General features: G+C 35.0%; 2 protein-coding genes across 2 annotated transcripts; both read left to right on the plus strand.

Moving 5' to 3' along the window:
- The first annotated feature begins 35995 nt into the window (after positions 1-35995).
- LOC143577256 (ent-kaurene oxidase-like) lies at positions 35996-44149 on the plus strand. Its single transcript, XM_077061134.1, has 8 exons — positions 35996-36198; positions 36298-36458; positions 41847-42008; positions 42098-42241; positions 42319-42573; positions 42662-42823; positions 43360-43554; positions 43641-44149. The coding sequence occupies exons 1-8, from the start codon at positions 36063-36065 to the stop codon at positions 43947-43949; spliced, it is 1524 nt and encodes a 507-aa protein (XP_076917249.1). The 5' UTR covers positions 35996-36062; the 3' UTR covers positions 43950-44149.
- A 2501-nt stretch (positions 44150-46650) lies between these two features.
- On the plus strand, positions 46651-50131 carry LOC143577257 (serpin-ZX-like). The gene is made up of 2 exons (XM_077061135.1): positions 46651-47156; positions 49221-50131. The coding sequence occupies exons 1-2, from the start codon at positions 46776-46778 to the stop codon at positions 50001-50003; spliced, it is 1164 nt and encodes a 387-aa protein (XP_076917250.1). The 5' UTR covers positions 46651-46775; the 3' UTR covers positions 50004-50131.
- The last annotated feature ends 21958 nt before the right edge of the window (positions 50132-72089 follow it).

Here is a 72089-nt window from a genome sequence, read left to right on the forward strand (position 1 = left end):
GTGAAGTGTAACCATCACCACTCTACTCAATCCTCTTGCCGATTATGCACCAAATGCAATCGCTTTGGCCACCTTGCTAACACTTGTTGTGTACCACCAATTACACAAGCCGCCCCACATTCTCAGCCCAGTGACCCTTATACCCGTGCTTGCTACCAGTGTGGAGACCCAAACCACCTCCGTAACACGTGCCCTCAACTTATCCATGCCCATCAAGCCCAAACTATGACTGCACCCCACTACTTTACCCATACTCACCAAGTTCAAACCCATCCATCTCATGTCCTCCCAGCTCCCTCTACCAATCCAAGTCAACCTTACTTAACCCAACACTATCAAAACCCACACCCGCAAGTTCAAGTGTGCCAAGCCTACTCTACTCAAGCCCCTATGATGCAAGTCCAACCCATTCAAGCTATCCCAAGTCAATCAACTTCAACTGCTCCTACTCCTATGAATTTAACTTCTAATGGAACTTCAAGTCACGTCAATTAAGCTACTCAAATACCGTGAAGACTTTTGTCGTTCCTTTTACCTATCTTAAGTTATTTTTTCTTTTCTTAATTACGTATTGTAACGCCTCTTTGTGGCCTTGGATTATTTTTCATTTGAACTATTTATCTTTTATCATTTATCTCATGAATAAAGTTCCTTATGTTTAAATAGATTCTTTATTAAAGCCCACCTCTATCTTATTTCCATGCCCTCATTCATTACAACCCATTCACCTTAACTATTAATAATTTATCTCTTTTTCCAACTTTAAATATTTATATTTCTACGTTTGAAAGACGTCTTAGAAATTTCCTTACTTTATTAAAACACACTACAAATTTTAAAATTGTTTTTCACATATGATGATTTTCTATTGTTATAATTAAAACTCCTTAAATCCTTGTTTCTTGAAATCATGTATTGTAACCCACACAATGGGACGAGTTATGTGGACTATTCGACGATCTAAGTAATTACGGGTCGACACGTAATTACCAAAGCCCTCGCATGGAAAATCATAATTCGGATAATTGTGTGTAATAACATAGAACAGTAAGTAGTTGAGATAACGGAACACATGTAAAGATGATAAGGACATGGTGGATACGCCGCTGGTACATCCTATATATAAGTGCCGTTATCGGATTTTCATTTGAAGCGTTGCTTCAACTATTCAAAGTTCCGTATTATGATTTAAGTCATATTTAAAATTTTATTTTATTTTTCTTAAAATTTAAATGACGTTGTTATGGTATTCTTTAATTTCGGGATGAAATTCCTTAAAGTAGGGGAGACTGTAACAACTCGAACCTTTTAAAATTAATATTTTAATTAAATACCCGACTAATATCGATGTCCGAGAAATTCTATCACGTTTATCAAATAAATTAACTAATATTATAACTTTCGATATATTACAATTTTGAACCAAACTTAAACTTTTACCTTGTTATACTCCCACCTCTAAACCTTAAGGACTAAAATTGCAAATATTATCATTCCTATCATCCTAACCTGTTTAACCCAAAACCCATACCCGTATTCGCAAACCCATATACTTTTGGCATGTCTTGGACCACAATTATCGTCGTGTTTATGGAAATTGAATCAAATGTCGTGTGCTACACACCATTCGCGACCTAACCTTTCTTATTATTGTGTTAACTAAATCAAATCAAGATCTGCAACTCGTTTATGTTAGCCGACCCTAACCCTAATTAGTTATACATTCAAACGTTTATATAAACGCAATTACTCTTGCAGCTTTAATACTTATAAGCTCGCTGCCAATACCCCTCTAGTTAATTTAGTTATCATCAGCTTTTGATAGTCCGTTCATCACCGTTCCTCGCAGTCCTCTGTTCGTCAGTTTTAACCGTACATACGATAGTACTCGAGGTATTAGATAATCCATTGTGATCGCCACTGATCAATATATAATGGCCCTAACATTATTTAATCATTCGATGAACAGGTTCATCGATTGATGATTTCTAGGGTTTGTTTATGTATTGGGATCTCATAAATTCTGGTTACGTATTACTGTTTACGCGTTTTAAACAAGTTATATGTTGGAGCAGCTGGTCATGCGTATGTGTTTATGGGTTCTGGGCTGGAAGGCACGGGTTCGAGTCCCTTCGGACCTGTTTTGATTTTTGTTTTTGTTTTAAATCATTTAAATGGTTTTTATTATTTGGTAAATCATGTAAATATATTGTAAATTTAAAGATACTTTGTTAAAACCAACATATTAACGACAAACTTTTTCCGAACCTTGTTAAAACTTATGTGTACGTATATTTGTATATATATATATATAATAGGGTTTAAAAAAACATTTAAAAAGGTTTTTGCTTATTTAAAATTCATGATTAAAATAGAAAATATAGCTTATTATTATTAAAAATAATTAATTGGTTAAGTATTTTATAAACGAAAGGTAATTTTTATAAATATTTATATATATATATATATATATTTAATTGTATAAGTTCAAATATTTATAAACAATTATTTTAAGTTATAAGAATTTTTTTTTAATAATAAATATCAAATAAATTAGTTTATACCCCTAAAACCTGTCCATAACTCGTTTCTTTATTAGTCTATTTATTGATACATCGTATTCCTCGTTATTACACTTGTTAGGATTATCTTTGCTACGTCTCGACAAGCGTGACGTCTTTTATATCTTCATTCTTATCGCGTACTTTATCTCTTGCCTAATCGCTAAGGTGAGTATTTCACTCCCCTCTTTCACTTATTTTAACCGTTTTGGGGACATATGCGTTCGTAGATATTTTTATATTATATATTACTCAACCGCAACTGTTTATCCTTGTGTGTTTATCAGTTTGCCTAACTTGCTATTTGCTTACTTGCTTTGTTTGAATGCTACTTGCTTATTTCGGCAACCGATGTCCATTTTTATGAAAACGGTTTAGTCCTTTCTTGGTAACCAATGTCCATTTATATGGATTGGTTGAGAACTTTCTTTATGGTTTCTTTCTTTATGGTTTGCTTTCTGTATGGTTTGTTGATTGTTATGTGCTATGGTTTAACTGAATATCTCACAGGAACAGTTTGCACTTTTACTTATTATTATATAGTGTCTCAAATCTGGTGATTTACTCACTCAACCTTGTGTTGACAAAACCTATTTGTATTTTTAACGCATATGCAGGTTATCGTGTGACGTGGTTATCAAGATTGTTTAAAGCAACTTAGGATGCATGTTAGAGAAGAAAACAAAAGAATTTAATGTTGGATGTTTGTTGTACTTGTTTATTTATACGTTTGATGTACTTGATTATTTAATTAAATTTAATAGATATTGTCACATTTAATATTGCATAATAGTACCTTGAGAGCTGTGACAATCAGTTCGCGCCCCAGCATTTACGCTGTAGGTTGGGGTGTGACAGTTATGGTGGTTGCTCAATTGCTATATATATGAACACATTATAACTCGATTGGTTAATATCTCGATGAATAAGTTTTGTGTTATTCTGTTTGATTATTTATCATAGAAACAATTGTATTATAAACATAACGAATCTTGAATTGATATATCAATCTATAAGTTGCAATTAGCCTTGAATAGATGCTATTAAAATTATGAGTTGTAACAACGTTAAAAGATGGGTTTTTAAACCAGTTATGTATTAATTTATGATTCATAACTTAGTTTATTTTATGATGTTTGAAGACCAATTATTACCATGTTTAGTCACCGAATTTATCTCTTGTTATTAAAATGTTTATTTCATAATGTTTCAAGACTTTTTATGACTATTTTTTTAGTTATGGTTTGATATTACCAACATGAATTTATGGACCATCATTTGTTCAAGTGTTATTTTAGGAAGTGTTATTTATATTTTTAGTCAATTGTCATATAGACCATATAATTCACGCTAATAATGGATAAAAGTTGTTTCTTGAATTGTATGGCTCCCATGTAATAACATGATACATAAGAAATTTAAAGGAATATTGTATGCTTTTGTTTATCAAAATTTATTTGATCTTGAATACACTTATTGTTAGTCTTTTGCATTTAAAGCATTATACTGATTATTCGATGGTTAGAAACCTTTAATTTGCAAGACACTATATATGAGTTATTAGTTTATATTAACGATTTTCATGAAATTAAAGAGATTTAAATTTAGAGAATGATGCTTCATTATTTTACAAATGATATTTAATGCTTTAATATTTCATTACTTTATATCATTTATCTTAATTAAAACAACTAAAAGACTAAAGTTGTGCATTATTGTCATTCTCATTAAAAGATTATAAACACATTTTAGTTGTGGTAAAGTCCAATTATAATATGACACTTATTGTGTCAAACTCTCTGAATCTTATGAACAGTTGTTAAATGAGCATTACTTAATCACAATTACTTATCAACTGATATTCATGTGATGAGAAGATAATTCATAAGAAAATGTTGAATAAACTAATTAGCATTTGTCATGCTTCATATATGCTCATGAAGTAGTAAGATTGTTAAATTATATACAAGATTTAAAACGACCACGATGAAAACGTTGTCACAGCCCCCGACCCCTATACCCCGGGAGGGGAGCCGTGAACATTGATTGGTGGTATCGGTGTTTATTAAATTATTTTGCAGCGGAATGTTTCATCAGAACCGTAGTTAGGAAAAATGATCAGAGTTATAAAAACACCATGATTATTATTATTATAAACCGGGAAGTAAATCCCTTTTTGATACAAACATAAGTTTTATAGGGTTAAACCCTTATTTACAAAACACGTTTCTTTATTCTGGTGACAAGCCACTTATTTAAGATGAAAGACCGCAGGCATCATTCCTTTGTCACTAACAAGTCACCTGAAACATGTTTAAAATATTTGATCAACAAGAAATACTTGTGAGTACATTCATTTGTAAATGACACATTTTACAGTTACAGCATTAAGATGTTTTTACATCTGCCTGCTTACAAATTACCGAAAGGTACTTGTCACTCGACCGTATCTATGACTGTGGTCATATTACTTATTGGCTAACACTTGTCCAATAAGTAACGTGTAATAGCCCAGTAGGCAAGCCTTGTATACAAAACCCCACAATACCGGTAGTAACCATCCCGTAAGTCTATAGAGACTTAATCACTGTAATGTATTTAAAATACTTTAAAAACATATTTGAAAACATTTAGAACATTTGCCATGAGTTTTATAGGTTTTGAAATCATCATGACAATGTCGGAAAAATAGTTGTCTCACGCAATGTGAGTGATACAAAAATTTGAATGTCTCACCTTGCAAGTTTATAATTAAAGAAAACGCCTCTTAGTATTAAGCACCTAGGATAAACACAATGTAGTATACCTAGATTAGTATAAAACCAATAATCATAACGATAATCACGAGAGTAGAAACTTTACACGATGACACAATGCCATACCTTAACAGGCAGAGCTTTCGGATTCATGTATATCTCTTTCAATCGGATATCGTTACGATACTCGGGTATTATACCGTTATCTTAATATATAAAAGTATATGTGTGTGAATTTAGAGAGAAAGAAGAGAATTTGGTGCGAAAAATGAACGTCCCATTCTCAACCTATTTATAGCAGATTTTGGACCCCATCGCGGTACGCGATGGCCATGGGCAAAGGTCGTCGCGTATCGCGAAGAATCTTATATCTATGTCGAGTCAGCCCTAGGCCTGCTACGTGGCACGCCACGTGGCAGGCTACGTGTCATCTGCGTAACCTCCACGTCGCGGTACGCGATGGGTAATCTAAACCCGTCGCGTATCGCAGTGGAAAGATTTTTTTTATTTTATTTTATTAAAAATATTAATTCCCAACAAAAATACTAATGCGGCCCTTAATGCGGCTCGCGGCGATGCGAAATGCAAAGCGCGCCACATTGCGCCCATCGCACTTCGCCCGAGCCCGTGCACGTGCGCATGCGCGTTCGGGTGCATCGCATTCTCCGCTAGGACCACTGGGTGTGATATGTCTTATAAGAACATTAACATAGGAATTTTCTTCCTTATAAAGTGCTCACTAGTTTTATCATCTAGCGATGTGGGACAAGAAACTTACATTCCTATTTATACTATGGTGGAACCTTCTCCCTTTCTTTCTTCCACCAATGTGGGATGAAATTTTCTCATTTCATTTCCTTACTTTTTCCTTTAATTTATTTTGAGGCTTGTTATAGTCTCCCCTTCTTATTTTGAATCTCGTCCTCGAGATTTACTTAGAATAAGTGTGGGTACTTCCGTTTCATTTCGGATTCAAATTCCCAAGTATATTCTGGTCCACGTTTTGAATCCCACTTCACTTTGACCAGAACTATTCTTTTATGCTTGAGATTCTTGATCTTTCTATCTTCAATTTGCAAAGGTTTCTCAACGAATTTCAACTTTTCATTTACCTTTATATCCTGAAGGGGTACCTCTAGTGTTTTATCAACTAAAAATTTCCTTAAGTTACTTACATGAAATACATCATGTATACCTGACATTTCCTCTGGTAATTCTACCTGATAGGCTACTGGCCCAATTCGTTTGAGAATTTGAAATGGTCCAACAAATCTTGGACTTAATTTTCCTCTTTTACCGAATCGGATTACTCCTTTCCATGGAGATACTTTTAGTAGCACTTTGTCTCCAACTTGAAATTCCAATGGTTTGAGTCGATGATCCACATAACTTTTCTGACGATCTCGTGCGGTCTTTAATCTTTCCTTAACTTGATTTATCTTATCAGTACTTTCTTGTATGATTTCAGGACCAGATAATTGTTTTTCTCCTATTTCTGCCCAACACACTGGTGTTCTACACCTTCGTCCATAAAGGGCTTCAAATGGGGCAGCATTAATACTTGTATGATAACTGTTATTATAGGAGAATTCTATTAGTGGTAAATGGTCATCCCAATTTCCACCAAAATCTATTACAGAGCATGTCTTCCAATGTTTGTATGGTTCTTTCACTTTGACCATCAGTCTATGGATGGTATGTTGTGCTCAAATTTAATTTTGTTCCCATAGCTACTTGGAAACTTTTCCAAAAATAAGAAGTAAAACGGCTATCCCGATCTGATACAATGGATAATGGGACTCCATGTAATGAGACAATTTTGTCCAAATACAGCTTAGCTAATTGTTTCATTTTGAAAGTTTCCTTCATTGGTATAAAATGAGCTGATTTTGTTAATCTGTCCACAATCACCCAGATTGTGTCATTACCTCTTCTTGTGGTAGGTAATTTGGTAACAAAATCCATTGTTATTAATTCCCATTTCCACTCTGGCATTTCTAATTTTTGAAGTAAACCTGATGGCTTTTGATGTTCTGCTTTAACTTGTGAACAAGTTAAGCATTTTGAAACATAATTAGTTATGTCCTTTTTCATTCCTATCCACCAATAGATTTTCTTCAAATCTTGATACATTTTATCTCTTCCAGGATGCATTGTGTATTTGGAGTTATGGGATTCTTCGAGAATCTTTTCTCTTAATCCTCCTATGATTGGTATCCAAATCCTGTTCCCCATTTGGAGAATTTCATCATTTCCTTTGACAAATAGATCAATGGTACCATTTCTTTTCTCATCAGCAATATTATTTTCTTCTATTGCTTGTTTCTGAGCATTCTTTACTTCATCAATTAAATTGATTTGAATATCTAACTTTAGAGCTCACAATCTTTTAGGTTTCTCATGCTCTTTTCTGCTTAATGCATCGGCTACTATATTTGTCTTACCTTCACGGTATAGGATTTCACAATCATAATCGCTAAGAATTTCCATCCAGCGTCTTTGCCTCATGTTAAGCTCCTTTTGCCCAAAGATATATTTTAAACTTTTAAGATCTGTGAATACTGTAAACTTACTACCATATAGATAGTGTCTCCAAATCTTTAGGGCAAAAATTATTGCTCCCAATTTTAAGTCATGTGTTGTGTAATTCTCTTCATGCTTCTTTAATTGTCTAGATGCGTAAGCAATAACTTTTTCACGTTGCATTAATACACTTCCCAATCCTGATTTAGAAGCTACACAACAAACTGTGAAATCTTCAATTCCTTCTGGTAGTGCAAGTATTGGGGCATATGTTAACTTTTGCTTCAAAGTTATAAAAGCTTCTTCTTGCTTAGGTCCCCATTCAAACTTGACATTCTTACACGTTAACTTGGTTAATGGAACTGCTATTCGGGAAAAATTTTGAATGAAACGTCTATAATATCCTGCTAACCCCAAGAAACTTCGAATTTCTGTAGAAGTTTTAGGAATTTCAAAATTAGTAATAGCTTCTATTTTGGAAGGGTCCACGTGAATACCTTCATGGTTAATCAAGTGTCCTAGAAACTGTACTTCTTGTAACCAGAATTCACATTTTGAGAATTTAGCGTAAAACTTCTCTTTTCTCAATAGTGTCAAAAGTGTATGAAGATGTTTGACATGATATTCACTGGTTTTGGAATAAATAAGTATATTGTCTATAAAAACGATTACAAATTTATCCAAATATGGTTTACATATTCGGTTCATCATATCCATAAATGCAGCTGGTGCATTAGTTAAACCAAATGGCATGACTGTAAATTCATAATGACCATATCTTATCCTAAAAGCTGTTTTAGGAACGTCTTCTTCTTGCACTTTTAATTGATGATATCCTGAGCGTAAATAGATTTTAGAAAAATATCGAGCTACTTGGAGTTGATCAAATAAATCATCAATTCTCGGTAAGGGGTATCGATTCTTAATCGTGACTTTATTTAATTCTCTATAATCGATACACATACGCATCGAGCCATCTTTCTTTTTGACAAACAGTACTGGTGCTCCCCAGGGTGATGAGCTAGGTCGTATAAAACCCTTTTCTAGCAATTCATCTAATTGCTTCTTTAATTCTAACATCTCTGTTGGCGCTAATCTATATGGTGCTTTAGCAACTGGCGCTATTCCTGGTATTATATGAATTCTAAATTCAACTTCACGATCAGGCGGTTGCCCAGGTAAATCTTATGGAAAGACATCAGGATATTCTGATACTACCGGAATTTCTTTTAGCTCTTTTCCTTTAGCGCTAATGGTTACAGAAATCATATATACTACACCTTGTTTCCTTAGATAGCTTTGTTGGCGAGCGAATTTCAACAGAATTTGTATTACATAGGATTCGAGCATGGTTGGCTGTTAGCCAGTCCATTCCTAATATAACATCGAATCCAGCCAGATTCATTGGGAGTAAATTTGCTTTAAATTGGTGGCCTAGTAAGTTTATGTTTTCTTCTTGGAGTACTTCATGAAAATGAATGGAATTTCCATCTGCCGTTTCTACCGTGCAGACTTGATGGAGTTTGGTTAATGGTTGATTCAAGGCTTGGCAAAACTTCGTGTTTATAAAACTTTGGTTTGCTCCGGAATCAAACAATACTTTAGAGTAAACGTTATTAACAAGAAACGTACCCGCAATGACGTCCGGAAACATTGCTACTTCTTGTGTAGTAAGCTGAAAAGCTCGTGCATTCTTCTTAGGTTCATCTGTATTCTTTGCTTTGTTGTCAAGCGCCTTTATAACCTTTGGACATTCTGGACGGATGTCGCCAGGTTCTCTGCAGTTGTAGCAAACACGACTTTCCTTTCTTCTACATTCTTCATCCGTATGTCCAGCCATTTTGCAATAATTGCAATACTTAGTTTTCTTAAAAGCGCATCTCCCTAAATGCATTTTTCTGCAAGTTTTACAGAAAGGATGAGCATAAGATTTCCCTGTTCCTTTCTTCCGGAATTCTTGGGTAATCTTCTGAGCTAGATCTTTCTTTTTGTTTTCTTCTTGAGTTCGGACTAATCCGTATGTCAGGGTATTTTCTAGCTCAACTGTTTCTTCAATAGTCTGAGGTCTAGCTGACTTTACCAGATCACGGATTTCACTTACTAATCCCCAAATATAATGAGAAATTAGTACTGATTCTGGTGAAGCCAAAGCCGGTACCATTCTTGCATATTCGAAGAATTTTTTCGTATACTCATGACATTTCACCCCTTCCATCATGTGGTTTAAGAACATAGTAGCAATCTTTTCTCTTTCATGAGGAGGACAAAATTTCCTTTCTACTATTTCTTTAAACTCTTCCCAGGTCATAGTATAAACAACGTTGTTTCCCTTTGACTGGAGGATTGTGTTCCACCATTCTATTGCTTCATTAACGAAGAGATTAGAAGCATATAATATTTTATCTTCTTCAGCACACTTGCTGATTCTTATAATGGCTTCCGTCTTTTCTAACCAGCGTAATGCTGCAATTGTCCTTCATTTCCAGAGAATTCGGTTGGCTTACAACCGCGGACTTTTTTCTTTTTGGGTAATGGGTTTCTACCTCCTCCATTTACATTGTTACTAGCCACAGGGTTAGACTTTCGCTTGTTACTCTCGGTCTTATGCCTAATTACCGAAATGGGTTGCTTAATAGCATCAGCAATTAAAGGAATTGCTTTCGCGATTTTCTGAGCTATCATATTTTCAATAGCATTCATATTCAGATGAGTTTCTTGATTGGATTTTTCATGATTATTCTCATTTTCTTGATTGTGCTCGTTTTCGTGATTATGGTTGTTTTCGTGATTAGAACTAGCTTCATTTGATATCTGAATTACATACAAGAAAGGATTTATTAATATCGTAATCAAATAATAAGGTAAACAAGATATTAATAAAACATAAACACATAGGCACAGAATATGTCAAAATCGTCGATCTTTGTGACATTTACTCTTTTTAAATATAGGCATCACTATATTTTACATCTGCACACTATATATATGTGTCACTACACACCTTTCTTACATACGTACACTCTTTTTTTTATCAAAGAAATTACGATAATGAACATATAAATATTATATATATATATAGCTTTATATATAAGGCTCTCGGTCATAGTACTTCCAGCGTAGGGTCTCCCCAATATCCCTCAGTCTATTGGCGGTATCCACCAATTCATCCCCATAGTTACGGAGCTCTGTCGTCATCTCTGGTGTCATGGTGGGGTAGTTTGCGGTTTCAGCCTGGAATGGTGCATAAGGATTTGACATCATTGTTTGATATTGCCAATCATTCATCCACCATTCTTCCATTTGAGCTTGGCTGATGATATCATCAGGGAGCAGTGTGTTATTTGGATCCTGGAATGGCATATTAGGGTTGCTGGAACTTGCTGCACCCATATCGTTGAGTTGAATAACGGTTGAAAAATTTCGCATTCATCTAGGCATCTGCCTAGTCGCTCCTCCATTGGTATTGTTGCCATGGGTGGTGGTAAAGTTGGTGGTGGTTCTATTGGTTGTGGTTGAGTTGGTTGTTCAGGTTGTGGTTGAGTTGGTTGTTCGGGTTGTGGTTGAGTTGGTTGTTTGACTGTGGTTTTTCCTTTCTTATTTCATCTCAATCCTCGTTGCCAGTCTTTGAGCCTTCTTCTTCTTTTAGGTTTCAGTTTTTCTACAGATAGGGCTTGAAAGATCATGGGTTCAGGTTGTTGTTGACTAGCTTCTCCTTCTTCTATATCTGTGGAGTTAACGGATATGTGTTCAAAAGCATCAACTAGCTCACTTATGCTGTTAATCAAAAATTATAAAACAACGAATTCCAAAAGAAAATAGTATTTATTTTCACGTGTGGTTAAAATCTTATTTTTATGGTTAACACATAGGTTAATGCATGTATTTCCTAACATTAATTTCTAAGATTAGGTATTATTAAAATACCCATATTGCTTAAACCAGTGGCTTTGATACCAATTCAGCTGTCACAGCCCCCGACCCCTATACCCCGGGAGGGGAGCCGTGGACATTGATTGGTGGTATCGGTGTTTATTAAATTATTTTACAGTAACCATCCCGTAAGTCTACAGAGACTTAATCACTGTAATGTATTTAAAATACTTTAAAAACATATTTGAAAACATTTAGAACATTTGCCATGAGTTTTATAGGTTTTGAAATCATCATGACAATGTCGGAAAAATAGTTGTCTCACGCAAATGTGAGTGATACAAAAATTTGAATGTCTCACCTTGCAAGTTTACAATTAAAGAAAACGCCTCTTGGTATTAAGCACCTAGGATAAACACAATGTAGTATACCTAGATTAGTATAAAACCAATAATCATAACGATAATCACGAGAGTAGAAACTTTACACGATGGCACAATGTCATACCTTAACAGGCAGAGCTTTCGAATTCGTGTATATCTCTTTAGATCGGATATTGTTACGATACTCGGGTATTATACCGTTATCTTAATATATAAAAGTATATGTGTGTGAATTCATAGAGAAAGAAGAGAATTTTGTGTGAAAAATGAGCGTCTCATTCTCAACCTATTTATAGCAGATTTTGGACCCCATCGCGGTACGCGATGGCCATGGGCAAAGGCCGTCGCGTATCGCGAAGAATCTTATAGCTATGTCGAGTCAGCCCTAGGCCTGCTACGTGGCACGCCACGTGGCAGGCTACGTGTCATCTGCGTAACCTCCACGTCGCGGTACGCGATGGGTAATCTAAACCCATCGCGTATCACGATGGAAGGATTTTTTTTTTATTTTATTTTATTAAAAATCTTAATTCCCAACAAAAATACTAAGGCGGCCCTTAATGCGGCTCGCGGCGATCGGAAGTGCAAAGTGCGCCATCAAAGCGCCACATTGCGCCCATGGCACTTCGCCCTAGCATGTGCCCGTGCCCGACCCCGTTCCAGTATGTGTGCGCGTTCGGGTGCTTCGAACCCTCCGTTAGGACCACTGGGTGTGATATGTCTTATAAGAACATTAACATAGGAATTTTCTTCCTTATAAAGTGCTCACTAGTTTTATCATCTAGCGATGTTGGACAAGAAACTTACATTCCTATTTATACTATGGTGGAAGCTTCTCCCTTTCTTTCTTCCACCAATGTGGGATGGAATTTTCTCATTTCATTTCCTTACTTTTTCCTTTAATTTATTTTGAGGCTTGTTATAAACTCCCACCATGAAATTTTGGTGGTGCTAATCCATTCCCTAAAGTGAATGTAATGATAGAATAATAGGTGTAAAGGTCGCGATTATGTACATAACTAATGAAATTGTAGTTATGTTACCATGAAAGTGTTTGGTTAATAATCAATTCCTTAAAGTGAATGTGATGATATAATGATTGGTGCAAAGTATGTGACCCTGGTTAATACAGAAAGTGTTATGATGCTCATGCTAATAATGAGAGTAACTATGTTAATAATGTGATGATTATACAATGATCATTATAAAGATCATGATCATGATAAATAAGGAAATTATGGTCACCCTTGCGTTAATAATGTGATCAACCATGTTAATATCAAAATTGACCACAAGAAGTGGCGCACCAAGGTAGTAATTATACGAGAATAAATTACAGGAAATGTGTTATAACATGAACGTTTGAAACGATAATACATTATTATCTCGTATTTTTCTGTCGTGTATCAACCAAACACAAGTGAAAATAAAGCATATATGATCATAAGCATGAAATTTATGAATCATGATTGTTTAATATGTTGGTTTGACCGGTTAGACCATTCCGAGTCATTGATGATGTGAAAATTGAAGAACCAGAAAGTTCTTCATGGTAATTAAACATACAATGCTTGCTCTCAAGGGGAAGTTAATTATTTACTAACTAAGTTGGGTGTAAATCTCTAATACACTATGAAAATGAAAAAAAGGACACGCATATCCCGACATGATACCATTTAGTATTTTTAAATCGATGCATCGTCTAATGGTTATCAAATTCGCAACCTGAAGTTTGCGTGACTTGTGACTTGGCTGATAGCAAGCACATTCTTATAGACTATTTTTGATGAATACGGTGATCTTAATTCCCATATCACTAATGATTATTGGAATAAGTCTTAAACTACATGTGATGAATGTTGTTGCAAAAATTGCTTTTGTCTAAGACGATGAACATACGTCTCCGATTGATTGCAAATCCAATAATCATGAGAGTAAAAGTTCATATGTGTACGTTGGAACATGTGTTTTTACATTTTGATATTAATTCACATCAATCCAATAAATTATAATACTTCATTCCCGTTACAACTGACTTTAGGTCAGAAACCAAAGATTTTCCATATGTGATTTTGGTGTGCAGTATGTATTAAAATTGATCCATCATACATACAAAGATGAGACCTCAAGGAAAGTTGAGTCTATATGTTGGATACAGAAAAGTATTGATAACTATGCATTTAGAGTCATTAACGTGGTATTCGTTTACGACTAAATTTATTGATTTCTACTTCAGCAAAATAATATTTCCAACATGAGGGGGGAGATAAGAAGTAGTTGGAAAATAAAGAAAAAAGTTGCAATGAATTATCATTATGTCATATTGATCCTCAAGCTAAAACAAATATAATTTGTGAACCAAAGTTCAAAAGATAATTCATTTACAAGAATACGCGAATTAATTACTAGACGCATTTACTGACCTACATAAAGTGACTAGCCAAGTCGCATATACCAAATGCTAGTGCTCCGATTAAGATTAGTGTCCCTGAAGGACAACAATATATTTGTGATAAGTCTATGGCATGCCTGAAGCATGGTAGACGATTCGGTTCCAATAATAAAAATCCTAAAAAATGGAGCAGGTAATGAAAATGGTCAAGTCGAGGTACAATAAAAGGGTCTCCCGAAGAGATATTAGACATGATGGTTCTAGAAGAAACTAAGGTACCTGAATAAAGAGATCTCAATATATTATATCATGTCTGAAAATATATGGAATCGACAGAAAATCGGCGTTGTTGATAGTTTTGTATAGCACTTGAAATAATGGAAAAGATGAGGAGGATCAAGAATTAAGTTCTGCTGATAAATGAAATTTGAAATTAATAAAAAGAAAAAGGCACAAGTGAGGCAAAAATGAAATCTCTCACGAATCTAGAAGTTTTGGGCAATTGGTCCATATAACTAATGGTTTTAAAATACGTTATATACAAATGAGCCTTTGGGCAGAAGCATAATGAGAAATGTGACATTTTGAAATATAAGACACAAATGGTGGCAAAAAGTATTTTATGAAAAACTCATAATTAATTAGAATACATATTCTTCAATGGTGGATGCAACAAGTTTAATCTGGTGATACAGGAGATATTTGATATGTGCCTAATATATATTTAAAATGAAATTTATATGAAATCTCCAAAGGATTTAAGTTGCCAAAATCATATAAAGTTCTCGAGAACGATATAACTGCAATATATAAATTGAATCCGAGTACATTATTATTCTTGTATGCTATGATGAATGAAATACAAATGAAACTCCTTGCAAGTTTCCTAAGATGATTCATTGCTTAAAAGTAAAAATTTAATGATGTAAATCCTATGCATCACTAAGCATATAGTGATATTCAATAAACTATGTATACGAATTATGCAATATGAAATGAATATAAGATAATTGTTGATGGTATCTTTGAATATGATATAGAAAATGATGTGGTAAAAAGATGAAGTTTATGTGCAAAACTCTTGAAGAGTAAAATTTTATACATGATTGGTCAACATGGAAGGAAATCCATGACAAATTATACATGCATGAAGCATTTAAACTAAAGCTCAAGAAATTTATTATATGAAGTTAACAAGTTTTAATGTGAACTAATATAGACGAGTTAGACATGTTATAATCAACTCGGTGATTATCTCAGGGAAAAGAGATACGAAACTGATATATTCGATCCATTTTTTGAGCATTTTAAATCATGTTGATGATTACATTGCATCCCATAAAGAGATGATATGCGGATAGAGCATTTGTATAGTGATATTTTTATAGCAATCAAACTTCAAATAGAAGATGTTGGAACATTTAATAAGGATGAAATTCATATCATATAGAACAAATTTTCCTTATTCTAAATAGAAATTCTTGGTCAAGAAGAGTCATAGTTTATTGCAATTTACGCAATATTTTTGCTAGCTATACATAACTATACATATTATTTATTTTAATAAGATGTAATTTGTTTCAAGTGAAAGACACCGAAATGATCTGAACAAAGACTTTGATACATGCAAGGTATGCAATATATGATTTATATTTTGCTAACACGTCAAAAGTTTTGGTTAGTCGTATGAATGCAGGGAATGTAATATAACAAAATTATGAATGTTGTGGTACTTAATGTAACATCCCGAAATTTCTAGAGTAATATTAATATAATATTTACGTCGGATGAATTATTTGAGTTAGTGGAATAATAATAAAATAACAATAATGATTAAGGGGTAGCGGGCTTAGTTAAAAGAATTAAAGACGGACCAAAAAAAGGAAAGATGGGCCTTAGGTCCATGGGCTTAAGGGAGTATAAATACCCCTTAAACCCTAATCCTTTCCATTTTTATGAATCTTTACACCGTAGCCTACACCATCAAAACACACACAAACACTATCCTATAACCCGAGCCAAGATCCGATGGTGAAAACCCGAACCCGTTGGTGCTAAATCGTCGTGACGAACCAAAACAACATCAAGACTAGACCGTGTCGTAAACCTACTCATTTAAGGTACGTTTATATCGAGAACTTGTAAGTTTAAGTTCGGATTTAGTCTAGAAATCATAGATCTGTTTTAGTTTGATAAAAACGAATCCAATGAAGCAAAACTTACTGAAATTGATTAGCATTTGATAGGTTTATTGTTAACCCAAAGGAACCCGTAATATAGATTCTTAAATCGCACCAAACAAACACGGATATTTGGATGATTGGACCCTTGGGGTTTGTAGGCGCTGGCATTACGAGTTCATTGGTACCTAAATCGTGTTGTTTCGTTAAGAAACGAAGGTTTATTGCAGATCTGGTATGAGTTGACTGTTCTGTGTTCATATCGATTTTGACTTTGACCTCAGGGTCAAGTCTGGATAAGAATGATGTGATTCGTTAAGGTAAAATAATGAATTAATTAGCCAATTCGCTCTGGCAAGATAACAAATCAGCACCAATTCGTTATGGCAAGATAACGAATTAGTTCACCCATTCGTTATGTCCAGATAACGAATCAGCTCACCCAATTCGTTATGTTTAGATAACGAATCAAGTCAGGATCAGATAACGAATCAGAATGACGAACCAGATGATGACAAGATGACGAACTAGGATAACGAATTAAGCTAACGAATCAGGACAGCGAAGCAGATAACGAATTAGACTGTGATCTGATAACGAATTAGGCTTAATTCGTTATAGAAAATGAGATGGCGAATTAAATAATAAATTAAAATCCTAATGAAAAATGTGTTAAGACAATTAATCGACCCCAGCCAGGGCTCTGCCCCTTGGACCCTGCTAGGGGCTGCCGCCCCTAGAACCCCGCTGCCAGGGGCGCTTCACCCGGACCCCCGTTCGTTGAGGGTTATAATTAGACCAGGAACGCATTATGAGTAGTGATAGTTAATTGATACGTATAATTGTTTTACAGTTAGTCGCGCACAGCTAAAGAGAAGGACAACCACTAACAGTGAACGTAATCGCAATCAGGTGAGTTTCTAGCCACATTTCCTTGTAATGTTTTCAGGGCTGTGTGCATACTCGATGTGAAGTGTGAATACACTTACCTTAAGTGGTAAGTGTATGCTATAGAGGATATACGAGTTATTTATGAATTATTAACGGTGCGTGAACAATCTTCGGATATTGCACGTAACCCCAAGGAGCATGATTATTAAGTGGTTATTGGTGTGTATGAATGCTATGATGTAACTTGTTTATTATGTAAATGATGAGCTGATAGGAAGTGGGTTGTAGACAAGTAGAATAAAGTGTGGTATAAGTGGTAAGTGGTCAAGCGGTAAGGTGAGCAGAATAGACAGCGGATTATGTGTCTTCGGACACGTATATAATTGCATGTAATGGTTGCATGGTAAGTTGCTTGTTTAACTAGAACTCACTCAGCGTAGCTGACTTTTAGTATGCACGCAAGTGAATAGACTGGGGAGCTAGCATGAGGATGACACATGGCATGGATTGAATAGCTGGCATCTGAAGCTGGAAGAGAAATGATGATTTAAATATGATGTTGTATATTATGTTTTAAAGAAAAGATCAAATGTTTGGTATCGAATGATTAAAGTTAACGTTTTCGCGAAAGTTTTAATAAACTCTGATATGTAGAACTGTGTTTATGAGTAAATCCAACGTCCAAGGTAAGGCACCAGGAACGGGGCCTACACTTAATTACAAGAAGACACATTACAAGCTACTTATTTAAAGATGAGAAAGTCTTACATGAAGATAGTACATCATTCCACCGAATAAGGAAGTGTACACTACAAGATCAAGTGGTGAATTATCAACTCCAAAGTCTTAGATAAACTTTCGCATAAGATCAGAACCCGTCACTTAAAGGATGTATAAATGAGGGGTATCATTATACGTGTTGCACTCTTTTTCTCTTAGCTACCGTTTTATCCTACTGGGTTTTCCTGACAAAGTTTTTAATGAGGCAAAATTACTAAGCGTATATCATTATGTGGATAGTCAAGGGTGAGTGTTATGAATGATCCATAATGTGGTGACTTTCCACATATATAACTTACATCCTTAATTATGTTGTATTAATGTTCTATGTTGAGTCAAACAATTGACCTAAGGGGGAGATTGTTGAGTCAAAGATTTGACCAAGATGAAGTACATGGAAGATTGGAATCTTCTCAACCTTCTCAGAATTCGCTAAGTATGGATCCGGGCACACCTTAGACATCCGAGCAAGCTTTTACTTAGCCGGGTACGATATTTTGTCTATCGGGCAAGGTTATCTTCAAGTAGTCTTCTTTAGTGGATATCCGAGCAGGGTTTGCAAATTAGTGCATTGTCGGGCAAGGTTCACTAGTTTATGTAAATCCGGGCAAGGTTCACTTTGTCAAGCAAGTCTGTTCTTCAAAGCCAAGTAAAGTTCACTCCCGAGTAAGCTTTTGGCTAACCAAGCTCATGAAGCCAAGTGATTGGAAGACCGGGCAAGGTATTCATTAATAATAGTGGTCCGAACAAGCTTGATGATTGAAATGGAATATCACTAAGTAATATCGGGCAAGGTTCAACTCAAGCAAGGAACAGTACTCTCGAGTACACTTTGCTAATAAGTTATTTTATAGCAAAGAGTTGAAATGGACCATTGAAGAACAATGTTGCTCGTAAGGGTTTGTCGGGCAAAGTCTGACAAAGTCAAGAAGACTGAATTCTACCTGGTGAGTATTTTACTTGGTAAAATACTCTTCAAGTAAAGTCTACCCGGAAACCGATTCCGAGCACACTTCTATGTTACCAAGTCCTGAAGGATGGCAGAGTACACAGCGTACTCGGAATGTGAAGTTTGATGCAAAGCCTACCCGGAAGACTTGTTTTACACTTAGACTATTTTTTGATTATGTAATTTAAATATGTATGTACGTTTGGGGTTTCTAGAAGGAATGACAGTTGTCCTAGGGTGGCAGGCCTATAAATAGAATGTTTTAGGGCACGCCGCCAGGAGGGGGAACAAGACGGACAAGGCAGACAGACACATTTATTAAGAATAGAATATTATGTGTGTGTGACGGCTGTCTTTGTACGGATAAACCTTCAAGAAACCCTAAATCGATTATCCACTTTGTATGATTGATATTATATAAATGGAAATCTTTTGAGTGAATCTTGTTCTTGTTGGTACCTTTGAATACTGATTTTGCAACCGTATGTTTGTTATTGATTCCGCCTTTAACAAACGGTCGTCTTTCTAAATATAGCAACCCGTCATTAACTCTATTGTCGACACATTTATTTGTGTGAGTTATGACATGATCAAGTTCAGAATGAGGATGACACAAGGAACCAAGCAAGTGGAGAAGAAGCTGCATCTACAGCAAGATTTCAAGATCTATTTCAAAGATTAAACTTAGAAAACAATGGTGCATCTTCTTCAGGACAACATAATGATGAAGCACCAGAATTTCATGATGCAGAAACAGATTTGATCATTGAAGAACCAGAGCTCAATGAAACAAATCTTGACACAAATTTGTCTACAAATTTGATTATACAAACTCCTTATGTGGAAAAGAATCATCCTTCTGAAAACATCATTGCAGATTTGCATGAAAGAGTTACAAGAAGTCATTCTGAAATTGCAAACATCTGTCTTTACTCCTGCTTTCTATCCCAAATAGAGCCAAAGAACATTGCTCAAGCACTAAAAAACAATAGTTGGGTAGAAGCAATGCAAGAGGAACTGGCACGGTTCAGAGACTTACATGTGTGGGATCTTGTTGATAGGCCAATAGACAGATATGCAATAGGACCAAATGGGTTTTTAGAAACAAAAGAGATGAAAGGGGTTTGGTGATTAAGAACAAAGCTAGACTTGTAGCACTAGGATGTCTTTAAGAAGAAGGAATAGACTTTGAGGAAGTTTTTGCTCCTGTTGCAAGACTTGAAGCTATCAGGATTTTTCTTGCATATGCTGCCTCAAAGAACATTAAAGTGTTCCAGCTTGATGTTAAGTCTGCATTTCTAAATGGAAAGATTGATGAAGAGGTGTATGTAGCTCAACCTCCATGTTTTGAGGATCCAATGTATCCCAACAGGGTGTATAAGCTAAACAAAGCCCTTTATGGATTGCATCAGGCTCCTAGAGCATGGTATGATGAGCTGTAAAATCATCTTCTTGAAAATGGTTTTACAAGAGGAGCCATTGACAAGACACTCTTCTACAAAAGAAAAGGATCAGACTTACTTCTGTTACAAGTGTATGTGGATGACATCATCTTTGGATCTACAAATGAACAAATGTGCATGGAGTTTGAAGGGGTAATGAAGTCCAAATACAGCATGAGTTCTATGGGAGAAATGAACTTCTTTCTTGGATTGCAAGTTCAACAGAAAGCTGAAGGGATCTTCATTCACCAAAACAAATATGTGCATGACATCTTGAACAAGTTCAACTGTCATGAGTACAAGACTGCTTCAACTCCAATGGATACCAAAGAAAAGATGATTGCAGATGAAAAGGGGGAGCCTGTTGATGAACATGAATATAGAGCCAAAATTGGATCTCTGATGTATCTGACTACAACAAGACCAGATATCATGTTTGTTGTATGTGTGTGTGCAAGATTTCAATCAAGTCCAAAAGTCTCCCACATGAATGTTGTTAAGAGAATATTCAGATATTTAAAGGGAAGACCAGACTTAGGAATTTGGTATCCAAAGAACCAATATTTTGATCTGATTGCATATACAGACAGTAATTATGATGGATGTAACATGAGTAGAAAGTCAACCTCAGGAGGATGTCAATTTTTGGGTGAAAGGCTAGTGTCATGGCAATGCAAAAAGCAGACTACAGTCTCAATTTCTACTGCAGAAGCTGAATATGTTGTTGCATCTGCCTGCTGTGCACAAGTTCTATGGATTCAAAATCAGATGCTGGACTATGGTTTGAATTTTCTGAACACCCATATTCTTATTGACAATACTGCTGCATATTTTACTGTTAAGAATCTAGTTCAACATTCTAAAACTAAGCACATTGAAATTAGACATCACTTCATCAGAGATTGCAGTGAAAAAGGTTTGATTGAAATGCAAAGAGTTGATACAAGTGATAATTTGGCTGACCTATTCACCAAACCACTTGATAGAACCAGGTTCAACTTTCTTCTGAAATCCCTGGGAATGATCAACTCTGATGAGATCTGATTAAGGATGTGTGCCTGGTTGTGTACCTCTATGTGCTAACTGATTATTTTATTTAGAGGCTTCACAAATTGAATGTTATGTGAATATGCTTGAGTATGTTACTGATTATGCTACTGAATATTTAAACTGATATGTGCTTTAACTGATGATGATGGCAAAGTTTAACATGATTGATTTGATTAAAATGTGTGCATGTTTATCAGTTGATTTTCATTTGTGATGTTAGTATAAGTGTTCAAGTCATGATTTGAATTGTTAGAGTAAGCTTATCTGACATCATTGCTTTAATTGCCTGAATGTGTGCTTTATCTTATCACTTGATGTTGTTAGGATAGGCTTAAACTTGAATGTTGTTATTGTTTGCTTGTCCTGATAATATTAAGTTTGATTAAGATTTGATTATGTTACAACTGTTTATGTCAAAATGTGTTTTATGTCAAAATTAAGTGATAAAATGAATTCTACAATGAATTTTGCATAAATACTTTATTTTGATCAAAACATGAGCATGTTGTTAATGGTGTAGAGATATGATAAGATTATTCAGTTCAAGCTTTGAAGAAGCTTAAAAGAAGGATTTTTTAAAGAAAAGACTCAAGTAGTTATTTTTGCTGAAAATTGAGTCATTTTCCCAGTTGGAAGGACATGCACTTGTGTATGTTTGGTCCTTAAATCTCTACAGATTCAAAGGATAGCCATTGACCTGAAAACTGAATGCATTTGGGGCAATCATGACTTGTTTCTTATTCCTTCACTTAAAACTATGTCAATAACTCTGACTTTGAAAGGACATATATTCACATGTATGTTTGGTCCTGTTGATCACTTGTGATCAAACAGGATAGCCTTTTACCTGCCAATGAAGAGATATTGGGGTGATTGAATATTAAACTGTATTTATATGGGAAATGATAGTACATTGACTACTTAGCCAATCATATGGAATTAATAGGCTAAAAAGACCATAGTATAGTCATTAACATGTATGGTTGCTTTCTCATGATGATGTAATCTAAGGTGATATAAACATAATGAATATATTAATCTTTATGTGGAGATACATAGTTGTCTTTGCATGTCTCAAGATAAATCTCTCCACATGATAGGCAGAAAAGTGATTACCTAGTCATACATAAGCTTGTTGTTATTTGGTCAACCAAAAATGAAACATCTTTAAATATGACAAAGAACATGTGTTAGAAAATTTGAGAAAATATCAAAAACAAGGGGAGAATGAATAAATCAACCAAAAGTTTATAAGTGTTTTAAATATTTTATCAAACAAGAGGGTTACAACAAAGAACTACAAAGATGTTGACAAAATATGTCTCATCTTGAATGAAAGGCCTGTTATTTAACTGTAAGTCCAACGTTCAACCTCTATATATGTTTGAAAATCAAAAATACAAAAAGATTCAATAAGTTCTGTCATACAAAAACAAGCTTTTTGATCAAATACGGGAGGTTGGAGTCAAATTGGGGTGATCTAGGGAAGCCAAATAAGCTTTGAGAAGATATATGAGGCATCATAGCACAGTGTTGACCATTAATGCATTATGCTTCTAATTGAACCTTAAAAGTATCACCAAAGAGATGAAATTCATGCTAAGTTTATACCTGCTGTTAACCTATCTATGTTGTCATAATAATGCTGAGAATGAAGTATTGAGAAAGCTACTTAGTCAATATGATCCCATTCTTGAGATCTTTTCAGAAAATGGAAGAAACTGTTTTGAAGAGAAATACAACTGAAATTTGATCTTTAAATAGAACCATTTGCTCTTAAACTATGATCTGTAATGAAAAATATATTTTGACAAAGTGGTTTAAGTCAAAAAGTGTTGCATTTTGCCTTTAGTAGGTTGAATATGTAAGTTCGGGTAAGGTTTGATGTTTTATAACCTTTTCGGACACAAAACAGTTGAATATGTTTGAATATGTAATTTCGGGTAAGGTTTGATGCTTTATGACCTTTCCGGGCAAGCTTAGTCATTTTTGACTAAGTTTATGATTGTCGGGCATGCTTTAAAGTGTTTACACTTTCCGGGTAGAGTACATTGGTGTACTCATTTCCCGAGCAAGCTTGAAGTCTTGAGATGATTATGTGTTACAGCTAGCTTTTAACAAGAAACTCTTGCTCCGGGCAAGCTTTGCATTTTATATGCTGATTGTTATTTCAAGCAAACTTTATGAACTTAAGTTAGTACATCGAGTAAGCTCTGCGATTTGTGTGAATATGTGTTAAGAAAGGTTTGTTAACCTTTCCGGGCACACTTAGATATTATTATTTAAGTTTGTCATTTTCGGGTATGGTTTGATATGTTGATGTTTCTTGAGTATGCTAAACTGTTTAGTTTAGTTCTCGGGCATACCTGATGATTGAATATGTGCATTCCTAGCATGCTCTGAGATATTTGTGTTTATGTTTTCTTTGAAATTACAAGTGTTTTCGGGCAAACTTTGCTCTTCGGGCACACTTTATATTTCGGGTACACTTCTGTTACCTCAATATACTTAGTAATTCAAAACTTGACGTTCCGAGTACACTGTATGTTAGAAGTCCTTTTCCGGGTACACTTTGTACTATAGGAAGGTTATTCGGGTATACTTTGCATAAGAATATTGTTCGGGCACACTATACATCAGAAAGGTTGCTCGAGCACACCTTGCTTCCAAGTATGCTTGATTGAATATGTTTTTTAGTATGATTGATTGATTATGATCCTTATTCCATTAGGGTTTATGCTAGATTAAGTCAATTAATTTGAACTCAAGAAATTTATATGGTGATCTTAACTGATTCCTAGTAAGAATGATTATTTGATATATTATACTTGATTATTTGCCTTGTGATTAATTTCTCAAGAAATCTAGTATTTCGGGTAAGCTTTCTTCATGGTGTCTTGATTTAAAATTACTTAGCTTGACCAAGCGAAGTTTGTAAGTGAAAGGTATCGGGCAAACCTTGTAAATTTAAATGAAAATATTACCAAGCAAGGTTTGATGTTTATATTCGGGTAAGCTTTGTGTAAATGGAAGTATACCGAGTAGACTTTGGATATATTAAACTTTCCGAGTAAGGTTTTTATTAACTAAAAAGATAAATATTGTTTTTAATATATCAAGTGGATAATGTTACTGTTTGACAGCTAATAATTCACAAAATGACAAAAAGCATTTAAAACCCACTTTCAAAAGGTATATATAAGAGGGAGTTAGGCAAAATTTTCAAGATTACTTTTCCCTCTCTCTCTCCTTCCACTGCAACTACTTACTCACAAAGAAACCTAAACCGACTTATCGCATTCAACTTTAATCCAAACCCTAACTTGAATTAGCCCTCTAATTCCGACTCGGTAAGTAATAATAATGTGTTTTCCGATCACGATTAGACTATAATGGGCTTCGATTATGTATTTGATTACTAATACTCTGTTTATGTGTTTAGGTTATAAATTTGTCGAAGAACAGGTTCTTGATGATTTTTCTCTCTTTCTTCTTCATTTTTATACCTTGAAATTATTTAAAGTACTGAACTTTATGACTAATTTCACTTTGAATATGTTTGATTGTGATGTTCAGATATGGCAGAAGAAGAACAACCCAAGTACTTCTTCGAGAAGAAGCATAATTTGTGTGCACTCTTGCAAGTCACACCTGAAAACGAGCCGATGGAAAGAATGATTACATGGATGGCTGGGTCAGATGTCAGTTTTGCCTTCACTGAAAATCCTGTCATCTACAGAAATCATTCACTGGATTTCTAGAGATCTGCGGAACTTGTTGAAGATAGGGATGGCAATGGGTCGGGTCTGGGACGGGTCTAGGTATTCCCAGACCCGAACCCGATTATAAAAACACGTCCCAGACCCGTCCCAGACCCGTCGGGTTTTTATCAGGTAATTACCCATCGGGTATCGGGTAAACCCGTGGGTTCCGGGCATACCCGTCGGGCACACCCAAATTAAACCCATCGGTTTTCTATCGGGTTTTGACTATATATATATATATATATATACTATATATATATATATATATACTAATATTTTTAAATTAGTTGTTGATAAGGTTCTTAAGAAGAAACTTAAGAGTCAATTATATTTTAATTAATTAATATATATAATATACTAGAATAATATTAAACTTTTTAAATATTACGATAACTTTATCGGAACTGACAAAAGGAAACTAATATATTATTTTAATATTGTTATTACTAAACATATATAAAACAAATATATAAAAAATTATGCCGGTATATCGGGTATATGGGTCGATGTTATCGGGTAATCGGGTCGGGTAACCGGGTATTTTATAAATCCCAAACCCGTCCCAGACCCGCGAAAAATTTCGAAATTAATCCCAAACCCGTCCCAAACCCTAATGGGAAGGGTAATACCCGTCCCAATTATGTCGGGTTTCGGGTATTCCCATCGGGTCCGGGTTTAACTGCCATCCCTAGTTGAAGATATCAATGGGAAAAGAATTGAAGCATCTGTTGTTGGCCATGAGATACATGTGACAGAAAGGATGATCAGAAGATGTTTACGGTTGAATGATGATGATCATAATCATATTAATTTCAACACTGATCAACTGATGAGGATCTTTGAAGAGACGATGGGTTATCAGGGAACTGTACATGATGGGCAGTTTCAAAAGGGGATGTTTCCAATGCTGTATAGATTCCTCATTCACCATGTGATACAGGGGTTTGCTCCAAGGAAAGGATCATGGACCTTGATGAGTCGTGATCTAGAAAATGCCACTATTGGAATCATTTATGATTTGCCATTTAATTTCTCAAAGATGATCTTTGAGGGATTAGTTTCAAACTTGAAGAAGGCATAGAAGGATAGGTTCTTACAATATCCAAGGTTCTTGCAGATAATCTTCAACAGAGAATTGGAAGATCTACCCATTATTGGCATAACCCACCTGCTACAAAATCCAGACACTTATAAGAGAATTAAGAATCCAGGTGCTGCTAACAGATTCAATTCTGAAGTTCCATTTGAAATTTTGCCATGGCTGTTAGAACATAACTTGGAGGTGATGCCAGTGCCTGAGTTAAGCTCAGAGGAGGAAGGAGGAGATGATGTTGAGAGTGATGATGATGGAGACTCTGATGATGGAGATGATGATGATGATTTAGATGGAGATGAAGGAGGAGCTGGAGTAGCTATGGATATTGTTGCACTTGATCAGGGGGGAGCAATTTGAGCAAATAGAACAACCTATTCCAACACCACCACAGTCACCACCACACATTGACCAACCAATTATACCATCATCAACACATACATCTCCACCACCACAAACACCACCAACAACAAGCCCAATTTATACTGATCCATTCATTTCAAGCCCACCTCATACACAATCACCACCACCATCCATTTTCCAAACTCACACCACAGAACAACCTGAGTTTGAACCTTTTTCTACATCACCACCTACAACCTCACATACAGACATATTTCAAAGAAATCTGGACTTAATGATAGAAAATGCTGAGTTTAGAAGAAGAAATGAGGAGGTGACTAATGAAAATGTGATGCTGTTAGAGAAGTTGGTACAAGCAAACTTGAGAATTCAAGCCCTGGTGCAGGAGGTTGAGAAGACCTCAGCTGCCCCAAAACAGGGGGAGAATGAGTATAGGACAACTGTCCCCGGTGTGAATGTTGAAGAAACTGTAACAGTTATGGAAACTATTGATGGACTAAAATTGATTCTAAATGCATATGATGATGGTGAGGAGGATAGTGATGAGAGGAGAATTGAAGATGATGAGTATGAAGGTGACCAGTCAGACATAGGAGAGCAAGATTATGATTATAATGATGAAGTAATGAATGTTACTTGGAGTGATGAAGAAAATGCTGAGACAGAAGAGGGGATTGAAAAGACAAATGTTGAGGAGAATGTAGCTGCTACTGATATAGCTACTGATGTCTTAACTGACACTCAAACTAGAGTAGAAACTGAAGTGATGAATGACGGGAATACTACTACTGAGGAGCCTATCACTCAAACTGAACAACCTGAAAGCTCCAAGAGGGTAGAGTATGACCCTGAGTTAGAAGCACTTGAGAAGGAGATTGATGACTATGTACAGTCTGAAGATGAAGAGGATGTGAGGAGAAGAATTGATAAGGGAAAAGTAAAAGTCACTGAAGAAGAGCATGTCAAGGCATATCTTGAAAAGGATGTACTATTAAAAGATGATGCTATTGCTGCTGCTGATGCCCTAAGAGAACAAGAGAATATCTTGAGAGAAACAAGGGATAGAGAGATATTGGCTCAATCCCTAACTCCTGAAGAAATGGAAGAACAGGAAATCTTGATTAAACAAGCCAAACTTGCAAAAGAAATTATGGATGATGTGGCTGATCAAGAAGCAATTGAAACATTGATTATGGTGAACAGAGCTGAGGAAGCTGACAATTCCCTGGCTATGGTGGTTAACATGTTTCAATCCCAGAATCAACAAGAAAGAAAGTCCTCAGAAACTGCTGAACCTGCCAACTTGAATACTGATGTAATGATTGAAGAAGAAATTGGTGAGTCCATTGCTTCAATGGCAACCAAGAAATGGACTGAACAGGTGAGAGAAGATTTGAAGAAGAACCCAACTGACAGCTGGTCAGAAAGGGTGAATGTGACTGAACCTCATGAAACACTTGAACAGAAAAGAGAAAGACTTTCAAAATTACATGAAGAATTTGCAAAGAAAGTCAATAGGTTTGCTAAGACCTACATGATAAGAAAGAGGGAATCCGAGCAAACTGAGCATGAAAGATCTGCCAAGAGAGGAAAGTGGGATGACAAGAACAAGTACTTTGTTGAAACTCCGGAAGATGATGCTAGTCCTATAAGGGCTGTCCCACTACAAACCTTGCAACCAGGTGAGAGGGTTCAGGGTGTTCCTAATGTGCCAATAAGAAGTGAACCAGATCATCCACCCTCTGATGAACCAAAGATTGATGCTATGAATGATTTAGCTGAAGGAGAGGATGAGTCTGAGGATTCTGATGATGATAATGATGATCCTGAGAATGATCAAGGGAAAAATGTCAAAGCTACTAATGTTATGTCCCCACAAGTTGTAATGACTGATGAATAGAGGGCAAACATTGAGTTGAGTATGAGAGAAGCCAAAAAGAATAATCCATTGGTTGTAAAGCTGAGAAGATATGGGATAAGTTTTGAATCTTTGGCTGACCTTGATGATGATCAGTTGCAAAAGAGACTAGATAAAGAGAGAGATGCCTTGAAGAAAAAGATGGAAGAGAAAAACAGGGAAAGTCAAAAATTCAGGGAATATCTCAGAAGGCACAACTATTCAGAAAAAAATATGTCTCACATCAACTTTGACCAACTTCAAAATCTTTATAACAGTGAGAGAGGGAAGGTGATTGAAAAATGTGTTAAAGAAAATGAGAAACTTGAAAATATTGAATCTTTGAAGAAAAAGTTTGGAGGTATGTGTGGATATTTGCTGGAGAGAGGTATGAAGCCTGAGATTGTTGAGAACCTATCCAGACAATCAGTATTGGACCAGTACAATAAATTGAAAAGAAAAGAAAAATTGAAGAGAGTCCAAACTGAGAGCTCTACCAAACAGGCTGAACCAACTAATGAGCCTCAAGCAAAGAAGAGAAGAACCAAAACTTTAAGGGAAAAACAAAAGAAACAGGCTGAAAAAGAAAAATCAGAAGAAGTGCCCACTGTTGAAACATCCATCCCAAAGGAACCAAATTCTGAATCTGAAGATGAAAGAATAATTCCTTGGGAAAATGAAGAAATGATAAATATTTTGAGGAACATTATGATAAATCAAAGGGGAATGAGTGAAGCAGACTTCAATGTCTTGGAAAAGGAAGATTTAAAAGAACTTTTCTACATTCAGAAGGCAGAGTGGATGAAGGCTCTAAGAGAAGGGGAAAACCCCAGAAGCTTTATAGATGGAAGATTTATACCTGCAGGATTGTCTGACAATCCTGGTATAGAAAAGATGATGCTTCTTCTGAGAGACCTGGCAGGACAAGATATTGTTGAATTGGCCAACCTCCCACCTGAGATGGTAACTTCAATCTACATAAAAACTTTTAATTTGGGGCCTAGCAGACCAAAGAAGTTCATTCCATTCAGGCCACCAATTTCAAGAAGGTATCCACAAGGGGGAAGAGGTGAATCTAGTAGATCTATGCAAGAAAGGACAACAAGACCACAATCCAATGTGGATCTTCCAAGAGAACTCTACTTTGATTCCGTTACTGAGTCGCTAAAAGTAATTATGGAAAGCCGATCGTTGAGAGACATAGTTGTGAGGAGTGACTTCTATGAATACACTCAAGAACAACTAGAAAGAATGACCAGACTCAACTTGTATGACTACCGAAATAGAAGTAGGATGGCTGGAAGACAGATGATAATCTGTCAAAGTTCTTACTGGATGAAGCTAAGAAGGGATTCCCATTCCTAAGTCAAAAGAGAAGTTGGAAATTGATTCAGTTAGACAAGTCAAAGAGGACAGAAAAATTGAAAATAATGGACATTGGTGAGAGAGATTTTCTGATGAATGTCAGAGATAGGAATCCACTGTCAAATATGAACACATGCACAAGTCTTGAAAGAAGTGACACGGCCCAACTACACAGTGCAAAGGAATGGTATCATTGCTGAAATATAATACAAAGAAAATGCTGGTCACTATGTACTAAAAAATTCTGATGGAAAAGTTCTGGCTATAATCAAGAAAGATGGAGATTTGACCTACTTGCACAATGAAGACTTGATGGATATAAGAGATTTGGTGATTCCAGAAGGGCACATTCACTACCAAATTCTCAATATCTTTAGGGAAAAAGCTGCATCTGTAATGGCAATGAGAAGACAAGCTGCCTACAATGAATGGAAAAGACAAAATTCCTAGATTAGGCTTTGTGATGTATGTCTTCGGACAGCTTTTGAATATGTAATTTGTTTATGTTATTTGAATATGTAAATTTGACTTTGAATTTGATGTGTATTTTTGACGAAGTGTAAGTAACCTTAGAAATGTTTTGGGTCAGCTGAGGTGTTCCAATCTAGGGGGAGATTGTTGAGTCAAACAATTGACCTAAGGGGGAGATTGTTGAGTCAAAGATTTGACCAAGATGAAGTACATGGAAGATTGGAATCTTCTCAATCTCCTCAGAATTCGCTAAGTATGGATTCGGGCACACCTTAGACATCCGAGCAAGCTTTTACTTAGCCGGGTAAGATATTTTGTCTATCGGGCAAGGTTATCTTCAAGTAGTCTTCTTTAGTGGATATCCGAGCAGGGTTTGCAAATTAGTGCATTGCCGGGCAAGGTTCACTAGTTTATGTAAATCCGGGCAAGGTTCACTTTGTCAAGCAAGTCTGTTCTTCAAAGCCAAATAAAGTTCACTCCCGAGTAAGCTTTTGGCTAACCAAGCTCATGAAGCCAAGTGATTGGAAGACCGGGCAAGGTATTCATTAATAATAGTGGTCCGAACAAGCTTGATGATTGAAATGGAATATCACTAAGTAATATCGGGCAAGGTTCAACTCAAGCAAGGAACAGTACTCCCAAGTACACTTTGCTAATAAGTTATTTTATAGCAAAGAGTTGAAATGGACCATTGAAGAACAAAGTTGCTCGTAAGGGTTTGTCGGGCAAAGTCTGACAAAGTCAAGAAGACTGAAGTCTACCCGGTGAGTATTTTACTTGGTAAAATACTCTTCAAGTAAAGTCTACCCGGAAACCGATTCCGAGCACACTTCTATGTTACCAAGTCCTGAAGGATGGCAGAGTACACAGCGTACTCGGAATGTGAAGTTTGATGCAAAGCCTACCCGGAAGACTTGTTTTACACTTAGACTATTTTCTGATTATGTGATTTAAATATGTATGTACGTTTGGGGTTTCTAGAAGGAATGACAGTTGTCCTAGGGTGGCAGACCTATAAATAGAATGTTTTAGGGCACGCCGCCAGGAGGGGGAACAAGACGGACAAGGCAGACAGACACATTTATTAAGAATAGAATATTATGTGTGTGTGTGACGGCTGTCTTTGTACGGATAAACCTTCAAGAAACCCTAAATCGATTATCCACTTTGTATGATTGATATTATATAAATGGAAATCTTTTGAGTGAATCTTGTTCTTGTTGGTACCTTTGAATACTGATTTTGCAACCGTATGTTTGTTATTGATTCCGCCTTTAACAAACGGTCGTCTTTCTAAATATAGCAACCCGTCATTAACTCTCTTGTCGACACATTTATTTGTGTGAGTTATGACATGATTAAGTAAGATCCAGCTGAAATCAAGGGACCAGATATTCTAGCTCTATAAATAGTGGCTCTTGTATTTGGTATTAGATACATCTCAATGAATAAGAACTATTTCCCTTTCTTTACTCATTTTCTCTATATTATTTGATTATATACATATTTGATGGAGCTAATGGGTTATTGTTATACAACAAATGCATATTTGAACAATAGTTTTAGTTATGCAATGCATATTTGAACAATAGTTTTAGTTATGACATTGAAATTGAGTTGTTTATTAATGTTTGTTTGAAGATTGTAATAAATTGTTTTTAAAAAGATGAAAACTCGTAGAGAAAAATCTGAAGGGCGTTATTTTTTCTAATTGTCTTTTCTTTATTTTGTTTTTCTAATTAAGTTGGTACTATATTTTTGTTACATGACCAGATACAAACCGGACTGAATATTCCAAAATGAAGTGATAGACATTGAAAAAACGATTAGTGATAAGACAATGGACAAATGATTATTATTAGTAACGCATTTCAAAAGAATTTATCACTATGCCTAGACTTTACAGTTGTGATCTAACAACATCCTACATTCCTACCGATAAGTTGATAACTATTTGCGCATATTGAAGCAACCTTGGGGGCTATCTCAACAATTTAAAACACTTGCGGTTGCAGCCTTAAGGTAAAGTTTCGACCTTTATGCAACGTAGATTACATGTCCAATGTCGGTTAGGCATCCAGCACTACCTATGCGTCCGACGTCAATTACGCGTTTGGCGCTGGTTACGAGTCCGATGTATGTTTTTAATTACGCGTCTGACGCCGGCTAACGCGTTTGACACATGCAATGTAACCAGCGTCCGGTGTATGTTTTTAATTACGCGTCTGACGCCGGCTAACGTGTTCGACATGTGTAAGGTGTCCAACGCTAGTGAACACGTTAGGCGTACGTCATTGATTGCATATCCGGTGCCAACAATGTGTTCGATGCCAGTTAGGCGTCTGAGGCTAATAATAAGATGTGCCAATGGAACCGAGTACCGAACCATTTATAATGTGTGAATTGATATAAAAATTAAGAAATTAAATTATTTGTAATTGATTTTAGATATAGAAAATATGTAATTGACTTTAGAAAGAGAAATATTTACTTGAATTTATTTTGGTTGGATAAACATGTTATATATGATCTTAAAAAAGAGAAATATACAATTAATTTTTTGGTTGGGATAAATATGTAATTAATGATTTTAAAAAGGATAAAAATATATAAATACATATTTTTCATATCATTTATCAAATGTCACATATTAATGATTCATTTTCATTTTCACTAGTTAACATTTAAATCATACTGGATAATGTAACGGCAATGATCTATTTCTATTCGTTTGTTTATTTTATTACCTCATCTATTACCTTCTCTAATTCATTCCATTATCTATACCCGACTGACTGTTTGTAATGTAATTGTCTCCTTTGCTAGATTTTGTTATATATAATATGTCGTCGAAACAAAAGGATAAGGAAAGGACATGTTTGAGATTAAGTTTGAAAACAACTTATTAGTTTTTTTTAAAAAAAAAACCATTTTAAATAGCCATAAATTGTGGGTTATAAAAAACAACTTTTTAACATTTTCAAAAGGCAAAATAAAAATGACTTTTGTGATTGTCAAACATTTTTTTAACTTATTCGCTTTTTAAAAAATCTAATAAATCAAGAAAATGTTCTCAAACTTAATCTCAAACATGCTCTTAACATGAACGTAAGGAGCTTAAATGTATTAATAATTATGTTTGAAGTTTTAAGAATTAAGTAATTGGTCTTTCATTGATTACCAAATCCTAATAATTCTTATATCAAATTAGCTCAGATTAATTATTATTATATATAACATTAAAAAGTTAGGTGTAGCTAAGGGGGTGTTTGTTTTTTCTTCAAACATCTTCAAGGGAGCTAATGTCTGCACGCGCGCAGACATTACCCTTGAAGACTGTTTGTTTTTTTTTCTTAAAACAGATCTTAAGTTATCTTCTTTCATCTTAAAAGAAAAGCAAAGAAATCTTGCTTAAAACATCTTCGCAAAAAAATCATACTCTTATCCCTTTGAAGCCACCCTCTCATCCACTCCTCCCACCACCGTCCGCCACCACCACCCACCGTACGCCACCACCACCATCCCCCACTGCCACCGTCCACCACCATCCACCGCCACTACCCACCGTCCGCCGCCACTACCAGCATCCACCGCCACTACCCATCGTCCGCCACCACCACCACCACCACCATCCATCACAGCCACCACCAATCACCACCGTCCACCACCCACCACAACCGTTCATCACCACCACCACCCACTGTCGGACGCCATCACCGTCAACTACCACCGTCCACCACCCACCAAAACCGTCCATTACCACCACCCACTGTCCACCACCACCATCCATCGCCACTACCCACCGTCCGCCGCCACAATTTTATTATTATATTTTCTATGTAACTTGAATAAATGACTTCTATCTTGTGAGATAAGTTTGACAGTTATGCAGACAGTATCAGCTTATAAAAACAAACAGTCTTATATTTTCAGCTTGCAGATCTTCAGACCACATCTTCAGTTGCAGACATGAAAACAGATGAAATCAGCTTGCAGACAGTTTATGTCTGCAAAAACAAACAGCACCTAAGTATTGGGTCTCTTGACGGCATCGTCTTGGCCCATGAATTTTTGTTAAGTTCTGATACCGTGACGAATATAATGGAAACTGAACGAATTCGTGTAGATTCATAACCTCAATGATCAGGATCGACAACATTCGGGGTTTACCAACGCTCGATTTTACTAACCGACGTCACTCCATTTGTCCACCTTATATTTTAGATGTCTTTTTTTCATTTTTTGGCTCTGGTACCGTAAAGAAAGTAATCAAATCCGACCAAACTCTTGTCGAGTTACCGCCTCAATATTCGAAATTGACAACGTTTGGATTTACCACCGCCCTGTTTTACCGACCAAATAAACGACGAATATTTAATTTATTTATATGTTAATCTTTTTATATGTTATTTGATGAATTTATCTACGCTTACGTTTTGCTAACGGTTTTTATACCGTAACGAGTGTAACCGATAATGTTCGAATTCCTGTCGACTCACTGTCGTAACGCTCAGGATTTTCTAACATCCGGGTTTCAACAGTGGGTTTCACAACATTTTCCTTTTTGTTATTTACGGTACTATAACGAAAATCGACCGAATGCCAATTTTTTTTAGTTTAGGTATCGTAACGAATGTGACAGTATCCGACGGAATTTGCATAGACTCACCACATTTTGTTTTAATTTCGGTACCTTAACGAAAACCTACTGAATGTCAATTTTGTTTTTTTTGTTGTTGTCGGTACCGTAACAAATGTGACGAAAAATCAGCCGAATTTGCATAGACTCACCGCCTCAACGTATGGGGATCGACAATGCTCGGATCCTTCAAACGCGTGAGTTTTACCGACCGACGCCACCCAATTAGTTTACTTCAAATTTTATATGTTTTTTTCTTTATTTTTGGTTTTTAGTTCGAGTAGCGTAACACGCTTAACTGAATCCAACCGAAATTGCCTCGACTTAACGCCTCAACGTTTGAGACTGACAAAACTCGATTTTTTTCCGGTTTTTTAGCGACCTACTACTATAAAAATGATAAAAACGTTAAGGTTGAAAAGAAAATTATCTTTAACCATAAATTATTTTTTCCAATTTTATGAAAACTTATCTTTGGAAACCTTTTATTCTAATTGTAACAAAAATTAAAAGATAAAACAAATCTTGCCGGCCGATCACACATTAATATTTGTTTATACATCATCAGAATAACGTGAAATAAAACTCTATTTAAACAATAAAAATAAACCCCACTGAAGTGAAATGCAAATAATAATACTCCACTCCACTAACCACCACCCCTGTCCCTATCTTTCTTTCTTTGTCCAAAATATGGATTCCGTCACCGACATGCTGACCCTTCCGACAACAACATCAGCCTTAGCCATCGGACTCATCGTCGCTGTTCTGTTCTGGTATCTCCGATCCAATCACAGCCGTCGATCAAATCACCTCCCTTCGGTTCCTGGTACTCTCAGTTGGATGCATGTGTTATTTGATTGATTGATTTATTTTAACTTCAAGTTAGTTCAATTGTTTATGTTTTATCGTAATTCCGATTTTGTAGAGGTGCCTGGGGTGCCGTTGTTGGGGAATTTACTGCAGTTGAAGGAGAAGAAACCGTACTTGACGTTTACCCGATGGGCGGAAACTTACAGTCCGATTTATTCGATTAGAACAGGAGCTACTTCCATGGTGGTGGTGAGTTCGAATGAAATCGCCAAGGAGGTACGTTAAAATGTCGTCTTTTGATAAACAAGTCATGTTCAGGTTGACTTTTACGCATATGACTAAATAAATGGACCCGTTTAAACGTCTTTTTCAAGCCATCAACTCGACTGGCATGTTTATAACTTGATTAATATACGCCAACCAGCTTGTACATTTAGATAAATTAATTTAACGAGTCGTTTTCGGGTTACATGATTTATAAATGTGTGTAGTTTAGCGTTGATATTTTTGTTAATAATAAAAATATGGGTAGTGTTCGGGTTTAATAATTTAGTCCATCAATTCGACCCATGTAAAACTCTCACATGTGTTTGGGTTAAGTTTTTACAACATATAAAATTTAGAAGACCAAATGTGTAATGTGGTTAAACTATGGGGACCACTTGTGGACTTTTCTTTTTATATTGACCAAGGACATAGTTTGATCATTGATGACAAAATCTTCATTTAATTATCAAACAACTGACATATGCCATCATTGCTGGAAAAAAAAACGGGTGTCCCTAAACATATCTTTTTCCCCTTCATTTTTACTAAATGTATATTCTTCTTCAAGTTATGTATTAATATGATTTAAACTATTTTGTTTTTCTCTTACCATTTTGTTATCTTTTATTATTTTAAAAAGTTTTTTTTATTTTGTAGAGTTTTTCTTATCTTTTTTTTCATACTATAAAAAATTTGTTTTTTTAATGACACAAAAAAATTATTTATGTAAAAACATCGAAGGATTTTTTTTCTTTTTTTTAATGTGATGCACCAAATCGTTTCAAACCTAATAAAAAAATTGTTTATTAAACAAAATCGATTATATTAACAAATTGGTTTGTTTCTGATGCGAGAAGAATCTTATATACCTGAATCTAACAAAATATACTCAAAACGATTTTTTTTTGTCGGACGGGAAACATATAATAAGATAAAAATATACAAATCTTGTTATCGTTTTTACAAAAGGTTATATCATTATTTCTTTAAATATATTTATAATGATAATAAATATTATTATTATGATAAAGAATAATAAACACAAAAAAAAAGAGAGAATAAAAAAAAGCTTTACAAAAAATAATCAATATTACTATTATGATAAGCTTTACAAAAAATTTTATAATGATAATAAATATTATTATTATGCTAAAGAATAATAAACATAAAAAAAGAGAATACAAAAAAGCTTTACAAAAAATAATCAATATTACTATTATGATAAGCTTTACAAAAAATATTAGATGGTAGTAATATGTCAAATAAAATTGTTAAATGAATTAAAAGTCTAGGGGAAGAGGTATGACAAGTACACGAGAGGGTACGTTTAGCCTAACCCAAAAAAAACATATGTCATATTTATAAGATCCGTTTTAATATTGTATGTTATAGCATTTACATCCTATCACTCATTTTCTATGAGTAAATTTTTATGATATAGGCAGTAGTTTAGGATGTTTGTGTATATGATAGAGAAAATATAGTAATTTTTCTGTATATTTAAAAATTTACTGTTCACTCTTATAATTTATTGATATTTTTTAGAAGCGGTTATGAGTGAATAAGAGAGAACATGTAATAACAAATGTATAAAAAAATATTATTTAATTAAATATGGAAAGAAAATATAATAATTTTTAATATAATTTTAAATTGAATATAGATTAAAATATATAAACCTCTTAATAGGGTACTTATGTGTATGTGGTCAAAGTTTGGCCACCTTGAGCAACTTAAATTTAATAATTATAGATCTGGCTACAGTGGTTTTATTCTATTAACAATAATCTATTATCGAAGAAATCAAATTTAAAGATTTACATAATATTCAAACAATACTGTTATCTATTATCAATTTGTTAAAATAGTAAATATATCATCAAAATTAAATTAATTATTAAAAAAAGGTTAGCTAATACCTAAATATTCGATACACCTCTATCATAATCAGTTTCACCGATTACTTCTAAAGATCTATATTGGTCATTGTGCAAAATTGTAAATAATTTAATCAAAACAGAAAACGTGCGTTTATTTGTTTTAACTTTATTAGGGGTGACAATATTTGACACGACCTGAACATCACACCACCATATGAAGATTATTGTGTTTTAGGTTGTGATATCTAACTTTGTTTATAAATGGTTAGTGTTCGGTTGACTTGTTTAACATGTTTAAGTAAACAAGTTGACCCGCTAAAAAGTTTTTAATCTATTTAACCCACTAATCCAACTAACATTTTTCAACTTGATTACTATACGTCAGCCCGTTTAACATATATAGATTGTTGGGTTAAACAGATCTTGTTTGGGTTACACGATTTAAATTCGATTTGAACATTTCAAACCGAACAGTATTAATTAATCATCACTGAAAATTTTTACGGAATCCGAGAGCATATTCCATCAATTTTAGTTTTAATAATTTATAAGGCTGAGGGGTGTGGGGCTTCAACGGGGGCGCTAGAGCCCCTCCGCTCGCGCCCCCAGGCGCTAACACCACACCACCGGGGCGCTAGCGGGGGCGCTAACGGGGCGCTAGCGTGAAAAAAACATGCAGGCGTGAGCCTGTTAGCGGGAGAAGAGAGAGTAAAGTGGTCTTGGTTTTATACAAAGAGCCGTTGGGCTCTTATTAAATTAAAAAAAAAATTTCCCTATATAATACCCCATTTCACCCATATCAATCACCACAACTTCAAACCTTCACCCAAAATCAATTCATCTTTCCAACTTTTTAAAAAAAAAATGGCTGGAAATTGGTACCCAAACCTTGATTCAGATTATATTGACGACGATTTACGGTCGTCACCGCACCAACCGATGTTTTATTCGAAGCCGCAAGAATCATCCGGCTTTCAACCATCCAACACACAACCGTCTCCTAACTTTGTTGTTCCGGAGACACAAGAATCACACGGTGAAGCTACGGGACCAAAAAGACGCGTCCACCGGAAAAAACAACTTGCAACGGACGGGTCGGGACCGGCTTCGACTCCGAGGATGAAACGGAAAGCCACTCCGTGGTCATCGGATGAGAAGGAAGCCTTGTGTCGGGCTTGGATAGTCATTTCTGAGGATCGGCGTTGCGGTAATTGTTTTAGTGTTTTTAAAAATGATTTTTAATAAAAAAGTTAAATAAAAAAGTTAAATGGAAATCTAATTTATTTATTCATTCTGCAGCCGACTACCAAAAGAGCAAGATTTTTTGGACAAATGTTAGGGAGACGTTCTATACGCTCGTTGGGAGTACAGAGCGGAACGCCGATATGATTTTATGGTCGGTGGTCCGAAATCAGAAAATTTGTCGGCTTGTTTACTAATCTTTTCAACAGGAACAGCGGTCGTATGAGACCAAGTGGCAGTGATGATTTGGCGGTTTACAATTTCACGGTCGAAGAGTGGAAACAGGAGTGTTTGCGGAGGTATGAGATGGTGAAGACGTGAGACGATTTAAAGTTTGGGGAGAGGTTGAAAAGGTGTTCCAAGTGGGTTGAGCTGGTGGCGCCGGACGTTGATGCGGAAGTAGGGCCGAAACGGACTAAAACTAGTTCGTCTGGAGCGTATAGCACTTCAACCGGGTCGGATTGCCGCGTTGGATTCGACCTAAACATTGCGGAGGAGGAAACGTCTTCACCGCCGAGGAGGCGGCCATTGGGAAGGGACGCCAAGGGGAAAAACCGGCTGAGGGGGAAGCCGTAAACATCGCCAATCTTGTTGAATCCCTCAATAAATTCAACAAAACCATGGAGGTGGTCTCTAATGACAAAAAGGAAAAAAGTCGAATGAGAGATTTGGACTTTCTTACTAGAGACTTCAGTAACCTAAATCCGGTCGATCAAATGCTAATGGAAAAGCAAAAGGAACGTATCCGAAAGAGGTTGATCGAAGAAGACCAAGCCGAAGAATAAGAATAATGTTTTTTTAGTACTTTAATTTTTATTTTATTTTTAGATATTAATGTGTCTTTTTTATTAATGTGTGTATTTTTTAATAATTTATGAGTTTTTTAATAATACGTTGTTTGAATATATTTATAAAAAAATAAAAAAAAAATTCGCTGGAGCCCTTGCTGGAGCCCCTCAACACCAGGGCCAAGGGCTTCAACGGGGGCTCCAACACCCCCCTTATCCAGTTTCTCTCTCTGCCACACGTCATAATATTATTGGTTGGAGCCCCCATTAAAGCCCCATACACCCGTCAGCCTAAACAAATGTTTAGTACGTGTGATGTGTTGACCTACTAGAGATGGGTGGACAGCAAACAATAAAGAATTAAAGATTACTTAAAGTCCAATTAATCAATTGTACCATAATATTATATTACCATGTAAAGTTGATTTAATCCAATAATCAATAGGGTCCACATGATTGTTGTTAAACTTACTCTTTCTACTAGGCATGAATTTCTAACACAAAGTGAAATTGACATGGGCTTTTATAATTAAAATGTAATTGCTTTATATACATTCCTAGCTTTAGTTGTAAAATGATAGTTTTGAATTCCTATATGCAAAAAAAGGTTATTTAAAAGAAATCGGTTTAAGCAAATTCATACGTCTAACTAGATATTTGGGTTAGTTTCGTGTTTAAATTTGTGTCAAAATTTCGGGTAACAACCCACAAACACAACCCATTTGTGTAAAAAATGACTAAAAGTGAAGGACTTTTCATTTTACTATCAAGGAATATAAATTGTTTCTTTTTGCTTAGTCTCATTTCAAAGAGTGCTAGCGGAATAGCGGGCCAGTTACAAAAAATAAAATATATAAAGGTTCTTTAAACAAAAATTTGACGGTTTTGAGTAAGTTAATATAGTTCATGATTAGGTTACTATGACTTAATTATATTAATAGACAATAGTAGTCCTTTTTTTTTAAATTGTAGTAATATCATCAAAATTATATAATTTAATACAAAAGATTAAAATCAATTGACATCAAAAGGCCATTCCTACTTTGGTGGATTGGTTAGGGGAATAAGGAGTGAAATTGAAGGTCACTGGTTCAAGCCCTATACATTGTAACTTTTTAGTTAAAAAAAATTACAACTAAAAGCATTAATTAATATCAAGTTAGATATTTTAAAAAAATTCTTTAACACTTTTATCTGGTTAAATGTATTAATTAATCATCACTGAAAATTATTACGGAATTTGAGAGCATATGGCCATAAATGATTATGATTTCAAGATATTTAATCATTTTTAATAATTTATAAATAAATAATAAAGATTAATCCAATGATGACTTAGCATTAATCCATGAATATTCATGTTGTGGCCGGATTCCTATGTCTTAAACAATATACGGGTTCGTGTCATGTTTGTATTCATGCCCAGTTTGATCCACAAACTCACGAACACGACCCATTTAACACATCTTCTGTCATCCATTTTACAGGCATTTGTTACCAAATTTCAATCTATCTCAACCCGAAAGCTATCAAATGCATTAAAGATCCTCACAGCTGACAAAACCATGGTGGCTATGAGTGATTATAATGATTATCACAAAACTGTTAAACGCCATATACTCACTGGTGCCCTCGGACCAAATGCGCAGGTTTATGTCACAAACTTGTGTACTTTCGCACACTTAAATACTTAATCGCTTTTCCTTTAATTATTCGTTTTGGATGCGCATATTTTCAGAAAAAACATCGCATCCATAGAGACATCATGATGGACAATATTTCAAACCGATTACATGAGTTCGTTAAAACATCTGCTGATCAACAAGAAGTAGATTTCAGGAAAATATTCCAGTCTGAACTCTTTGGATTTGCAATGAGACAAGTGAGTTCTCGTTGTCGCATATTTGTTATAATTTATTAATATGTAAAACATTTGTTGTTTCATCCAAACATTTCTAGGTTCTAGGAAAGGAGGTGGAGAGCATATATGTGCAGGATCTTAAACTCATCATGAGCCGAGACGAGATATTTCAGGTATTGGTGGTTGATCCAATGATGGGTGCGATCGACGTTGACTGGAGAGATTTCTTCCCGTATCTAAAGTGGATCCCGAATAAAAGATTTGAGAGCACGATCCATCAAATGTACATCAGGAGAGAAGCTGTGATGAAGGCGCTTATTAAACAACAGAAAGAGCGTATTGCCTCCGGGGAGGTAAACTGTGATTCTTAATTTCCTAGTAGTTAAGAATTAAGTTCGCGTTTAGAATAATACTAACTCGTCTTAATTTATTGAAAAACAGAAATTGAACAGCTACATTGATTACCTGCTATCGGAAGCACAAACGTTAACCGAGAAACAACTACTTATGTCCTTATGGGAGCCTATTATCGAATCATCGGACACCACGATGGTCACCACTGAATGGGCAATGTATGAACTTGCAAAGAACCCTGATATTCAGGTAAACAACCAAATGTTATGAACTAAATTTTTTGGTTCATTTAGTCAAGTAAACAAACTTGAACGCATGTCACCTTCGTTCATTTATGTTCGTAAATGATCGTTAGTTTGCGTTTGTTCAGTTACGTTTATTTATATATACATTTGAATTTATTGGACCAGTTATAACTTAGTCTAGTTTTATAAAAAAAGAATATCACCAATTACAATTTAGTTTACTTTATTAAACCTTTTAGGCCCAACAGGTTGTTCACTTATTTATGTTTGTTTATTTCCGTTCATCTATATGCAGTTTACTCCTTTCTGTATAATTGTTGGTGTTCATTTATGTTCGTGAATTGTTTGTTTAAACTATTAACGGACAAACATAAACGACCACGAACAAAAAAAACCGTTCGTTTAGTTGTTCGTGTTAGATCGTCTGTTTAGTTAAAGTTAAACGGTGCTGGTTCGGTTCATTTACATGTCTACATATAATATGCATTATTCCAAAATCTATCAAATTAACGAGTTCAAATGGTCTAATATGTAATGCAGGATCGTTTGTACCGCGATATCCAAAGTGTTTGTGGGCCTGACACGATCACCGAAGAACATCTGACCCAACTGCCGTACATAACCGCTATTTTTCATGAAACCTTAAGAAGGCATAGTCCGGTCCCTATAATTCCATTACGATATGTGCATGAAGACACAGTTCTAGGAGGGTACCATGTCCCGGCTGGAACCGAGGTTGACTATTTTAAACAAGTCAAACATGATCTTTATATGTATTTTTTTTTATGATTGTTAACTAACTTCATATGTTAGATTTGCAGCTAGCAGTGAACATTTATGGATGTAACATGGAGAAGAATGTGTGGGAGAATCCTGAGAAGTGGGACCCGGAGAGATTTATGAAGGAAAACGGGCCGATTGATTTTCAGAAAACGATGGCGTTTGGAGGTGGAAAAAGGGTGTGTGCGGGTTCGCTTCAAGCAATGTTGACTGCTTGCATTGGAATAGGGAGAATGGTGCAAGAGTTTGAGTGGCGATTGAAAGATAAGGCCCAAGAAGAAGTTAATACTATTGGGCTTACGACGCAGATGCTTCGTCCGCTGCGGGTCTTAATAAAGCCCAGAAACTGATCATGGATGGGTGTCATGTGTGGCTAGGAGACCAATAAAGATCATTTAGAACTTATGTTTTTTTTTGGGTAGAACTTATGTTAGTTTCCCTATAAGTTTGATCAGTTTAATAACTCATTACTGTTTAGGTTAGCAGCTACACCATTTTGTGTGCACAAGGTGTAGATGAAAGCTGGTGCCCTCTTCCAAATGTCATTGTCATTTAATCAAAGAAAGAATTTAAGAAATCATACTTAGAGATCAAAGAATCAGTTGTGGCACTAGACTTGAAACGAAATGGGTTTTGCTAACTGTTCGAATCTTAATCGTACAATTTAGAAAAAGTACATCGCAATTGTTCTTGTTTCCCATCACTCGGTTATCATTTCTCAATAGATCGAATTTCTGCTAGAATTGTGTGTTTTTGTTTGTTTGTAGAACCGTATATAAAAATGTGTCATTATGTTCCAAGTGTTATGATCCAAAGCAAAAAATATCTTATTCACAAAAAAGAATACCGATTTTAAGATCCGCTTTAGTTCTTAAAAAGTTTAAGACAACCGTACTCTTCTTTACACATATGTATTGTTGTGATATGATTTTTATACAACTAAAAGATAATCGAATATGTAATTAACCGGCTGGTTTCTATTGATTAAGTGTAAGGTTACAATTGAGAATTCAGTAATAAAGACAGAAATGATTACAACCAAGAAGAACAGTTAAGAAAGGAGATGGAAAATCAGAGGAGTTACAGAGTAGGAGATGGGAGAAGAAACCTCACATAATCATTCATATTCGTTATTCTTTTCTTCTACATTCATCCGCTTCGATATATTGTCAGATCTTTTACTTTGTTGGGCCGCCTTTACTGGGCTAATTTGGGCTCGGGTCCAGTTCATAACATGTATATACACAAATCGTACATTGGTTTATTAACTTAACTATTAAAGAGTGTTTCCTAGTTTTATTACCACGAGGCCAACTCAACCAACAAACTCTACCCGATAGCAAAATAGAGTAATGAAAGCAATCAAATAGTGAACTTACTCAAACCCTTTTTTTTTCTTTTTAAAGGTTCAAAAACTCAATGATTGATTATTGATAAAAATTAATAATCCATAAATCAGGTGAATTATATATAGCCTTAGAATTAGATTCTTCTTTTATTGAAAGTGGTCTTTGATACTCAAGTAATGCAGATAAGCTGGTGGACCAGGAACTAGGGCTGTAATCGAACCCGAACGCGAACAAGGCCTTGTTCATGTTCGTTCGTTAAGAAAATATTGTGTTCACGAACGGTTCACGGACACTTACCGAACGAGATTTTATGTTCGTGTTCGTTCATTAAGGAACTTAATGTGTTCACGAACGGTTCACGAACACAAACGAACACAAATAAAATCGGTAGAGGCTAGAGAATAAGATCGATGTATTCATCAATGTGAATATTGAAACCCGTAAACGAATCGAATGAACACGAACAAGGGCATATTCGTGGTCGTTCATTTAACTTTATAATTAATCGAACAAATATTTATGTTCATGTGCGTTTATTAAAAAATGGACATTTGTGTTCGTTGATGTTCGTTTGTTTAAAATCTAAACAAACATAACTAAACAAAGATAAATGAACATAAATAAACATTTATGAACCAATGTGAATGAGCACAAACAAACATATAAACTTAAATGAAAACCCATAAACGAACACAAATTAACATATATAAAACATTTAAGCACATGACATATCCAGATAATATTTAATTATTTTCTATGAATACATAAACGAACGTTCATGAACATAAATGAACGAAGGAACATGTGTTCATGTTCGTTCGTTTAATTAAACGGACACAAATTTTGTGTTCATTTCTTTCGTTTATTAAATAAACGAACATAAACGAACTTCCCGTCGAACGGTTCACGAACAGTTCACCGAACGTTCGGTTCGTTTACAGGCCTAGGACCAGCCGTTCGTAAATAATCCAAATTAACTATTAAAAAAATTCTCCTTCTATTCAATGTTGTAAAAGTAGGTCTAAAGGCCGAGTACTCTCCGAGTACTCTCTCCAAGGTATGTAGCCGAGGGGAGTTTCTTTAACTCCGCTAGTTACTAAAAATTGTTCAAAGATGGTCAACATCAGCCAGAAATACATCTAGTCGGTTAACTTGGACATATTTTGACTTAAAAACACAACATAATTCGTATTCCTATAATATTAAAGAACGAATCTCATTTTTTTAAATTAATGATTAACATTTTTTAGAATAATTTTGTATTTAAAAATGTATTTCTATTATTTATATTGATATTCACTTATTTTGTTATAAATATTAGTAAACTTATGATATTTTAAATATATATATTACCTAAAAAATTAATTTTCTTTATATTTATCATGTCCGAGTACTCTCTTCAAAGAAGTCGGCCGCCTAGCGACTTTTGCAACATTGCTTCTATTGAATTATAGCGAAGTCCAAATAAAATAAGAGATTAAAAATAAATAAAATTTTAAAAGAAGAATTCCGTCACAATTGTCATCCCACAAAACAGAAAGAAAGAAAAGATCAAAAATAATAATTCGTAATAATCACAATTGTCATCCCACAAAACAGAAAGAAAGAAAAGATCAAAAATAATAATTCGTAATAATCACAATTGTCATCCCCGAATGCGCACACAGACAAGTAAACTTTGTGGCGTCATCATCACGCGTACACGTAAGCAACACACCAACTGTCCAAGGTTCTTTCCTTAACAACGTTACCAAAACACTCTTTAAAACCCTCACCCCGACCACTGCATCATCATCATCATCTTCCTAAAAAAAATAAAATCATCAAATGGACCTTCAACAATCAATCACCAACCAAACCCACGTGTCCACCACACTCGCAACCCACCTCCTCACCACCAAGTCCAACATCGTCTTCTCCCCTCTTTCCATCCACGTCGTCGTAAGCTTGATCGCCGCTGGCTCCAAGGGCCAAACACTCGACCAGATCCTAGGTTTCCTCAAAACAAAGACCACCGATGACCTTAACTCGCTCTCGTCCCAGCTTGTGTCCTTGATCCTGGCTGATCGTAGTCCCAGTGGCGGACCAAAGCTGGCGTTTGCTAACGGAGTTTGGGTTGAGAAAACGCTTCCGCTTAAACCGGATTTTAAACGGGTGGTGGATGGTGTTTACAAAGCGGCCTGTGATCAAGTTGATTTCCAGACTAAGGTTAGTTGTAACCTTTTTTATATTGGCGTTATTATGTTGGAACTTGGAATTGATTGATTGAGCAAATGATTGTGATCTGATTTGATTTACGGCTAGAGCTGTAGTTAATTGCACAGATAGTTTAATCAATCTTGACCCAGTAAGACTGGCTAATGGGTTGGGTGGGTTCGGGTCACGTGTCAGAACGGTTTGATTCACAAAAGGGTTATATGTTTGGGTCGGACCGGTTAGGGTCAAAAGGGGTTTTGGGTTAGAACAGGTTCTGGCAAGAACATGTTTTAGGTCAAAGCGGGTTGATTTTAAAAATGTTTTTTTTAATTCTAAAATTGCTGTATATTTCATCTTTATGATGTGGTAGGATCGGTTCAAGCAAAAAAGAGAGAAGCTGAGAAGAAATTTAGAGAGAGTAATTGGAATAAGTATTGTGCTTAAAGTTCAATCTAACCTTACTACTGCGCGTGCTAAACTTTACATTACCGTTTGAAAAACGCTTTACTGATTCATAACTGGTTTTCTTTTAGTAAACAAACAAAAACAGCATAAATAGTTTCTAAATATAACAGATAGTTTGGTGAAAATTTTGGATTTGTGGTTAATCCTAATCCGTTTTGGGTTGACATTATCTGTTGTGCTTGACCCGTTTTGTTTTACACTTCATGACCCTACCCTGTTTATGTGGCACCCTTGTAAATTGTCTAATTAATACTCAATTCTAAAAACTAAAGTATCTTGAATTCTTGATGATGAAGTTCATTTTAAAATTTTATAACACCGATTATCGGTTATTAGAAAAGCACTTAACCGACCATCATATTCAGTTATTAAAAAATTGCTTAACTGATTATTTCGGTGATGATTTCGTCATTTTAAAATATTTAACACTGATTTTTTCAGTTATGGTTCGGTTTATCGGTTTTTGCTCACACCTAGTGAGAACACATATACCTATTGTATTATTATATAATATAAAAAGAAAAGTTTGGCGACGTAAGAGTATTATCGGTTCATTTGGCATCGTGAGATTGGCTAAGTAATTTTTTTTTAATTTTAATAATTAAATGGTTATTCGTGTCGATTCACCGCCGTAATGCCCGAGACCAAAAACTTTCGAGTTTTACCAACTCACGTCGCAACGCATGGTATCGACAACGCTGGGGTTTTACCAACACCCGGGTTTAACCGACCTTTTTTGGTTTTAGTTTTAGTTTCAGTACCGTAAAGAATGTAAACAAAATTAACCGAACTTGCGTCGACTCGCCGTCGCAACGCCCATGACTGAAAATGTTATGGTTTTGCCGACTCACCACCGCGAAACCTGGTACCTACAACACTTTGGTTTTACCAACACTTGGGTTTTAGTTTCGTTACTGTAACGAATGTAACCGAAAATGACCAAATTCGCGCCGACACACTGCCGCACGGCCGGGGCCGACGAAGCTCCTATTTTATAGCACCTGGGTTTTACCGATCCACCGCCGTCGTAACGAACATAACGAAAACCAACCAAATGTCGATTTTGTTTTTTTATGTTTCAATTCGGGTACCGTAACAAAGGTGTCGGAAACCAACTGAACTTGCGTAAACTCACCGCCTCAACTCCCGGGGTTAACAACGATCGGGTTTTACCAACACTCGAGTTATAGTTTTTTTGTTTTATTATTTGTTTTAGTTCCGGTACATTAACGCACGTAGCCGAAACCGACTGAATTTGCGTCGATTTATCAGATTATCGCTTAGGACTAACAACGCTTGAGTTTACCACCCTTGGGTTTTACTGGCCTGGTTGCGCCGGTAAAAATACTAGTTAACTATAAAATATATTGCAGTTATAGTTATACAAAGTGCTGACGCGGTTTCCTTCTCACAGTTATGTATTGAACACATTTTCTCTATAAGTCCTTGTTGATGGAATATTATTACTCTTTATTAAGTTTATGGAAGATATTTGGCTAACCAGCAATTTTGTAGCATATGGTCAAGTTGCATCAGTAGATTTAATTTTGTATAATGCATCCTGTTTTTTTTTTTTGTTAAAACTAACATATTATTCGTTGATTAATGCAGGCGGCTGAGGTAGCAAAAGAAGTGAATTCATGGGCCGAAAAGCAAACAAATGGTCTTATCAAAGAAGTTCTCCCTGCTGATGCAGTCAACAATTCCACCCGCCTTATCTTTGCAAATGCGGTCTACTTCAAGGGAGCATGGAGTGAGAAGTTTGACCAGTCAAAGACAAAAGAATCCGACTTCCATCTCCTCGATGGCAGCAAAGTTCAAGTTCCCTTCATGACCACCAAGAAAAAACAATTTGTGCGCGAATACGATGATTTCAAAGTACTTGGTCTTCCCTACTTACAAGGTCAAGATAACCGTCAGTTCACAATGTACTTTTACCTCCCGGATGCAAAAGACGGGCTTCAATCTTTAGTACAGAAAATTGGTTCATCAGTTGACTTTTTTGACCGTCACATTCCACACCAAAAGGTAGAAGTCGGCCAGTTTTTGTTACCAAAGTTTAAGATCTCGTTCGGGTTTGAAGCTTCTGATATGCTGAAGAAATTAGGGCTTGTATTGCCTTTCAACGGTGGAGATGGTTTGACTGAAATGGTTGACTCAGATGTTGGTAAAAGTCTTTATGTTTCGAGCATTCATCATAAGTCGTTTGTGGAGGTTAATGAAGAAGGTACGGAAGCTGCAGCCGCCTCTGCAGCCGTTGTGATGCTTCGATCGATAATGAGCAATGATAAGGTTGATTTTGTGGCGGATCATCCGTTTTTGTTTGTGATTAGGGAAGATATGACGGGTGTCGTGTTGTTTATGGGACATGTGATTGATCCTCGCGCTGGTTAAAAATGTTGTTGAAATGTTGGTCGCGTGTAATGTTTGTACTGTGGTTGTAAAAGAGGCTTTATTGTTTGTACTTTATGAGTGGTAATAAATAACTAGTGTCGTGAATACACTGTGTTGTTTCTTTTGAATGAGAAAAGTTTCCAGCTTAAGAAAATATATGTTGGTTTACATGTTTTATACATGTATAGAGAATCATTTGTATGGTTATTCCTGAATTTTTGTTTGATTATTATCATTCTAAAAATTCAACATGGTACTTAGGTTAGTTTTTGCTGTTACATAAAATTAGGGCTGTGTAAAGGTTCATAACCGCGAGAACCCAACTGGAATCGAAAATGACGGAAAAATAAAACCGAAACATGAACCTATTATATAGTATACCGGTTCGGTCGTTGATTTCTCAAATGGATTATGCAAACTTTGCAAATTGCAAAACAAGTTTATATAATTGTTTGTTTTCTTTCATGGTAAAATTAATTTAGATTACAACATGAACGTCCATTATATTTTTTTTATAAAAATCTAATTATTGAAGTTAAATAAATCATTAGCAGTGATAGATTAAAGGAAGATCATATCATTTAATATTAGATTACCTTGGAAGCTTAAATCAAAATTGATATTGGGCACAAAGAAAGAAGATTTGAATTAAAGAATGATTGAATGGATGCCGGTTAATAAGTTACCCTATAAAAATGGGGACTGGTAAATTCAGTTTAAACGTGTTTAATATCCCGGTTCTTCGGTTCTACGTCTAGAACCGTCGATTTTAATCGAAACCGAACTAGGAACCGTTTAATGCAAATTATGAGAACCGAGAATCGTAAGGTAACACACGTGAGCGATTCTGAGGCACCAGCTTGTTTCCGGTTCCTCGGTTCTGTCAATTCCAAACCGTTTTCTCTCACCCTATATAAAACTATCTTTTTATTTTGATAAAAATAGAGGTGTTCCTTGAAATCGTGCATAAATCCGTCTTTACATGCTTTGTTGTAGAAAAACTCTATTATTCAGACCACCCGAGAATAAAACGTCAACACCAGCAATTGCTGTGGAAAATCAAGCTCTTTTGGTTGACATGTATCTTGTTGGAATACCGTATGCCCGAGACACATAATTAGGTTAATGTGGCTAGTTGTGTTTGATCCAAGTCGGGTCATACCCAATAACGAGTTAGACACACACCAATTATGTATTTGTTAAGATAAGATCTATGAGACAAATACAGAACACGATACATTCAGAAAATCGAGTTTTAGAATACTTACTTGAAAGTGTTAAATAAATTAATTGGTTAATTTATTTATTCAAATAATTATTATTGGAATGATTATTTAACTATGTGTTCTTTTATAAAATGGTTTATAAAAGATGGGGTGTTTATATATTTTATAAAGTATAAAATAAATAAAAAATAAATAAATAAATATATATATTTTTGGGGCCGGTTTTGGGTGGGCCCCACACCCCAAAGTTTTGGTCAATATTTTGTCATGGATGTAGTGGAGGTTGAGTAATCTTCACTTGACCAAAATAAAACCTAACACATGACATGAAAAGATTTGATTGTTTTGAATGAGATTATATATATTCAAACAAGTAACAATTAAGTCTTTCAAGTAAGCAAACCAACTCTTTCTTTCTTTCTTGGTTTTGGTTTTCGGCCAAGATCATAAGGAAGAGGCTCGGGTCTCGATTATTCGTGTTCAAGCTCCCTAACAAAGTTCGGTGTGTGTTGGAGGCTCGGGGTATCTTCCGTTTGAGGATTTTCCCTTTGAAAGTCTAGCATCAATATCATCATCTTCTTCAACATCAACTACACTCTTAAAAGGTTAAGAATGTAAGTGTTTATAGCTTTGATAGTTTAGTTTTCCCGTATCATTTGATCCTTGCTTCGGGTTTCTAATAAATAGATTATTGGTAATCTTATAACATGAATAAATTAGGTTGTTCATGTACACATTTCCTATAAACTTGTAATATTTACATATATAAACACATGGATACATATGTTTAGTTTGTTTATATCACGCTTCCGCCTTAATTGTGACTAGTTAAATGGTTAACTAAGTTTAAAATATCCATAGAAACCCAACAAATGGCATCAAGAGCCGGGATACGGGAAACTAAGCTTCGGGTTTTCGGTTTTATATTTTTCCCCTTGAAAGATTTTATACAAAAAATTAACATGCATGATTTTTTGTATTTAATCTTGTTATAATTTTGGCTTTGTTCAAAAAAAAATAAAATAAAATAAAAATATAAAACCGAGTAAATGGGCCGAAGCCCAATTCGGGTGATATTGGGCCGAAGCCCACTTGTTTTGGTTAATGGGCTAACCGAAAAAAAAAAGGAGGGGAGAAAGTAAAATGGGCCGAAGCCCATTTTGGTTAAATGGGCCGAAGCCCATGAGACCTTTCATTGGGCCGAAGCCCATGTGTTTTGGACATGTGAGCCGAAGCTCATAATCAAGTTATTGGGTCAAGCCCAAAATGGGTTGGGCTAGGCTCGATAAAGTCAAGGGGTTTTGAAACGGGATCCTAAAACATAACGGGTTATGTTTATTAATTATTAAAGCTAGACCGAGCCGTAGACCAAAATGGATGTTTATTTGTGGTTGATAATTGTAATTAATTATTCAAGTTTCGGTTTGTAATAATTAATTAGGGGCAGTTTTGTAATTATTTATTCATATGGGTATGTAATAAATAGATTATTTGTAATATCTTTATTTTATAGAAAAAATGTATTAGGACATTTGTTTTGTAAATTTAAAGAAGATTGCAAAATTGGAAGTTTGGGCCTTATTGGGCCGGGTATGGTGATAATGGGTCTCACAAGCCCATTAAGGGGATTCAAGCCCAAAAGGACCTAAGCCCACCTATTGAGCCCAAATGGAAGCTTATGGAAGCTAAGGCCCAAGTTCAAGCCCAATGGATCACAACGGGGTTGAAGAAGATGCTCGAAGCATTTGGATGCGGGATCGAGTGGGAGCTACAACATCCATGTGTCATGTGTCCCTTAGGATCGGACCTAAGACACACACTTGTTTCGGCTAACAAGTGTGGTCTAACTTAGTGGCTCGTGTCTAGTATAATTGTGTATGCTTGTTAATTGATTGTTTGATTATGTGGTTGCTAGATATTAGGATATCAACTTCGTCACATAGAATTAATTAACATAGCATAAAACGGGTTCTAATAATTATCGGTAATTACGTGACACATAGTTTAATAAAATGGATTTATTAACTAGCCGTCTCACGCCCATAATAAAATGGTTTTATTATAAATTAGAATTTTGAAAATGGTTTCAAAATATCATGTTACTAAATGCATGTTAGAACATGATTTAAAGTTTTACAACTAGAATTATTAAAACTAAAAATCCCTTTTAAAATTAAGGATAATAAGTCAAACATCATCCTTTTGTATAACGCTTAACATATTAGTAAGCTCTTAGTGGGAAAAAGGTCACCTAACCGCGTAGAGTAAATTAATATGTTGAGGTAATATTGGCATATAAATGGGAAAAAGGTCACCTAACCGTTTGTATGTTGATATTACAAGTTGATACAAGTAGGACGACTTAAATTAGAACCATGTGAAGAGGGTCACCCAAGCATGGGGTCTAATAGGTGTTGATGGGATAAACATGCCGACACGAAATATGATTTCGAACCGGTCCCATAAACTCTAGAATTTGCAAAAGGGTTTGCAATTGTTATGAATAACTACCTTGATAAACCGACAATGGGAAAAAGGTCACCTAACCGGAGTCGGGTTCATCGTTGGATTCTAGATTTTAATTATTAATTATATTTGGTATATATATAAAAGGGTATTAATAATTAAAATAAGTAAAACACTAAAATGAACTTAATTAAAATTCTGCAGATGGCCGCACACGTCGACGACAACATAATCCCTAACGTCCAAAATGTATCTCTCCGATCTATTCTCGCTAAAGACCGTCTTAACCACAATAACTTTTCGGATTGGTTCCGAAATTTAAGGATTGTTCTAAAACAAGAAAAATTATATCATGTTTTGGAAACACCTATCCCCAACGAACCGGAAGAGGGAAGTGAGGTCGAATATATGAATTGGGTCCAACACACGGAAGATTCCATTCAAGTGTCATGCCTCATGTTGGCGACTATGGTTCCCGAAATCCAAAAGGATTTGGAAAACCATAATGCGTACGACATGATTACTCAACTTAAGGAAATGTTCCTTAAGCAATCAAGAGTTGAAAGGTTCGAAACGGTTCGAGCCTTGCATGCATGTAGAATGGATGATAATCAACCAGTTTCAACTTATGTACTTAAGATGAAAAGTTACATTGATCGCCTCGCCAAGCTTAATTGTCCCATCTCAAAAGAGTTAGCAACGGATTTGATCCTTAACTCCCTGTCGAAAAGGTTCGACACTTTCGTGTTAAATTATAACATGAATGGGTGGGACAAAAACATTGGAGAACTTCACTCAATGCTTAAAACAGCCGAGGCGAGCATGGGTAAAAGGGTTTTACCCGTGTTTGCGATCAATGAAAGTAAATCCAAGAATCGATCTCAACCCAATTCTAAGGCTAAGGTAGCAAAAAGAAAGGGTCCTCCTGTGCATCTTAAGGGTAAGGGCAAATCACCGGTTATGGCAAAGAAACAAAAGGTTGTGGAACCGAGGGGTCATAAGGATGATCCTTGTTTTGGTTGTGGGGAGACCGGACATTGGAAACGCAATTGCCCGGTCTACCTAAAAGAGCTAAGAGACAACAGGAATGCGGGGCATGCCTCGGGTAATGTCTTTATGATTAATATTGAGCTAAATCTTATTTCTTCTAACACATGGGTATTGGATACCGGATGTGGAACTCATATTTGCAATTGGTTGCAGGGGTTCAAAAGGAATGAAGACTTAAAGAAGGGCGAAGTGAGTCTTTTCATGGGCAACGGTGCAAGGGTGCACGTGGTCGCTAGAGGAGACTTCACTTTATCGCTTCCAAGTGGTTTGGAAGTTGTTTTGAGAAATGTTTTGTATGCTCCTAGTTTGACTAGGAACATTATTTCCGTGCACCTTCTTAGACAATGTAACTTTGACTTTAAATTTGTAAAATCAGAAATGCATGAATCATCTAATGGTATCTTTTATTTTAAAGCTGTACCAAACAACGGTATTTATGAATTGGTTCATAACAATACCTCAAATAGCTCATTATATCAAACTTCCACTAAAAGACTCAAAAAGGATTTGAGTGATTCCTACATTTGGCATTGTCGTCTTGGACACATAAACAAGAATCGTGTAAATACTCTCCAAAAGAATGGTCTTTTGAAAACAAATGAGTTAGGTTCGTTTGATGAGTGTGAATCTTGTATTCAAGGCAAGATGACCAAAGAACCTTTTAAAGGTACAAATGAGAGGGCTAAGGACTTGTTAGGTATCATACATACGGATGTATGCGGACCTCTCAAGCCCACTAGTAGGAATAGTGAAAGGTACTTCATTACCTTTACCGACGATTTTAGTCGATATGGGTATGTGTATCTAATGAAACACAAATATGAAGCCTTTGAAATGTTCAAGGAATTTCAAAATGAAGTACAAAATCAGCTCGACCGAACAATCAAGGTACTCCGCTCCAATAGAGGAGGCGAATACCTAAGTGATGCTTTTCAATGTCATCTTAGAGATTGTGGAATTATTTCACAGTTCACTCCTCCTGGAACTCCTCAACATAACGGAGTATCCGAGAGGAGGAATAGAACACTGTTGGACATGGTTCGATCAATGATGGCACGAAGCTCACTACCGCCATCATTTTGGGGATATGCGCTACTTACAGCGGCTCGTATTTTGAATATGGCCCCGACCAAAAAGGTGGATCGAATACCCTATGAAGTGTGGCATGGAAAGGTTCCATCCTTTTCATATTTAAGGGTATGGGGATGCATAGTTTATGTTAAACGTGACACCCCAAATAAGCTTGAGGCTCGATCCATCAGGTGTATCTTCATAGGATACCCAAAGGATGATATAGGATATATATTCTATGATCCTAGTGAACAAAAAGTGTTTATTTCACGCAAAGGATACTTCTTAGAAACTAAGTTCCTTATGGAAGGACCTAGTGAAAAAAGAGTGGAACTTGAAGAGGTTCAAGAATCACTGGATGATACACAGTTGGTCAATACTAGTTTTCAACACGAGGATGTTGAAGGTGATCAAATGGTTGATCATACACACGTTGCTCGCAGATCTAGTAGGATTAGTCGACCTCCCAAGAAATATGGATTTCTCGTGGATGATTGCTACTTGGTCGATTCGAATGAACCGATCTCCTACAAAGATGCTATGTCACAACCTGATTGTGACAAGTGGCTTGAAGCCATGAGCGCCGAGATGCAATCCATGCACGATAACCAAGTTTGGGAATTGGTTAATCGTCCACCTAACTCCAAAATGGTTGGATGTAAGTGGGTCTTCAAGAAGAAGACCGATATGCATGGAAATTTAGATACTTACAAAGCACGACTTGTAGCAAAAGGTTTCACGCAAACTCAAGGGATTGATTATGATGAAACCTTCTCGCCGGTCGCGATGCTTAAGTCGATCAGGATATTATTTGCCATTGCAGCTCATTTTGATTATGAGATATGGCAGATGGATGTCAAGACCGCTTTTCTTAATGGATATCTTGAGGAAGATGTCCATATGGTTCAGCCTGAAGGTTTTGTCGATCCATCTAATCCTGACAAAGTATGTAAGTTAAGGAAATCAATCTACGGGTTGAAACAAGCATCACGGATGTGGAATCATCGTTTTAATGAAGAAATCAAAGCGTTTGGTTTCGTCCAAAACGGTGATGAGGCGTGTGTGTATAAATGGGCTAGTGGGAGTATAGTCATGTTCCTTATTTTGTATGTCGATGATATACTTTTATTTGGAAATGATATACCAAGTATGGAAAACGTTAAAGCGTGGTTAAGTAGTCGTTTCTCAATTAAGGATCTTGGAGAAGCGACATATATCTTGGGAATAAAGGTCTATAGAGATAGACAAAGGAAATTGATCGGACTCAATCAAAGTGCATACATTGATAAAATCCTGAAAAGGTTCAGGATGGAAAACTCTAAGAAAGGTTTGGTACCTATTCCTAGAGGAACCGTGTTAAGCTCATCCCAAAGTCCTAGCTCTAAGGAAGAGCAGGATAGGATGAAGCATGTTCCTTATGCTTCGGCAATAGGATCTATTATGTATGCAATGATGTGCACTAGACCTGACGTCTCGTATGCTTTAAGCATAACGAGTAGATACCAGCACAACCCAGGTGACAGTCATTGGATGGCTGTCAAGAATATATTAAAATACCTTAGAAGGACTAAGGATATGTTTTTAATATATGGGTCTGGTGAGGAGGAACTCGTCGTAAAGGGTTACGTGGATGCGAGTTTCCAAACTGACCGAGATGATTCTCGGTCACAGTCGGGATATGTCTTCATTTTGAATGGAGGCGCTGTCTCTTGGAAGAGTTCGAAGCAGGATGTTGTCGCGTTATCCACTACAGAATCTGAGTACATCGCCGCTTCAATGGCAGCCCAAGAGGCTGCATGGATGAAAAAGTTCATCATGGATCTAGGGATTATCTCTACCATTCAGGAGCCCCTAGAGATATTCTGTGACAATGAGGGTGCTATTGCACAGATCAAGGAGCCTCGTGCTCATCAGAAAACGAGGCACATTGAGCGCAGATTCAACTACATAAGGGATGAAGTTGAAAAGGGAAAGATATGTATTCATAAAGTTTATACCGATCAAAATATTGCGGACCCACTCACGAAGCTCCTCGATAGGCCAAAGCATGAGGGTCATGTTTGTGCATTAGGACTTCGGTATTCTAGTGAGTGGATTTAATCTGTGTTTAGTGTTTGTATAAGAACGAATGTAATGGGTATCTCATGAAAATTAATTATGTTTTAATTATTCAATGAGTTATGTTCTATATTTGCATGTTTAATCCATGAATGACTTATGTTGTTCTAAACGTCCGTAGTCGATCATACTTGTGGGAACAAGTATGAAGGTAAGACTATTATGAACCCGGATTGGTTGATATTCATGTGATGAATATAGGGCATAGGTTTGCCACCAAAGTTCATAGATATTTGTGGGATACAAATATTGGACTGACCCGCTCTCAAGAATCACTGCATGGAGTTAGTGTAACTGATCATAAGTAATCCTTGAGTAAAGGCGAGTATCATTGTGTCCTTTGACCTGAGATGCATATTGGATCCTGTTTTTCATCAAGTCTGATAACTTGACTCTCTTCTTTGTTATTTCGGTAACACGATGACGTGTAAGAAAGAGCTCAGATATCATATGAGATGTCAACGAGGATGTATGCAGTCAAGATGGGATTTGTTCCTCTTATGTGTTGAGAGTTTAGATGTCTAAGGCCTGTTAAGTTAAATCATTGAGAGAATGATCACTCTGTGTCTCTTCGATTTGACAGGACATCTAGTAATAAAGGGATGTAATGATAAGACTTACCTATATCATATCAAGTATGGACTTGAAGGGGATGATGTTATTGAATGGCACTTAGTCAAGCACACTAAGGGTGGTGACCTGTTGTTAGGCGGTATTCACCATTAGCATTAACTTCTTATGAGTCACGTGCAAGTGGGAGATTGTTGGAATACCGTATGCCCAAGACACATAATTAGGTTAATATGGCTAGTTGTGTTTGATCCAAGTCGGGTCATACCCAATAACGAGTTAGACACACACCAATTATGTATTTGTTAAGATAAGATCTATGAGACAAATACAGAACACGATACATTCAGAAAATCGAGTTTCTGAATACTTACTTGAAAGTGTTAAATAAATTAATTGGTTAATTTATTTATTCAAATAATTATTATTGGAATGATTATTTAACTATGTGTTCTTTTATAAAATGGTTTATAAAAGATGGGGTGTTTATATATTTTATAAAGTATAAAATAAATATAAAAAAAAATAAATAAATAAATATATATATTTTTGGGGCCGGTTTTGGGTGGGCCCCACACCCCAAAGTTTTGGTCAATATTTTGTCATGGATGTAGTGGAGGTTGAGTAATCTTCACTTGACCAAAATAAAACCTAACACATGACATGAAAAGATTTGATTGTTTTTGAATGAGATTATATATATTCAAACAAGTAACAATTAAGTCTTTCAAGTAAGCAAACCAACTCTTTCTTTCTTTCTTGGTTTTGGTTTTCGGCCAAGATCATAAGGAAGAGGCTCGGGTCTCGATTATTCGTGTTCAAGCTCCCTAACAAAGTTCGGTGTGTGTTGGAGGCTCGGGGTATCTTCCGTTTGAGGATTTTCCCTTTGAAAGTCTAGCATCAATATCATCATCTTCTTCAACATCAACTACACTCTTAAAAGGTTAAGAATGTAAGTGTTTATAGCTTTGATAGTTTAGTTTTCCCGTATCATTTGATCCTTGCTTCGGGTTTCTAATAAATAGATTATTGGTAATCTTATAACATGAATAAATTAGGTTGTTCATGTACACATTTCCTATAAACTTGTAATATTTACATATATAAACACATGGATACATATGTTTAGTTTGTTTATATCACGCTTCCGCCTTAATTGTGACTAGTTAAATGGTTAACTAAGTTTAAAATATCCATAGAAACCCAACATATCTCTACTCAAATAAGCTGGTTTATTTTCATCTTATTATTAGGTGATGAGATAAAATTGGTTTCGGATCCCGTGAAAGGTTTTGCAATACAATTTTCTAAGAAATACTATTTCATGATGAGGATTTAAACCTGACCACTTTCTTTTCAAAAGTTGTTAGTCACAAATTCGTATCTCAAAATTAGGGATGAGCTTTTTTCCACAAATACACGTACCCGTTCAGTACCTGTATCTGTATCTGTACCCGTACCCCCGTACGTCTCTATTGGGTACGGGTATGAGTACCCAAGTTTACTGATTTTAGGTACGTGAACTTTAGGGCACATGTACGGTATTACAAATACTAATACCCGTTTAGAATATGTAAGAGTTTTATTAGGTTTCCAACACTCATAACTTAACTTTTAAGCGAGATTTTCGATACGTAGCATCAGTTCCTTCTCGATCTATATGTGTATATTCATTTATTTTTATTTTATGTTTGTGTAATTGTGTATATCACTAAATAATGGGTAAAGTTAAAATACAAAGGGAGACAAAATGAGAAGCGTGAGAATGATTTGTGACCACACAAAAAACCCCTTAAAAATAATTAAAAAAACTCAAAATATAAATAAAATACGAAAAAATTTAAAATAAAAAAATGTTTCTGGCATCATTCCCGTTAAAAAAAATGAACAAAAAAATGAAGAAAGACACAATTTCGAGACCAAAGACACAATGCCGAAAATGAACAAAATGCACAATTATAACTAAAAAAAAGACACGACTCTGTTTTCACTCACCATTGTATTTTTTTTAAAACGAGAAAGACTGTGAAAACATTTTTGAGTTTTTACTTTTTTCGTTTTTTAAGTTAAATTTTAAGGTATGGCACCTTTTCAAGCACTCTATGGTATCAAATTTCACTCCCTGATTTGTTGGAACGAAGTTGGGGAATCTCAGATCACTGCCCTGAATTAGTTCAAGAGACAACTGACCGTATTGCTCAAATCCGTCAAAACCTCCTTGCTGCTTGTAGTCGTCAGAAAAGTTATGCTGATAAGAGACGTAAACCCCTAGAGTTCAGTGTTGGTGATTTTGTTCTACTCAAAGCATCCCCTTGGAAGGGAGTCGTTCGTTTTGGAAAGAAAGGAAAACTAGCTCATCGTTTCATTGGTCCTTTTGAAATTCTCGATAGAGTTGGTCCTGTTGCTTATCGACTCAAACTTCCTGTTGAACTCTCTAATATTCACCCGGTGTCTCATGTTTCTAACCTCTAGAAGTGTCTTGCCAAGGGTAATCTCTACATCCCTCTCGATGAAGTTAGTATTGACGAGACTATGCCTTTTGTTGAGCAACCCATTGAGATCATGGATCATAAGGATAAAGTTACTAAGCGAAGCCACATTCCTTTAGTTAAAGTTCGTTGGAATTTCAAACAAGGCGCCGAGTTTACGTGGGAGCGTGAAGACTAGATGAAACTCAAATATCCTCATCTTTTTGTTGTTGCTGATTCTCTAATTTCGAGATGAAATTCCCAAAAGTAGGGAATACTGTAACAATTCGGATTTCCCCGCATTTCATCTGTAACCGTTACTCGACCCATTTACGGGGCCGGGCTTCCTCATTAATAATATTTCCGCATTTATCGAGTTAAATTGATTATTCTATTAATATTTAATTAATTATAATTATATCTTTTGAGTTTTGACACATTTAACCCAAAATACAAGATTTAACTCCTTTTTGTGTCCATATTCAAACTTCGAGGTCCTTTATGTAATTATTATTATAACCCATATTATACAAACATATACCCATGAACCAAAACCTTCGTTCTTTTTGTTGCATTTGGTCTCGTGAATATCATATTTACGGCCTAATAAACGATATAAACTTGTTAAATAATTTAAATCGTTCATCATTATCCGAATTATAATTCAAAATAAACGTATAAACCCTAAAAATCGATTCTTATATAAACGATCATATAAACTCAATTAAAAGCACACAGAGAACCCTCTCACCATCTTCATCAATAACCCTATAAAAATTAGATTATTTTTGCCGTTTACCCGTCCTTTCATCAACTTCCTTAGCCGGCTCGTGTGTTTCATAATTAACTTGTCACAGATCGTTAAACGAGGTAATTGTTTAGTGATTTCTGATCGCAATCATGTGGTAAACAAAAGCCCTATGTATTAAACGATTAAGGATATCAGAATTAGTTAATTGGATTTATTAGGGTTTATAATCAACTTTGATAAATCTGTTTATGGTTATAATAAAACAGTTTTGGGTTTACTTTGCACGTTGCTTGTAGCCCAGCTGGTTAAGCCTTTGGTTCATGGGGTGCTGGTCACGGGTTCAACCCTCTGCCATCCCGAATTTTTTGTATTTTATTTACTTTTCCTTTTTAAACCATTTATTAAGTATATTATTAATATTAATAATCAAATAAAACTATTTTATTAAAAACCGACTATGTAATACTTGTGTTCTCGCATCTTTTGGCTTTGTAAGTACGTATATGTAAATATATATGTATGTATACATACATATAATAACATGAAAACTAATATTTATGTTTTAATACACACACACACAAATATATATATATATATATCTAACTATCTATATAATTGTCTACCATGAAATCCTATGTGTCACTCTCAGGTTGTTCCCCCCATTCTCTAGAGCTGCCAGGTTGCTTGATTTCTAAATGGAGGCTTCTTATGCATTTGACCTGAATTTACGGGTTTGAGTCTTACCAAACCCGGATAGTTTTTAAATGGGTTATAACATCTCATATATTTATGAAACACTTTCATAATCAAACAATAATTTTTATGGGTCATGGGTCTCACCAAACCCGGATAACTCCTAAACGGGTTATAACATCCCATTTATTTGTTAAATAACCCCTTAATCATCAAAGAATTATTTACGCGGGTTATGGGTCTTACCAAACCCTAATAACCCTCAAATGGGTTATAAGATCTCATTTATTGGTAAACATTATCATTAAACCCCAATTTAATTTATCTCCTTTACATGTTCTCTCTATCATCTTCATCGTCGGTTAACTTCTGATACTACCCACCATTGTCAACTACATTAACATCCCTTAATTCATTAGAAAATATTTGTGTTCATGTTTGTTCATTTAAAAAAATCAACATGCTCATGTCCGTTTATGTTTGTTCGTTAAAAATCAAAAAAACCTACACATCTCAATTGAAAAAACTCAAACGCTAAAAAATATAATAACAAACTAATATATATGTATTAAATTAAAACTAAACTACGTTAAAAAATAAAATAAATCATCATAAAATAGCAAAACGATTAAAACAAAAACTTGAATAAACCCCCGTAACACAGGATCACTTTTTTTTTTTTGTTTTTTGTTTGGTATGATTCCAAAACCGACCCATACACACCCTAATTTATTCATTTAACGTGTAGATTATTCTGGAAGTCAACTTAATTTATTGTTTGCTTATTGTCACGAAACAACTGCATTAGCTTTAAATTATGGACTTTTGATTTGGTGAGACAAGATTCTTGAAAATGCGAGACACACATCATAATCCACTTCAACCCGCCTCATACACTTTTTTGTTTAGAATCTTCCTCGGAAGGCCGATATACTTGGAAAAGTTTGTTCATTACGGGAGTTTATTTAAAGGTTTGTTTTTAATCGTTTTCCTAGTTTATGATGATTATTTTATTTTTTAACGTAGTTTTATTTTAATTTAATACATATATATTAGTTTGCTATTATATTTTTAAAGTTTGGGTTTTATCATTTGAGATGTTTAGGTTTTTAGGATCTTTAACGAACAAACATAAATGAACACGAGCATGTTGATTTTTTTAAATGTACAAACATTAACACAAATATTTGTCTAATGAAAAAAGAGGTGTTGATGTAGTTGACGATGGTGGGTAGTATTGGAAGTTAACCGACAATGGAGATGATAGACCAGCAACGAAGAACATGTAAAGCAAACAAATTAAATTAGAGTTTGATAATTAAAGTGTATCAATAAATTAGATCTTATAACCCATGAGAGCTATTAGAGTTTGGTAAGACACATAACCTGTGAATATTATTCTCAGATAATTAATGAGTTATTTCACAAATAAATGAAATGTTATAACCCGTTTAAGGGTTATCCGAGTTTGGTGAGACCCATGACCCGTGAAAATTATTGTTTGCTTATGAAATAGTTTTGTAAATAAATGAGATGTTACAACCCATTTAAATACTATCCGGGTTTGGTGAAACCCATACCCGCAAATTCGGGTCAAATGTATGAGAAACCTCCATTTATAAATCAAGCAATCTGGTGTCTCTAGAGAATGGGGGAACAACCTGAGAACGACACCTAGGATTTTATGGTAGACAATTATATATATATTTATATATATAGTAAGATAATAAAAAATCTAAATTTCATAAAAAGTGTAGGAAGCATTTGATGACTCACAACAAATAAGGATAGGATTGCCCAAAGTGTTTTACTTTAATTTAGGAAACATTTAACTAATATGCTATTTTTATGGATAATTCTTATTACTAGTTATGATGGAGTTTATTTTCAAATTATAATATCATCATATCCATCCGCGGACTAATTTTCTTCAAACTTAGATGGAAGAATTGATATGAAAATTTTCCATCATGCTCAAATAGTTGAAAAAAAAGGATAAATTAATAACAACAATAATAATAATAATAATAATAATAATAATAAATCTTGATTTGGTTGGATTTTGCAACACGTGCCCCATCCAAAATGGAACCATAGGTGCCAAACAAAATATAGCAATTTTTTTGGGATTGAAGACGTTTTCATTGTTTATCTATACCTATCTTCAAGACATCACAATAGAAAATTAATAATTTAGTATTTGTTTTCTATTCACTGTAATTATATATATAGATAAATATCAAATGTTGATGTCATAACTCCTTTTAAAAAACCAATAGTTTTAGTATTTATGATTTTTGTTTCAAACTTCAAACAAAGTTGTTAGTGATGGTATGTTGGCTTATGTGTATTTTGCTAACTTTTTTGGTGTTGGGTTACCTAGGTTCAATTCTTGGTGGCTACACATATAGAACCTTTTTTTAAAGACTTTTGCATCATTTATTTTTTTCATCTATTTATTCTTTTAATTTGATATACATTTTTAAAAGGTCTTCAATCTAATTTTTTTAAGTTTTTTTAAGTATAATAATTTATAAAGGTTTTTTTTAAGTATAATAATATGAGGAAATTGAGTTTTAGATTTAGTTTCGGTATCGTAACGAAATTAAGCGACGCCAACTAAAAACACTACGCACGTCACCGCAACACCCGTGTTATTGTTTATTTAGTTCCGGTACCGTAACATACCTAGCCAATAACAAAATTGCTTTTTATGTTTACTTATGGTACGATAACAAACCTAAATGTTACCGACCGAATGTATGTCGACTTGCCGTTGCAACGCTCGTATTTGTTTGTTTTTTTAAATATGTCAATTTTTCGAAATTATTTTTTGGGTTTACTTTCAGTGTTGTGACAAACCTATAGATGCTGACCGAATTTTCGTCACAACTCTTGTAATTTGCCAACCGAATAAACATCGTTTTACTTATACTATTTTGGGTATCTTAAGCTATACGTTTACTAATTTATTTATCTATCAAATACTGACTGTATATGTGTCGCTTTCATCAGCTGACACTATTTTGGGCGTTCACATATAATTTTTTGATTTAGTGCAAGTGTCGTGATGATCTTAACCGATGCCAACCGAATTTGTGTTAAGCCGCCGCCGCAACGCGGCGGATTTAAACCTTGTTTAGATTAATAGATATCCGATGTAGTGTTTTTTTTATATTGTGTTGTAGTTTATAGTGTGTTTTATGTCATGTCTGTTTCTAGTAATTCAACAAGGTTTATGGATCGTCATAATGTTCTGTTTTTTTTAACTTGGTCTAGTTTGCTTTTAAATTTTAATTAAAGTTTGATTTAAAACAAAGTGTAATAGATCTTGTGATGTTGTTAGTGTTTTGTTTTAAATTTGAATAAAAAATAATAATTATGGATTGATAATGTTTCCATATATGATATAACACAGTAGACGATTATGCCCCTAGAGTGTTATAAAACAAGTATAAAAATAAAACACATCCCGGAAAAACACTACAACAAATCTTAACCATTAGATCGCATAATCCAACGCACCAGATCACTTCCTACACTTCTTAGACACACTTCACATTTTATTTTAAACTCTCCCTATATATATATATATATATAGGGAAAGTATAAGAAGAAAACTTACTCCAGTTGAGAAAACCCTGGAAACTCAAGTATGTGGTTGTGGTGTTGCCACGTGTTCACTTGATTTATTTAATGTTTGATTAGCTAGAAGGGTAATTTAGTCTTTTTGTGTCCATCATATTTTCTCCCCTACTTTATTCTTTTCACCCTATCAAATCATCTAGGCATCTTTCTCTTCCCTTTTATAATTTTGTAAGGTTATTTTCCATTGTTTATGGAGATTTGCATTAGACCCACTTTAATTATTTTTCAAGCGGCGGTTTCCGTCCTCCGGTGGCCAGGTAACATCTTCGTCCTTCAAATTAACGTTGTCACTGGAGTCTACCTGAAGCTCTAGAGGATGAAACGGGTTCCGGTGATAACAGCCCTCGCCGTCAACACCTGCCACCGTCACCATATTGTCGGCAGCATCATCAGATCTGCATCTTCATTGTCTTTGATCTGAACCCTAGCACCGATGCTTTTTCGGATCTGGTTGCTTTTGTTTCGGGCAGTTTTACTGATATGCATCTGCATTTTTCATATCTGGTTGCTTTGGTTGAACATGGAGATAAGAGGTGGGTTTTTAAAGTGTTTTTTTAAGTGTTACTTTGCAATCGCCACTCCGGTGGCTGACCTTTTTCTCGCAACCTGGCGGTGGTTCCAACCTGTTGGTGTTACTTTCACTTATTATTATTATTATTTTTTTTTTATCAATAAAAATCCATATTTGGTGTTTTTTTGGTATTAAATGTATATAAATAAACTAACTATTGGACTTTTTAGTTTGTAACTATGATTTGACTATCACTTTAGTTTATTAATAGTTTGTGCCGGGTTGGCTGTTGGTTGATATTTATTAATAGTGTTGATTTGGTTTTAGTTTATTGACTACGGTTTTAGTTTAGATGATGTTTATTAATAGTATTGACATGATTTTTGACTTGGGTTTTTTTTTGGTATTATGATAAGTTTTTGTGAATTTTTAGGCTTAATGGAGTGTAAAATTTACAGGCTGTGGAGCATTTATTTCTAGTTAACCATTTCGATTACTATCTGACGCATCAGGTACAAAATAAATCATAAAACTAACATATGTTTTAATCAACTTACATATGTTTTTTTATACAACTTAACATATGTTTTAAACAATTAACATATGTTTTTTTATACAATTAACATATGTTTATATTACTTCCAAATCGGAAACCTGCTAAAAAATCAACTTGTGGTGCGATGGGTTTCTAAATAGTGCCACAAAAATGCAGACTTGTTTAAAAGCTGACTGGAGCTTGTGAAGAGAGAGAGAGAGAGAAAGAAAGAGATTGTGACATAAATTAACAATTTGCAAAAGAGAGAAAGTGATGTGACATAAAGTAAACAAGATGAATATGACAAAAAAGAAAAAGTAGGAAATAGAAATATTTTTTTGTGTGTAAGGACATGTGTAAGAAAAAGAAAATAATTGTGACATAAAGTAAATAATTATGACAGAAAATAAAGTGATTGTGAAAAAGTAGGAAAGAGAAATACTTATAGATTTTTGTATAGTTTTTTTATGTTAATAATATTTGCTTAATGCATACGTATTTCTTCTTATGACCACCATACACCTCCTCGTTTGACGGCTTGCAGTACACAGCCGCTGAAAAAAATGAACTCAATAATTTGGAGAGATAAGTTTTTCAATTGAAAATTTTTTGTCATTAAAATGAGATTCACATACAAAGACATAAAAAGTAATGGTGTCATAAAGTAAGTGATGTGATAGTGACATAAAGTATGGAAGTGATTGTTACATATTTTTATTTTATTTTAATAAAAGTACACTTTTAAAAGTGATTAAAAGTACTATTGGAGTCATATCACATTTTTTACTTTTGATATCTTTTCATGTTGATTATTTAAATATTTTTAAATCCTTATTAATTTTTGTATAGTTTTTTTTAATGATAATAACATCTTCGTAATGAACAAGAAAGTTTTAAACATCATATAATACACATTTCTTAATTGCTTTAAAAGTTATTTTAAAAAAACAAGTCGGATTGAAGGTTTGTTTTTATTTTGTAAATGTATTTTGATAGATCTTTAATATTTGGTGGATCGTTACCCTTTTTTTGTATTCAAGGTTTGTTTCTTTATCTGTGTAAAGGTAAACTATTTGCGGCTTTCTTATTATATTCCAGATTTGCTGTACTTGAAAAATTCTTTTATGTAAAATGTTTGGAAAACATATGTTTACTACTACGCATATGTTTTGGTAACGTATGATAAAATGCATATGTATTTCTTCTTACGACCACCATGCACATCCTTGTTTGACGGCCTGCAGTACACAATCGCCGGAAAAAAATGAACTCAATAACTTAGAGATTTAAGTTTTTTAATTTTTAGTAATACAGATAAATAGAAAAATTGAATAATAACATTATGGTACAAAATTTACATACGTTTTTGCATATTTAAAAGTCTGAAGACAAGCATAACATATGTTTTCGCATGTTAAAAACATACGTTTTTAGACAACAATAACATAAGTGTAAAAAAACAAACTCTGAAGACCACCCAACCCAGCCGTCTTTTTTTTATAGGTACAAACAAATTGAAGATTTAGTACAAAATTTAATATTTCTTCAAGAATCGCATAAAAACAAAATAATAATAATAATAATAATAATAATAATAATAATTGAATCTACATAAAGGCGAACAATAAAAAGAAGAATGAAGCTCTTTTTATACTCTAAAATAACAAACTTCAAAAAATGTAAAATAAGATTCAAATCCAAAAAAGATTTCCAAGAATATATTAAAAAAATTACCAAAACGCAGATCTGAACTCTTTCAACATAGTACCTTATAAAAAAAGAAAAAAAAACTAAAAACGAGAGATCCTTGCAACTTTCATCCATAACTTTCTTGTTTTGAACTTTGTCAATATAAAATGTCCAAATCTTAACATTTTATAGAGGAAAATCACTGGATCAAATGGTAAACGATCGACCGACACTAAGTGGAAATTTCGATACACCAAGATCTTCACCGTCGCCATCACCTTGCGCCGGAAACTGGTGTCGAGGGTTCGTGGAAGATGTTTTTTTGGGTTGTTAAAACATGTTAGTTGATAGTTTGAAGAACAAGAAGAAGAAGGTGGTTTGGTTTGAGATGATGGTTGAAAGATTAATGAGAGAGAAAGATGAACTTATTTTGATGTGAATTGTTTGAGAGAATTTTGAATTTTGGATGTTTGAATTCTAAAAGTGCACATGGTTTTATAATAATATATTAATTATGATTAAAAAGGGGTATAATATTAACGTAGTAATGATTATAATTATCGAGCTCTCATAATCAATCTTGTACATTAACTTAGCGTATCCATATTTTCTTTTTCCTTTATAGGCTTTATCGTCAACGCATGATTTCTGCATTCTTAATATTCTATTTCACCTTTGTTCGTCTATTGAGGTGAGTACCACATTCCCCTATTTTACCGCTTTCAATGTTTTGGGGACATATGCGTCAACATATTATTTCTTATTTATACCTGTACTCAAACTGCAATTATTGTCTTATGTGCTAACAATTTTATACCATACTTGCTATGTGCTCATTGTGAATCGCATTCGGAGAGGTCCAACATAATCTCAGAATAGCATGATCATACGCAAGTCGTTATAGCCATCGCGCTTCTCAACATCTCATTTATCTTTGCTCATTGGTTAAATTGCTTTCTCATTTTACTTGTTGCAATATATATATTTTTTGTATTATATGTACATTAAACTGATGTGTTGCTCACTCAACCATGTGTTGACAAATCTACTTTATTTTTAACGCATATGCAGGTTATTGTGTGATGTGAAGTAGTTCAAGTTTGGAAGATCACTTGTGGAATAAAGTTAGAGAAATTTAACGAGACAATTATTTTATGGTTTATGCTTGTTTGATGTACTATTTCTTTTGATCGGATATTGTATTGAATATTTGTTTTATTTGAATATTTTAAATAGATATTGAAATTTCTAAAGTTGCATGATAGTATCCTAAGAGCTGTGGGCAATCAGTTCAAGCCCCGACTTTTCAGCCGTAGGTTGAGGTGTGACAGATTGGTATCACAATCGAAGGTTTAAGATAGGTCGTTAGAGATGACCTTAGTAACATGCTTAGGGGCCCTATACGTGCTTATCTACCTACCTTACGTGTTCTATTTAAATTGCTTACTGATTTCCTTAGTTAATAATTATTTTATTATATTATTGTCATGCACACACACTGATCCGAGGCTATGCCTCAAAATTCAAATTTTTATTTAAATTTAAAAATAAAAATTAGATTGCTTTTAATTTGGAAAATTCCTTAAGAATTCCCACCTATTGTTTTCGCTCGTTCACCTTAGGGCTAGGTTATGTGGCATGTCCCTGTAATGACTGAAAATGGGAGATAAACTGTGAGTCGGGCCTTGGCAAAACGGTTTCAAGAACCAAAGGTAAGATGCTATTCCTTACTTGGGGGATAACCTGACCACAATACTCGACCCTATAGACCCGAGCGAGACCCAAAAATGCCATATGACCGACACCCTAGGCTATCCACTGTCATCACATTAGTAGTTGCAGTCCTTATAATATTTTTAAACCGAATTCACGGTGGTTCGTGACTTTAATTCGGTAGCTTTTCGATTATGGTGTTATGTTATTTTAACTGGTTAGTCGGGAATCCCGACTATCCATTTCTCAACTTGTTTTCGTATTTTTTGTTGGAGTAATCAACGTGGTGATTCAAGAGATACTCCAACTACCCAAATTTTATTTCGTTAGTTCGTTATTTAGTTTGGTTGGTTAAAACGCCATGTAACCCTCATCAGGCCGACAACTAAATTGTATTGTTAATTCGCTAATTAGTTGGGACAGTTAAAACGTCATATAACGCTCATGGGCTGTCAAACCCAGTTGTTATTCATTAATTTTTATTGGGCCATTCAAATTGTCATGGAAAGCTCATGGGAGACCAACGTCCACAGATACGTTTCGTTAACTTTGGTGAAACAAACTTAACAAAAACTTAATACTTTTTAACTAACCCCGTCTCCTCATTCTAGTTATCTCACGTTAATCTCATTAGTTGCGTCAACTCCTGAATATTTACACATATGATCCCTCAACTCATAAATCTTTACTCTTATTTCTTTCCCGTAGAATGTCGTCACTCAGAAACCACCGTCGTCACCAACGTTCATTTGGCTCACGAGATCGCTGCTTGGCTGCTAGGATCATAAAAGAATACGCTGCTGCAATGCCCACGATTTTCACTCAGATCCAAAGCCTCAACTCCAACGGTTTTGCCACTTCAGCCACACCAAACAACTATGATTTCCGCAACTTTTTGAGCACCAAACCCCATCATTCCGTGGTGAGGAAAATGCCACCGCCTTGCTTCAATGGTTCGAGGAAATGGAAAACGTCTTCATCCACTGTGAATGTCCAAAAGTAATGATAAATATGTGAAAAAGTATTATTTAATTGTATATGAGAGAGAAAATGTAATATTTTTTATTGTGTAATCTAACTATCTATATAATTGCCTACCATGAAATCCCACGTGTCACTCTCAGGTTGCTCCCCCATTCTCTAGAGCCACCATATTGCTTGATTTCTAAATGGAGGCTTCTTATGCATTTGACCCGAATTCGCGGGTATGGGCCTTACCAAAACCGGATAGTCTATAAATGGGTTATAACATCTCATTTATTTGTGAATTCTTTCATAATCAAAGAATACTTTTTGTGGGTCATGGGTCTCACAAAACCCGGATAATCCTTAAACGGGTTATAACATCTCATTTATTTGTGTAATAACCCCTTTATTATTAAAGAATAATTTTCACGGGTTATAGGTCTTACCAAACCCTAATAGCCCTTAAATGGATTATAAGATCTCATTTATTGGTAAACACTTTCATAAAAGAATAATTTTCACGGGTTATAGGTCTTACCAAATCCTAATAGCCCTTAAATGGATTATAAGATCTCATTTATTGGTAAACACTTTCATCGTTAAACCCTAAT

This window comes from Bidens hawaiensis, unplaced genomic scaffold, assembly GCF_021521415.1.
Source record: "Bidens hawaiensis isolate Kalapana, Puna unplaced genomic scaffold, B.hawaiensis_p1.1 tig00028497_1, whole genome shotgun sequence".
Taxonomy (NCBI): Eukaryota; Viridiplantae; Streptophyta; class Magnoliopsida; order Asterales; family Asteraceae; genus Bidens; species Bidens hawaiensis.

Coding starts and splice junctions, on each gene's coding strand:
- LOC143577257 (XM_077061135.1), top strand. CDS start 46,776: ATGGACCTTCAACAATCAATCACCAACCAAACCCACGTGTCCACCACA. Junction 47,157..49,220: donor AAGTTGATTTCCAGACTAAG/GTTAGTTGTAAC, acceptor TGATTAATGCAG/GCGGCTGAGGTAGCAAAAGA.
- LOC143577256 (XM_077061134.1), top strand. CDS start 36,063: ATGGATTCCGTCACCGACATGCTGACCCTTCCGACAACAACATCAGCC. Junction 42,574..42,661: donor AGCGTATTGCCTCCGGGGAG/GTAAACTGTGAT, acceptor ATTGAAAAACAG/AAATTGAACAGCTACATTGA. Junction 42,824..43,359: donor CAAAGAACCCTGATATTCAG/GTAAACAACCAA, acceptor TATGTAATGCAG/GATCGTTTGTACCGCGATAT.